Source organism: Acomys russatus, chromosome 2 (assembly GCF_903995435.1).
Source record: "Acomys russatus chromosome 2, mAcoRus1.1, whole genome shotgun sequence".
NCBI lineage: Eukaryota > Metazoa > Chordata > Mammalia > Rodentia > Muridae > Acomys > Acomys russatus.
In genome coordinates this window covers 54,882,337-54,954,155 of record NC_067138.1, presented here as the reverse complement: position 1 = coordinate 54,954,155, position 71,819 = coordinate 54,882,337, and the positions used below count along the sequence as shown (strand labels likewise).

The 71,819-nt window shown below is 45.8% G+C and overlaps 1 protein-coding gene across 1 annotated transcript; it reads right to left on the bottom strand.

Annotated features, from left to right (window-relative positions):
• Positions 1-28,398: 28,398 nt before the first annotated feature.
• On the bottom strand, positions 28,399-67,397 carry Gabrr2 (gamma-aminobutyric acid type A receptor subunit rho2). Its single transcript, XM_051161278.1, has 9 exons — positions 66,776-67,397; positions 56,680-56,786; positions 47,712-47,770; positions 43,915-44,138; positions 43,147-43,229; positions 42,814-42,954; positions 39,817-39,969; positions 38,512-38,708; positions 28,399-29,037 (listed from the first exon to the last, which is right to left on the bottom strand). The coding sequence occupies exons 1-9, from the start codon at positions 66,961-66,963 to the stop codon at positions 28,726-28,728; spliced, it is 1,464 nt and encodes a 487-aa protein (XP_051017235.1). The 5' UTR covers positions 66,964-67,397; the 3' UTR covers positions 28,399-28,725.
• Positions 67,398-71,819: the final 4,422 nt, after the last annotated feature.

The following is a 71,819-nucleotide window of genomic DNA, read 5'->3' as shown; positions in this document are numbered from 1 at the left end:
AACAGTAAATAATTTTTTTAAAAAAAATTTTAAAAAGAAAGAAAGAAAAGAAAACACCATAGTGAGCGAGGTAACCCAGACCCAGAAAGACAAATATCAACTGTCCTTTCTCATCTGAGACTTCTAGCTCAACTTATTCAGACGTGAGTACATATCTTGTAATAACTACAGAAACTAAAAACGTATTTAAAATTAAAAAAAAAAAAAAAGGATCATTGTTGGTGAGCAGGCCATGAAGAGGGGAATCCCAGGGCACAAGTGATCTGAATGGACAAAATGGGGGAGGGGGCGGGTCTAATTAGGGAGGGGAAGAGAGATAAATAGAGAACAGAGAGGGAAAATAACGATAAAGATGTCTGAGAAGTCATGAGGAATCATACTATTAACTATCTACCTAGAAAACCTACCAAGGTCTGTATATAAATACATAGTTTAAACAAGCACTTTCCCTCTGCAGCTGCGGCTGCTCCCTTCAAGAGCTGAAGATACCTAACCCTAAGCGCAGCACCAGGCATGAGAAATCCTCTTCTGAGTTGTTGCTCAGGGTTGTCTAAGAAGACTCTCCAAATAGTACAGACTATCGCTACTGCTCTTGGTTGCCCCCTACAGGTGGAAGGTAAGTCCCTACTGCTAAAGAGCTATGTAGCTCAGACACAGAAAAGCAGAGGAGGCCCCTGAGCTGGAACTGACTGTAAAACCATCTCCCTGAGGACCAGGAGGTGCCAGGAAGCTTCCAAAGGAGGGTAGCAACCAACAGTCCTACCCAGCTATGATGCCTATGAACCATAATACTAACCAGCACGGCATGGTAACACCAAGGTTACAGCAGGGGCAGCCCACAGGGAGGATGGGCTCACACCAGTCTCAGAAGCTTTGCAGTAAGACCTCTTGCTCCACCAGTCCGTCAGGAGGCTCTCCTCACAGGAAGGAGGAGAGAGGCTTGTTAGAGCCTTTCTGCTTTGGGCCCTGGCTGACTTCAGCAATTACAAGAGCTCAGAAAGCTATTCCTATTTTTGGTTTTTTGAGTACCCTCCATACTGAGTCATGTGGTCTACCAAGTCACTCTGATACACACTAGAAGTAATCAAAGTCACCTGGTGCTAGAGATGCCTGCACACCTGTATGTATTGTGGCACTCACTGTTCACAGTAGCCACAGATGCCAATTCAAACAGACCCAGCCGTGGGGAATTCCACCTGGAATCAGCTTAAGTCCTCATCAGTGCATCACAGCGGGATAACCTGGCACACAGCTACCGTAAAGAAGGGTGAAGCCACATTGTTTTCAAGAAAGTGGATGGAACTGGAGGTCATCATGTTGAGGAAAAAGAGACAGACTCAGAAATGCAATTGTCACATGATACAAAAATCCATGTTTTAAAAAGAAAACATGGCCAGGCATGGTGGCGCACGCCTTTAATCCCAACACTCGGAGGCAGAGGTAGGCAGATCGCTGTGAGTTCGAGGCCAGCCTGGTCTACAAAGCGAGTCCAGGACAGACAAGGCTACACAGAGAAACCCTGTCCAAAACAAAAAACAAACAAACAAACAAAAAAACATGAACGTGTGAGGGGGATTATTTGGGAAGATTTAAGAGGGTGAGGAGATGAGGAAAGGGGCATTTGGAAGGGTAACGGAGCAGGAATATGATCAAAGCGCGTCATGTATGTATACCAAATGTTACAATGAAACCCATTATTTTGTAACATTAATATGTGCTAATCAAAATACTGAAAATTAGCCTCATCTGTTTGCCACATTGCCAAACTGTTTCCTACGTGTTACAAGTCACTGCCCTGTAGGGTCCCGATGCATGCGGAGCACTGTCAGAGTCTGTGGAAGGAAGGCTGAACTGTACTTCAAGTGTTACATTTTCCATTTTAATTTTTATTCTAGTTATGACTTTATTAATACAGGTGAAATGTTTTATTAAGTTATTTTGCTTAAATGAATAAATAAATCAAACATTCTTGTGTGCATTTTGAGATGGGACAGAGGGAGGAAGAGAGGGAGAGGAAGAGCCAGAGATAGAAACACATGCTCATTTGATTGCTTACCTGATGGTGTTTTTGTTTTGTTCTGGTGTGTGTGTCTGTCCGTCTATCTGTCTGTCTGAATTAATGTCCACATGTGAGTGAGCAAATATGTGTGAATGTGTGTGCATGTGTGTCTCTATGAATGCATGTGGAGGCAAGAGGCTGATGTCAGGGGCCTTATTTGACCACTCCTCACCATCTGTCTATCTATCTATCTATCTATCTATCTAATCTATCTGTCTGTCTGTCTGTCTATATCATCTATCTATCTATCTATCTATCTATCTATCTATCTATCTATTTGTCTATCTACTTTTATTCACTTTACACCCTGATCGTAGCCCCCTTCTTACTCTCCTCCTGATCCCACCCTCCTTCTCTCTTCCTCCATGCCCTCTCCCTAACTCCTCAGAAAAGGGGAGCCCCCCATAACCCACTCTGCCACATCAAGTCAAGACAGGGTTTCTCTGTGTTGCCTTGGCTGCTCTGGACTCCTTTCATAGACGAGGCTGGCCTCGAACTCACAGTGATCCGCCTGCTGGGATTAAAGGCATATGCCACCATGCCCAGCCTCTGTCATGCTTTTAACAAACTTCATATACCACTCACACCACATGACTCTACTAAAGACAGAACAAAGTTGCCAGCAAAAGAGGGAGCTGTGAGAAGGAAGTGGGAAATGCAGGCTGGGGAAACAGGACCACCGCCAGGCAATCTTAACACATGACTCACAGAACATTTCCAGCCCAATTCACAAAGCCACTGTCTTAAATCCAAATTCTGCCCTTCCTAAGGATACCTACCAGCCTTCTCTCTCTTCTCTCTCTAGCCTATAATCACCATGGCTTCTCCAGATCAGTACAGAGGATCCAGGGAGGAAATGCCTGGTTGGAGGGAGAGCCAGGCAGTAGTTTAAGATAGCTGACTCTCACGTGGCTTCCAAGTGTCCCTGGTATTACCAGTGACAGATGGACCAGGTGTGTTCACCTGGCATCTTGTTAAGTGGTTGAAATAAAGGTATACGTAGGCAGCAAAAAGGTTGCACGAAAACCTCCCTCAAAAGTAACATGATGGTGTAAACTGGAAAGACATATCTTGTCAAGAGTGACAGCAGACCTCGTGAGTGAGAGCGCTCAGGGCCCCCACTGTGGTTTGGGGTTCCCTTTCATGGAGTTCATGAGGAAGGGGAGGCTAGTTGCTTGCTAAGGGCCAGAGCATGGATTTCTGTTTTGAACATCAAGCTTAAATTCTGTAGGTCTTTGCTCGCCGCGCATGTACCTTTTCATGGTTTTAACTATATGCACGCTCAAATATGCTTAGGCATAAATGATGAATAGAAAATTTAGAAGGCCAAAGATAGCTCCAGGTGAATTAGGCTCCCAGCCCGTAACATTTTAGCTCCACAATCACACCAGTTTCAACCAGTCAGCTGTACAGAATGCTGAGCTCCATCCCCAGATGCCCCTGTTAGCCAAGCATTGTGTTTTGCACACATAGAAACCAAATATGGTCTTATGAGCCATGAAGCTTGGGCTCATTTCTAGGATCTTAACCAAATATGCTGTGTAAGCACCTGAGCTTACTTCCCAGGCCAAGTTCACCTGATGTGGCCCCAAGGAATGAAATCAGGCTGGATTAGAGGGCCCACAGCAAGACTTAAAGCTGGGGCAATTTTATTGAGAGCAATCAGATGTTTTAGACCTTTATCAGAAACAAAATATAATGGTGGTTGCCAGGATCAATACAGTTGTAGCTGTCAGGATGCAATGACGTTTGCAAACTACAGTGTACAAAAAATTGATGTCTAGGACTAGTTGTCCTATCAAACTTCCATGCTTTCCTGACTCTGAGGGAACATACAGAGAAACAAACAGACCTGCATGCTTCGCTGCCCAAAGGATTGCATCATCCTATCAGGAACTAGAAGGCGCGCACTGTGTCCCATGGACTCTAACCTGATAAAGCAGTGACGCCTGCCTCTCAGGGCAGCTAGGCCAGGACAACTCCGTGGTTCCCTGTGTGGCTACATATTTCTGCCTGTATCTACAGAATCTTTTTAGACATTATGTCTTGGTTCAAGTAAGATTGGCATTTGGGCAGGCAAATAGACACAACAAAAATACGATTCATGTAAGGAATAAGATTTTGGGGTAGAGTCATATTAAAATAAGATTGGCATTATTTTTATCATTTGGGAATATATCAAAGAAAATTCCAAATATCTTGAGCAATTTTCAAATTATCTAACTACAAAAGGATTTAAGAAAGAAGGAAACAAACAGAATGAACCCAGCTGAGGTGGCATATACCTCTTTTATCCCAGCACTCAGGAAGCCAGCCTGATCTACAGAGTGAGTTCCAGGACAGCCAAGGCTACATACAGAGTCTCTGTATGAAAACAAGCAAACAAAATAAGCATAACCAAGTGAAAAAGGCAAAAATGGACCAGAACAGGTTGGAACAAGAACTGGATCTTATCCTGTCACAGCAGAAGAAAATGGAACATCTGTTGACTTCTTTAGAGGAGTTTTTAAAGAAACAGAATGGGGCTTTCAATCTGCTGTGTGTGGATAAAGAGCATGAGGTGATCTACAAGTTGGCCCAACTTAGAGATGCTGAGCTGACAAGAGTGTCTCAAGATGTCAGGGACATTATCATCTACCTGAATTCACTTACTCCTCCTGATGATCCCACTGAGCCGCCTCAGCAGATCTGCAGGATTCTGCGTGCTCATATGGAATCTCCCCAGTGCATCAGTCAGAATTCTGGCGTAACACAGATGAAGGAAAAGAGTTTGCTAAGACCTTTGAGGAGTCGCGTTGCATTTACTCTGAATTCTGATGCTATTAAGTAGAGTAGTGTTTACAGTTACTATTTAGTCTTTGATTGCAATAATTTCTGCGTGTGTTCTTTTTTTTTTTTTTTTTTTTCATTTAAATACTAGGAACAGAAGTATACAATTGTTTTTCTTTCAGAACGAAATAAAATCAGGACTGGAGGCATAGCTGAGTTATAGAGGGTTTACCCAGAATTAAGTAAAATTAGCCCCCTTGCCCAGGCACTTGCCTATTAGGTATTGATTTTGTGCTTATAATCTATATCTTAATCACCAGCTTCCTACTGGAGCTTCATTGTGGGACGATGTTTGTGAAAATGCACATGCCACGCAGTCTTTGCGGGGCGTTTGTGGCCCTTCACCTAAAGCGCCGGGGATGCCTCAAAGTATCAAGTGAAATTTGCAGTCTACTCTGATATATAACTTTTAAGAAACATTTTTTTGTCTGTTAATAACAATACAGGCAATGAAAGGAAGTGTCTCATGAGCTACAGCAAGTGTCTCTCAGGAATTCAGAGAAGATCATCAGCTTTTATGGATTAGGGATTTAATTAGGGCTTTTATTTTTCTTACAGTACTAGAGATCAAAGCCGTGCCACACCCCTGGATTATAGACCCAGCAGAGTATTATTTTGCATATAAGGGTAAGGGTTCAGTGATTTGCTCACTTTTGACAATTTATAGATACCTCAGTGGGTTTTTTTTTTCTTAAATGAAGATTTCACTGTGTAGCCTAGGCTGGCTTGGGATTCAAAATCTTTCTGCTCAGTTTTCCAGGTGCCACCACACATAGGTATCCTGGTGATTTTTATCATTTATTTTGTTTAGCGTAAGATGTAGACCTATTTTGTGTAACCTTTTTAATGCTGTTAAGGAGGGAAAAGCCTTCTTCATAATTTTAAACCATCTTCATCTTTGTGCTTCATTAAGTCACTAATAATGTGATATCGTAAAAATGAAAATAAACCGATTAAAGGATTTAAAAAAAAAAAAAAAAAACCTCAAGAACAGAACAAAAGAAATATTTCTAAATGAGAGTTATAAATGTTGTTAGAGCAGGCTGAATAATACCCTTTAATTATACTGAGCTGGGGCACACTCATGCCACCCTTCTTCACGTTTCAGCTCTTAGAACCTTTTCTAATAGTCTAAGGCATCTACTTTCGTGTGGGCGGTGTGTGACTGTATGTGCACATATGCCCAGGTGCAGGCACGGAGTCAGAAAGCAGCTTCTGGGTGTTGGTTCTCTCCTCCCATGGGAATTGTGGGTACCAAGCTGAGGTCATCAGGTTCTCACGGCAAGCACCGGATGTATCCCACAGGCCAAGTTTAACAATCATTTATCTTAGGACACACTCAGTATGAAATCCTTTCTCATTTTTCTTTTCATTAGTTTCTTTGGGTTGTTTTGTTTTGTTTTGTTTTACCAAAAGTGCTTGTTATATCTATAAACTTTATATGTATTTATGGGTATTACTTGATGGCTTATTTCTTTGGGTGGGGGTGGGGCCCTATGTAGACCAGGCTAGGACTGGAGATGGCTTGCCACTTAGGGGCCATTGATGCTACTACCCTTTCAGATAATCTGGGTTCAGTTCATAGCATTTACATGGTGGCTCACACAGCTGCAGGTAACTCCAGCTCCGAGGATCAGCCAGGCTGGCCTCAAACTCACGGAGACCCACCTGCCTCTGCCTCCCAAGTGCTCAAATTAACGATATGTATGATTTCTTTTAAGCTAAAAGCACAAATAGAGTTATTGTCCCAAATATATGGAAAAAATTAATTACATGAATTTAGGATAATATATAACTTAGAGGCACTTTTATGTTCCTTAAGTAGATTAAACTGGTTTTTACTCCATAGTTTCTGATTTTGAGAGTTGTATCATTATAGAGGTTGCATCAAAATAAGAGTCCTAGGGGGAGGTGGGAGTTTGTCAAAGGAGTCAATAGCAGTCAAAAATCATCACCAAGATATTTTACACACACACACACACACACACACACACACACACACACACACATTCACTTGCAATGCATTGGTGGACACATAGGTAGATGGGGCAGCAAAGCAGAGCATCCCTGTTGTGGGATTCAGACGCCATCTGATGATGTTCTCAGCTTCCAGGTTGAAGAAGCATCAGGTAGGTGGTACGGGGACTCTTAATTATCTTGGAGAGACATTTGGACTGGTCAGGAGAGGACCATCTTTGAAATCAGAATCAGGGTTGGAGTTCCTTTCCTTTTGGAATTTTCTGGTTCATTGGTAATCCGGTGTGTCTTGTAGAGGGCCAAAAAAGCCTGGATATAAAATATTTCAGGCCAGGATCCTGGTAAGAAATGGGTGCAGGGCACAGCTGTCTTAATAGTGTGGAGTCTGGGAGACAGGTAGCTAAGTCAGCTTCTGCCTATGAAAAAAGGGGGACACTCTGGGGCAACAACCAATAGCCTATTCCTATGAACCTGGTTTTTGTTTTGTTTTGTTTGTTTGCTTGTTTTTTGTTTTTTAGATGCAAGTTTTCTCTGTGTCTCCTTGGCTGTCTTACACTTGCTTTGTAGACCAGATTGGCTCGAACTCATCGATCTGCCTGCCTCTGGGATTAAAGGCATGTTCCATCACACCAAGCTCCGATGAACCTGTTTCAATGGGTTCCTCTCTTGGGCCCACCTCATGAGTTGTTTTTTGCTTTTTTTTTTTTTTTTTTTTTTAAGATAGAATCTTAAGTTGCCCAGGCTGGCCTTCAACTGACTCTATAGCACAGGCTAGCCTTAAACCTGCAATGCTCTTATGTTAGCCTCTGGGGTGGCTAGGATTACAGGCCTGTATTGACAGGTGAGCTTTAACACACTAATGTTTGGTTCTGGCTACCTAAAATGGCTGGCCACTGCTCCCCATGCACGGCCCTTTCTGTCAGGACTCTGTAGCTGTTGTTAGTGTGTCTCCTTCATCTTTGTCCCATTCTCCTCACCAGCAAAGAGGCTATGTACTGTGGATGAAATTTTGCCTTTCTTTTCTCATAATTATGGTCAAATAATAGATGCTTAATGTATCCTGAGGATAATTAGTGACTGAGCCGTCCTCCAGACACACTCTGGGCCTCTTGCTCTAGAAGATGAGAGCTCTTGCCCTCCTTCCTGCGAGGCATGACAGAAGTCTTACTTTTCCACTAAGAACCAACATGATTTGTAAAATGTGATCTCTGATGAGAACTAATCAAAATTATAAAAATAAACAAGTCATGGGGAGGCTGTAGAAGATGCCATACATTTACCTCAGCCCTGAGAAAGACAGAGAAGAAAGATAGCCTGATACCAAGATGAGACTTGATAGCCTGTGACCATATAGTCAGGGAGGAGGTCCCCCTCGATCATGGACCTAGGGGAGGGGAATAGGGTGGTGGTGGGAAGGAGGGAGGAACGGGAGGATACAAGTGATGGGAGAACAATTGAATTGTAATCTGAATAAATTAATTAATAAAAAAATTTTTAAAGAAGATAGCCCAAAAGGGTTCTACTTAGACCATTGCTGTTTTCAATGATGTGAATTCTGCCCCACCCCTTTAAATGTGGTTTTATAAAGTATGGGGCATTTCTAGCACTGCCACAGTCTTCTTGGGTGAGTTTAACCAGTTTTGAAGTGCTGTACTGTCATCTCTTCACTTGGAGATAAATCACTCTGTGCAGTTTAAATGAGAAAGGCTCCCATAGGGTCACATGATTGAATGCTTGTTTCTGAGCTTTGAGGTTTCAGAAGCCTGTACCATACCCAGTTTCTCTCTCTCTCTCTCTCTCTCTCTCTCTCTCTCTCTCTCTCTCTCTCTCTCTCTCTCTCTCCTCTCCTCTCTCCTCGCTCTCTCTCTCCCTCTCTCTCTCTCTCCGCTCTCCTCTCGCTCTCTCTCGCTCTCCTCTCTCTCTCTCTCTCTCTCTCTCTCTCTCTCTCTCTCTCTCTCTCTCTCTCTCTCTCTCTCTCCTCCCCTCCCCACCTGCCAATAGGATGTAATACCAAGATGGTCCTGGTATCTCCTCACAGCAACAGAACAGTGACTAGCACACCCTCCCAGTTACGGAACTACCCAGCTCTTGAAATCAGTAGTAAGTATTTCAAAGGTGCCGTCCCATGAAACAGACCAATATGACCAGGTCACAGAAATGATGTGAACTGATTACACCTTCAACAGGTGACCCATGAGAAGATATACAGCTTACAGTAAAAGGAAGCTAAGGATGTTGGACATTTCTTCAAGTGTTTCTCAGCCATTTAAGATTCCTCTGTTGAGAATTTCTCTGTTCAGATCCCATTTTTAGTTGGACTATTTGGTTTGCTGGTGTCTCGTTTCTGGAGTTCTTTATATATTGAAAATTAGTCATATGTGGCGTTGGTGAAGAGTGCTGGGAGAGACAACTGGAATTTGGGGGCATTTGTGGGGCAAAGAAGAAACCAAGAGCGATGGAAACTCCCAGGAATCTATGAGGGTGAGAATAGCTAAGATTCCTAGCAATGAGGGATAGAGAGCCTGGACTGGCCATCCAGGCTCCCAGTAGAGGGATGGGGACACCAAGCCAGCCACAAAACCTTCAACCTACAATCTGTCCTGCCTGCAAGATGGGCTGTGGCAAAGTGGCACAGAAACTACAGGAGTGGCCAACAACACTGGTCCATCTTGAGACTCATGCCTCGGGAGGGAGCCCATCCCTGATACTGCTTGGAGGGCCAGGAACCAGAAGCTGGACATCTCAGTGACCTAGGATACAATCAAACACAACTAGCAAAAAAGAAAAGAAAAGAATCCTAATGCTATCCTGCTATACTTGTAGCCAGGGGCTTAGCATGACCTTCATCAGAAAGCATCCATTCAGGCACTGATGGAAACAGATGCAGTGACCACAGACAAACACTAGGTGGAGCTCGGGGAATTCTGTGGAAGAGGGGAAGGACGATTTGTAGGAGTCAAGGAGGTCAAGACTGGGTAAGCAAGTCTTCAGTAGTTCCTGCCTCACAAATATGTCTATCAGATATACTGAGCCAGAAGCTGAAGATGATGCTCCAACTTATAGAGAGTTTTGGGTTCAGGCAGCAAACGTCTCTGTCATTTTTTTCACTTTGGAAGCAGCCAACCTGCACTTCCTGTTTATTCAGGTAGTTAATTTTATTCCTTTCTCAAGTTTTTGATGGGGTTGAAGACCAGTAGTTTAGTTTTACAATTAAGCGTGGTTGTTTAGAGGTGAAGGTGTTTTTAGGTCTAGATAGATGTTTTAAGTTGATAATGACAAGATAGGATAGATATTGATTTACATTCAGAATTTTAGATGCACCAAGATAGGAAAGGTGTTCTCTTCAAGGTTGCCAAATAGAAATAGCCAAAACACTGAAATGTAACATTAATATAATTCCTGATTTTTTTGTGGTTCTTCTTGTTGTGTGTAGTTTATTTTATACATGTGTGATAATATTAACGTATGTATAAAAATTTTTTAAATATTTTTTAAGCCAGGTGTGGAGGCACATGCCTTTAATCCCAGCACTTGGGAGGCAGAGGCAGGCGGATCACTGTGAGTTCAAGGCCAGCCTGGTCTACAAAGTGAGTCTAGGACAGCCAAGGCTACATAGAGAAAAACAAAAACAAAAAATTTATGAAAAGGACGCCACAAAAACAAAACAAAACAAAGCAACCCAGAATCAAGTAAACAGGGGCCATAGGGGCGCACCAAAACTGAGATGAAAATCAGGGAGCCTGCGTGGATCTGACCTAGGCCCACTGTGTATATGTTACAGTTGTGTAGCTTGGTCTTCTTGTGGGGTTCCTAACAGTGGGAGCAGAGGCTTTTGCCTGCTTTGGGGGCCTTTTTCCTCCTACTGGGTTGCCTCGACCAGCCTTCATATGAGGGGAGGTGCCTAGTCTCACTGCAACTTGACACGGCATGTTTGACTGATATCCCTGGGAAGCTTGCCCTTTCCTCAAGGGAAACTAATGGAACCAGGAGGAGTGGATGGATGAGAAGGAGTGGGGAAACTGGGAGGCGAGAGAGGAGTGGAAACTGTAGTTAGGGTGCAATCTATGAGAGAATAAATTTTAAAAATTAACATTTTTCTCATAAGACAAGAATTCTGGGCTATGGGATGGTTTGACTTGGGGACCAGTGGAGCAATGCACATCTGGGTTTCTTCCTCCCATCCTTCAGTCCCTTTCTTCCTTTGGCCATTTTACTCAGGGTTGCAATATAGATGCCTCATTCCTATCTCTGTCCATTGTATGGAAGGTGGTCCCTTCCTTACTCTAGCCAAATAGCTTTTCCAGGGGATAAGCGTGATCCGCTTGCCCTGGATCAGAATCTCTCCTGGACCTAGAATAGCACACGTGTAAAACCAGTTCTATCCTGCTCAGGATAGAGGCATTGAGAGTGAGACAGAGGCGGTCACTAATGGCCCCCCTATCTCAGGCACAAAGTCTTGTCTCTCGAATGAATATGTCACATGCCCTAGCTACTGTTTCCAAAAACCCTCTTGGGCCCGTGGCCTCCAAACCAGGTTTTGAAAGCAGAGCTGAATTTATAGTGGCCTTGAGCCAGGGGCTCTGTCCCAAGATACCAAAAATGATGGTGACCATCACGTGATTGAGAAGGAAGGGTTAAGGGAGGGAAAGAGGGAAGGCAGAATCTTCTGGAAGCAGGCTTCTAAGTTAAAGTAGGAAAGTTCAGCCTTGTGGCCCTCTGTGGGACTCACGGTAAAATGATATAAGATACCTCCAGTCACTCCCTGAACCGCCTTTAAAGCTCACCACAGGATCCTTGTGAGTCACTTGGTAAAAATGTTCTAATAGTTTGAGAGTCCTTTGTTCTTGGGATTGCTCTGGCATTTCTCTAAAACCACCCTCCACCTTAGCCTTCTCATGGCAGCTATCTCTCTATTTACATTGTTTTAATTAAATAAATAAATAAATAAAAATTGTTTTCACTTTCTGCTTTGCTTCCTTGTGTGCTGCGAATGCAGAGGCCAAAGGAAACCCTGACTTATCCTCTTAATGAAGGCCCTCCTTCCCTTTAAAGCTGCTCTCATGTTTGCCTCTCACATACATGTACCATTTCTGCCTATAATGTTCTCTTTCCCACCTTGAGGCCTGGTGGTGGTCTCAAGGCCACTCCTAATAAACCACATTTTCTTAAGGGAATGGATTAGGCCTCCGTTTTCCTTTCCAGGGGTGACCTATGTGGCTCTTTCCTCTTTTTTAAAGAGAGACCAGAAATTCTTCGGCCTTCCTCCAGGTGGTGAGGCTGCAGTGTGGGCACTGTCCCAGCCACCCAGGGTCTACCCGCACGACTGCATGAAGGATTACCAGACTTCAGACTCGAGGTGAAATTGTTACAGGTTAAACCACCGAGCCTGTGCATTTTGTCACAGCAACCAGAGATCCAGAGCCAGCTGCGCTTGCTGCAGTTGCTCAAGGGAAAACCATCTGTGGGATTTCACCACACACCACACACCATCTAGCACTTAGGATGCTCTCAAGCTAAGGTGGCTCTCTGTACATTGCTTCCTTTGGGGAGGGTAGACTCTGTGCTATAACATAAAGATGTAGCAATCCACGGGAGCAGTTGTGTCCTTGCCTGTTAACTAAACCTAAAAACATGCCTGTTTCATTATGTGATTGCAACTGATATTTGCCAACTCTTAAAAATTGTTGGGGGGCTGGGGAGTATTGTTTTCTGCTCTGTGATAACCAGTTCCTTTCTCAATCTCTGGTTTAAACCTGTATCTAGCCCAAGCAAGGTTCAAGTTGCACATGAGTTGTGGAGGGTAAGGAGGTCCTCATGTGTCACGTACCGGCTCAGTTGGGTATAGGTTTTGGAGATTGGGGATTCTCGAAGTGTTGGTGGGCAGAGATAAGGAGGTGACAAACAGAGACAAAACTCAAGATGGAGTCTGTGTCTGAGTGTTTTTTGTAGCTAAGCAGTCTAAGTTTTTAAACATTTATTTTAAAAGCAGGGGGGGCTTGTCGTTACATTTTTTTTCACAGAGTAGATTTAAGGAAGTCAGTGAGCAACCAAGCATACAAAGTACAGGTACAGAATGTAAAGTCATTGTGTTGTCATACGTTGAATTATAACTTTAAATGAAACAATACAAGGTACAGAACACACAGTGAAGACGTTATCACTTCTAAGTTACTGGTTTGATATCAAATGTATGCTCCCTTTGCCCAGGGTCAGTGTTCTCTCCCTATGAAACTTGTGCCCAACACCCATGTGCCAAGACAGTTTTTGTTTTTTGGTTTTTGGTTTTGTTTTGTTTTGTTTCCTTTTTTGATATCTGAGTGCCAGTACCTGGAAGTTTTTGAAATACTCTATTTCTCTGTAAGCCATAATATAACTTATTAGCCAATGATTGAGTCTCAATCATGTTTCTGTTAATAAGTGGAAGTGAAGCAGAGCTCCTCTAGCCCCTAACAACCCCTGGCTTCAGTCCCAAGTTAGGATCATCTCCTAGCGACCGTGGTTACGCTTGAGGAGTCCTGACATGGGCGTGAAGTACAGTTAAGAAGAAAGAATAGATTCCAGTTCAATGAGAGAAAGGAGCTGCGATTTAATTTCTCCTGGCAGAAACATCAGCCCCAGTCCAGGAGACTCTCCCCTTTTCCGGGGTTGTAGCCTCAGGCCTGTGTAGTGTTTGTCACAAAGACTCCACTGGAGGGGTCGTGACACTCAGGCACACAGATAAGTACTAGGGAAATGAGGAAGAGTTAAACACACAGGCTTGTCTTCTCAAGAAAGAGATGTCTACCTGTCTTCCACCTGGAATCATAGGAAAGGATATAATTTATAGCTTGGTGATCTTTATAACCTGTCTGTAGGGCCAGGATTTATTGGAATCCCTCAGAATATTATATTTGTTTATCTCAGGCTTTTCTACCCTAGATCTTGAGCATTGTTAAACCCATCCTTAGGGGCTGGAGAGATGGTTCAGTGGTTAAGAGTGCGGCCTGTTCTTCCAAAGGTCCTGAGTTCAATTCCCAGCAACCACATGGTGGCTCACAGCCATCTATAATGTGATCTGATGCCCTCTTCTGGCCTGCAGGTGTATATGCAGGTGGAAAGTTGTATATATAATAATAAATAAATCTTAAAAAAAAAAAAACATCCTTATGAGCGATGTCGCTTGTACTTTACAACAGCTTAAGTGACTTCTATGTTATCTTAGGGTCAAGCCAGTCCTAACTCCCACAGGCATTGTGTGTAGCTTAGTCATTCTCCCTAGACCCTTATCTTAAGCATTGTTTCTAAGTTAACAGAACCTATCTTTATGGAAGATGCCGTACATGCTTTGTAAAGAGCTTCAATGCAAACATGTCTTAAGCTTTGTTGTACACATGAGACTGAGTTCATTGTCATCAAAAAACTTGTTTCCAAAATTGTGCTGTGCTTAAATATGGCTAAAATAAACAAACCTTCTAGGGTTAGACTCCAGAAGTTTGAACCTGCCAAGTTAGCACTTGCTAAGTCAGGCTAAACCAAGTTTCATTCTTGTCATTCCTTGGATGGTTCACTGCAGGCTGTTATGCTTACAGGGATATGCACGCATACACGCATGCATGCACACGCACACACTGTGTTCCCTCTGAGTTTTCATCAAGAGTGTTGATGTTTGATGTGCCTGTTTCTGTGCCAAGACAAGTACAACACACACACACACACACACACACACACACACACACACACCTGCCATTTTCTTAGAATGGTTAAATGCATGCATGCTTGATTTAAGTGTGACTTCATAAACACCACCAAACAAAACAGATAAAATGGGCTTTACCAAAATGAAAACTATCGGGCTCCATCAGTCATCATAATAAAGTTTCGGAATCAGTTGTCTGGAGAAAGTATTTGCAAAGTATAACCCTGACATAGAATGTGCGTCTCGGCTGTATAAACGACCCCTGAAACTCAGTGGATAAAGAGGCAACCAAAGCCAGGGGTGGTGGCGCACGCCTTTAATCCCTGCACTCGGGAGGCAGAGGCAGGCAGATCGCTGTGAGTTCGAGGTCAGCCTGGTCTACAAAGTGAGTCCAGGATGGCCAAGGCTACACAGAGAAACCCTGTCTCGAAAAAAAAAAAAAAAAAAAAAAAAAAACAAAAACAAAACAAGAATGAGGAGCCAGGCAGTGGTGGCGCACGCCTTTAATCCCAGCGCTTGGGAGGCAGAGGCAGGCGGATCGCTGTGAGTTCGAGGTCAGCCTGGTCTACAAAGTGAGTCCAGGACAGTCAGGACTACACAGAGAGACCCTGTCTTGGGGGAAAAAAAAAAAGAGGCAACCAAGCTTTACAATAGCAAGCAACTTGAATAGGCATTTGCCACAGAAAATACATGAGGAGCCAAAAAGATATGAGAAAACTCAGCACTATCTGCCAAGAGTGCAAAACCAGACTACAAAGAGACCACTTCATACCTACTGTGGAGGTTGGCCTAAAAAAAAAGAAGACAATAAAAGGTTTTGTTAAGGGCTTGAAAATGTTAAAAGCCTCATGTACTGTGGCGAGGAATATAAAATGCCTGCTCTTTGGAAAACAGTTCCTCAAAGGGTTAAATACAGAGTGATACTATGACACAATTCTACTCTTAGGATATTGTACCCAGGAAAAATTTGCTTTTAACCTGCCACATTGGTGTTCACGGTGACATGATTGACATTAGCCAAAAATCGAAAGAAACCAAAGCCTATCTATGATGGATGAATAACTAGCAGAGAGCATATCCACACAACCACTATTACTCAGCAGCTAGGAAGGAACAAAACACAGATATGTGCTACAACATGGGTTCGTGTCAAAAACATTACCTTAATGGGGGCTGGAGAAAGAGTGGGATGTAACATTTTTCTGGCATATGCAAGGCCCTGGGTTCAATCTCCAGTACCGGAAGAAAGGAAGAGGCAGAGGGAAGGACGGAGGGAGGGAGGAAAAAGACGATACAAAATGAAAGAAAGCATTCACTCCAGACCGCCCATCTCCAAGCTCCAGAGCAGCAGAAAGTGAACTTTGGAGGGCAGGAACGGGAAAGCCAAAGATAAGGAGACAAGAAGTTTCTTTTGAGGGTAATGAAATGTTCGAAATTTGGTTATTGGGATGGTTGCATGAATCAGAGTCTAAAAGAAACTGAATTGCATATTTCAAGCAGACAAATTGCACACTAGTAGGTCATATGTTAATGCAACTACTTCAACACTGCACTCTGACCTAGCACCCAGTAATCTCTCTCCCCTGTAATCGCGGGAGAAATAATAACGCGTTCACAGAGAGTCTTGTTGGCAAATGTTTGTAGAAGATTGCCATATACATTTATGGTTAATTTATCCTGTTGCAATTTAGTAGAAACAGCTAGGTTTGCCCATCAACAGGAGAAACCACAGTTGTTCACACAGTGGGGGTGCTGTCCAGCAGAAAAATGCAACTGCAGTGTTTACATGCAAGAACAGGAATTAGCTTCAGGCCTGTGACACTGATGGGACAAACCTGAGCATGAGAGAGTACATGTCTCGTGATTTTACGCATGAATTTAGAAATGATAGAGGAATTTTAATCCAGCAACATGGCCACTCAGATACATCAGTCCGTGTGATCTGGCTTAAATACAGACATGCCTTTAGTTAACACCTTTAATCCTTAACAATGACATCTAATTGAGGGGCAAAGTGACAAACCAGAGAAAGATTTGACAGAATGAGTCAGACATAGGATACAGGAAAGAGAAGCTACTTAAGGGCAGCACAGAGAGAGAGAGGGAGCAGGGAGTTCATGGCAACAGTACAGTAGAGTTTGGAAATACAGTACAGTTCAGTGCAGTTCTCTTTGTGGAGTTCAGAGGCAAATTTTCCAAGCAGAGGAATTCAGTGAGACGCAGAGAAGCCAGTTTGACTCAGTCAGCTTGGAGAAGAGTTTCGAGCCAGAACAGCTAAGTTGAATCAGCCATCCGGAGTTCTGAAAGAACTAGAAAGGGTGAGGCTATTCAACAGTAAGTCTCAGAGAAGCTGAAGCCTTTAAGGCTTGGGCCTGTAGAAGATTGAATTGTATGGAGGCTAGAAGTTGCCAGGCCTAGCGATAGTTAGATAGAAACGCTCTGGGCTGAACCCATGTCATGTATTGCAAAGCTTGGGTATGAATCTCATCTTATCCCCTCATCTGAGGAAATAAAAAAAACTTTTTACATTTACAAGAAATGACAAAATGAACAACTGAGGATAGTAGTGAGGTAAGAAGGGTGGTGAGGAGACCATGACGGGGAAACAGATGTGAGTCACCAAACCATACCCCGCGTCTGTGCATTTCACTGCACGTTATGTGGTAAGTTACCTCAGTGAAACGTGTCAGCTGCAGATATTGAATAATAGATCACCAAAAGAAGCACTTCCAGGAATAGACATGATTGCACACCCCAACTATTTAGAGGTCTATGTTCATAAGAAGGTCTCTGAGGGGAGGAACATAGTGGGGGAGGGGGGTGTACAGCTAGCATCCTGCCCCTTGGGCCTGAACTTCTCAGCAAGTATCATTAAAGCATCTAGTTATGTTGGGAACATCTGAACGATTGGCACTTTCTCCTCTGGCTGCTTCCTCTTCCTTCCGAATTCCCTGTTTTTAATCTAAGTATGCGCAATCAAGAGCAAAACCTTTCCCAGGACTTGTTTTTCATCGGGGAAGGTTGTAAATAGGAAAAGGTTGGCAGCCTCCTGGGAGCTTCCCCCTTTACCTGCCTCCCTCCCTGCAGTCACTTAGTTTCTTCAATGCAAACATAGTGGCAAGAGCTCCTGTCACCCTCTTGTGCCATAAAAATCAAGGGACACCCCATGTTTATGGCAGTGAGAGAATAGCTCAGAACTTTCTGGAACAGAGGGCACATCCTCCATTGTCCACTCTTGAGTTTCCATCTTTTTAAACCTTGTGATGAGGACATGGGTGGTCTGTCAAGGGAATCCAGGACCATTTTAAACTGCAAGCTTTATACTCATTAACGTTCAACAAGTCACTGAAAGAAAATGTATAAACCTGGTGGTATTCAATGACATAGCACAACTTTTTTTTTTAACTATATGTATTTATTTTATTTTATTTTTATTTTTTTATTATTAATTTATTCTTGTTACATCTCAGTGGTTATCCCATCCCTTGTGTCCTCCCATTCTTCCCTCCCTCCCCTTTTCCCCTTATAACACAACTTTTTAAAGGAGCTTTCTTAAGTTTAGAAATATAATCTATGAACCTCAATAGAAAAGTGTTAATGGGGAGCCCACCAGAGATGACCACTCAGACACAGTTTATAGCCAATAGAAAGTCTTTATTCTAGCCATAAAGACTACACTCAGGTATTCAGGAACCAAGTGTAACCCCAGGTGTTTGGAGTAAAGGATTTTTTGGGTTTTTTTGTTTTTTGTTTTTTGTTTGTTTGTTTGTTTGTTTTGTTTTTTTAAGGTAAAAACCTATCCTGGTATCTCGCTCAGCAGCTGCAGGGGGAGGTTTTGCACAAGCAGGCGGTTAAACGGAAGCTAAGATAAGTTAGCTGGGGCATCTTGGCCTCAGGTTCCTAGAACAGAGATGTGTGATTTTCGACGGGATTCTCCATCAAGGAGCTCAAATTCTAGTCAAACCTAAACGGCCTCAGCAAGAATACAAAATGGAGGAGGCTCATTTCTGCCTTGCTGCTGTTCCAAAACACAATTTGTTACAAAACACTGAGAGGTGGCTGTCTTACTCTAACCTCAGCGAGTCCTCACAGATGATCCCAAAGGGCCAGAACTGTGGAATCCAGATTGTGAAATATACTGTCCCCAGTTTCAAGTGATTTGTCAGCTGAGAAATAGCCTGAGCTCCATAACTAACACGGAGGAAGCTCTTCTCTCTGAGCACTACGTAACATCAAGCAAGCTATTGTAATCTTCCTGCGTCAGTTTTCTCAAATGCAAATGGGATCCACTTCAAAAGTGCCATGGGTCTGTGACAGTCTCCTCTGTCCTTCTGAGAATGGTGCAGATGCAGTGCACACTAGGTCTTCTTAGGAAGAATTTCACACACTTCAAGATGAGACCTTTCATTCCCAGTGTTTTTAATTTTTTTGAAGCTTTAAAGATGATGGAAATAGGGCCGGTGAGACAGCGCCATGGGTGAAAGGCCCCTGCCACCAAGCCTGAGGACCTGAGTCCTGTCCCCAGGACCCACATGGTAGGAGAGAACTAACTCGTACAGGCCCGTGACTCGTACACGAAGGCCCGTGTGTACGTATGTGTATACGTATGCACACATAAATAAGTAAATAAACATGCTGACAGGAACGGATGCAGCTCATGGAGATGTGGTTTACATGGTTGATTTTGGCAACCCTTACCGCTGGCAGCCTCTTCCCCCGCCATCCTCTCCTGACTCAACGTCCCTGCCCTCCTTTTTTCTGTCATCTACTTATATTTTCTCTGGGGCAGGTGCTTAACTGGGTATTTGTACTTATTTGCTTTTAGTTTTTATTTCTCGGTGCTGAGGCTGAACTTAGGTCTTAGGAATTCCACACAAAGGCTTTTACACTTTTAAAAGTTGTTTTTGACATGAAATGAAAATCCATAGGAATTAAATGGCTCAAAAGTGACACAGCTAGCAAAGGCTCTCCCTCTCTTCTCTTATTTTCCTTAATTTTCTTTTACTGTTGGAGACAGGGTCTTCAAACTCACTATTGTAGCCTTGAGGCTCTGGTCTTCCCCGCCTGAGTCCTAGGAGTGCTAGTGTGTGCCACCATGTCCAGTTTATGCAGTTCTGGGGTGCAAACCCAGAGTTTCTAGCTTGCAGACTAGCACTCTATCACCAGAGACCACAAAGGACCTCTTTTTACTGTCAAGACTCCTGCCTCGGTGTTGAATAAGACTGAAATACCCCAATTGCCAACAGAAAATTATGCGCTGTAAGTGGCTGGCATGGTGTCTGGGGCATAGAGGACTCTGATAGAGATGAGTAGCTCATTCACTTCACTCATTAAACAGTGAGCATCTCCCACTGTCCCGGACCCTAAAACAAGCAACTGCTGGCCCTGGGGGAGCTTCTTTTCCCAGTGTTCTTCTGCCATAGCTCCACCCTCGCCCTGCCCACTCCACAACTCCGACCCCCAAGCCCCACCACCATCCAAGTTCCCTGCCTGTTCTCAGAGCTCCACTCTGCACCCTCTTAAATACCACAGAAGGGGACATGCACGCTACAGTGCCCGTGGCTGCTGCTTCCTTGTGGGGCACGAACCGAGGCAGTGGGGGTGGGGGTCAGAGAAAGCTGGGGAAGGCTGGGCCCTGTGGCTGGAAACTGCTTCTGCCTGTGAGTGGCAGGCCTTGCCTGTCCCTCCCATCCTACTCCCTTTGAACCCGTGCCACCGGAAAGCCAAAGCCTTCCAAATAAATAGAAGGAGAAAGCAAAAACTTCTCTTAACAAACGATTAACAAACAACAACAACAACAACAAAAGCTTCAGAGGGCTTCTGCAGCCATCTTGGCCCAGCTCCCACATCTCATTCATACAACCTTGCTTCGCCGGCTCTAGTAGGAGCAGGTTCCGGCAACAGACACTTCCTTGGTTGGTGGGGTGTTCGTTGTTGGCTGGTAGGTTTAGGAAGACCAGTGCAGATAAGTAAATGAGGAAATGGGGCATAGGAGAGGAGGAAGGAGAAGGTGGGAGAGGGAGGAGGAGGGGGAGAGGAGAGGCCTGCCTTCCTTCGCCCCCCCCCCCATGGCTTGGTCAGCAACCTCAGGGCCACACGTTCTATTCATCCCTGTCTTCCATCTCTTGCCTCCCCAGTGTGTCAGGGAACATGGCTTCAGACCGTGTCCAGAGGAAAGCTTCCATATCCAGACAATATTCTCTCAGAGAAGTTTATTTCTGACTTTAGACCAGCCTAGAGAGAGGAAGTGGAGACAATGCAATTGCCACGGTAGATTTAGAAACTAGGGAGTTGCAGCTCTTAGCTTTTTAAAGATTTGTTTATTATTTGTGTGTGTGTGTGTGCGCACGCGCGTGTGTGTGTGCGCACGCACGTGTGTGTGTATGTGTATGTATAGTCATATGTGTGTGTCTATGTGTCTATGAATGTGTGTGTTTGTGTGTGCCTGGGTGTGGGAGTGTGTGTGGGTGAATGTGTGTGTGTGTGCATGTGTATACACGTGTGTCCATGTGAATATGTGTGTATGTGTGAGTGGATGTATGTGTCTATGTGTAAGTGTGTATGTTAGTGTATGTGTATCTGTGTGAGTGTGCGTGTGAGTGTGTGAGTATATATATGTGTGTATGTGAAGGAGAAGTAAACCTGTTTTTTAGGATCCCAAGTGCGGGATCGGAACGGTCTCGTGAGAGAACAGGTGATGTTAATCCTCTAGAAGACCGACCACCTCATACAGGAGCTTGATTGTTGCCAGCTGAAAAGATCCCGTGAACAGACTCTGGGAGGAGATATATAAACGAGCCCAGAACTGGGGGCGGGGCTTTTTGGAGATTTTGGTTAGTTTTGGCTGTTCATCACTCCACTTTGAGCCTCTCCTAGAAAGAACCGCTCGAGGGAAGGCTTCGTGAGGTTCCAGGTTCTGGTTACTCCAGGTTCCAGCAGAAGAAATCCTGCTGACTACGCCAGGAGAATCGTTCCTCAGAACTGATATCCTTACGGTTTTGTTATTGTGTTCCTTAATCCTCTTTTCCTGTGGTTTTGGTTAGTCAGGTTATAAGTGGATTAATAAGTTGTAATAAAATATATTGGCTAAGAAAATTGAGTCTACATGTATGTGTGTGTGTGTGTGTGTATAGTCATGTATGTGTGCCTGTGCCTGTATGTGTCTGTGTATGGGAGTGAATGTGTGAGTGTGTCTGTGTCTGTGTGTGTATATATAGTCATATGTGTGTGCCTGTGCCTGTATGTGTCTGTGTCTGTGAATGTGTGTATATGGATGTCTATGTGTGAGTGTCTGTGTGAGTGTGTATTTGTGTGTCTATGTGGGGGGGGAGGGAGAGAGAGAGGGAGTTTATGTGCACTAAAGTTACAGACGGCTGTGAGCTAACCTGGGTCCTCTGAAAGAACAGCTTAAATATTACTAAGTATTCTTAACCAGTGAGCCATCTTTCCAGCCCAGTTTTTTAAAAAGACAAGTTTTGGTCTATAGTCTGGGCTGACCTCCAGCTCAGGTCTTCCTACCTGAGCCCTTCCACACTTGGGCTCATTAAAGTTCCCTGAGGTGATTCATTCATGTTCCGCCAGAGCTAAGCACAGCTCGGGGACATAAAGGAAGAGCACAACCCACAGTATGGAGGGCACGGAATGTGCCCAATACAAGGTACTTGAATGTCTACCACTGTATCTTCTATGATAGCTGAGGGCAGTGTCCACACAATGTGTGAGGGACGGAAGATGGTACAAATGCTCCCAAGTCTGGAGCACGGACCTAATGACCCAGTTATAAGCACTGTTCCTATATCACCGCCCCCTCCCCAGTGCCAGCATGCATTTATTTGTTTGTTTATTTATATTTTTACAGTTTAGGGAAACCACTATTGAGAAGACAAATTTCATTCAGAACAAGCATGCCAGGATGTCGGGTTTGGCTGTTTTTTGTTTTGTTTCAATCTTCCCAAGGGGTAAGAACCAACCACATAATCCACCTTCCCACAAGTAGCACTATGCCCCGAGATTCTTGCTGCGGGTTAAAGGTCTTCACCACGCATGGGTCTGTGAACCTGCACCTGGGCTCCTGCGCTCAGAACAGCTGCCTCTTCTCAGTGTTCATGTTGCTGGCTCGAGCCTCTCTCTGCTCTCTGCAGAATTCCCCTCCCAGCTGTGACAACAGTCTTCTGTTGACTCGCGCCACTGTACTGGGTCCTGCTCTTTCACACCTCTTCTGCTTTTTTCCTTCAGGTAGTCTTCCCCATTATAGCATCGCCTGGTCTAACCCTTTATCTGCCTTCCAGGCCAGCGCGTAGAGCTCTTTATCTGACACCTCCATGTTCTCGTCGCACTGCCCTGTCTTCCGTGCAGAACGGTTCCTCCTCTTTCCTGGTCCTTTCAGGCTGTTTCACACTCAACTGAACTTAACATGAACTTTCTCTGCTACTGTGATCTTTTGCTTTTCTTCTCAATGGTTCTCTCAAACAGCTTCTAAAGTCATAGTCTTCCTTCCGCGGATGTTTATAAAAAGACTAAGCCAAATCAAAATACCTTTGGAGGGTTTTTAACTTTCTACACATAAACTAGCACGGTCTCTGACTGTCTTCCACAGGCGTGGCCCAGACCAGATTAGCAGAATCCCTTCCTTGGGTTTAGTCCAAGTGGAGAAAGCCTTCCCACCAGAGTCGTGGAACTAACTAGAAGGCTGTGTTCACAGACTTTCATGGCCACCTCCCTCTCTCCTCCCGCCCACCCTGCCCATCAGGGAAACAAAGCCTGTTTGAAGTGGTGAGAATGGAGACAGGTACTGAGAAACTATTCTGGAGGGACACAGTGAGTCCCACCTCAACCCCGTAAGTCCCCGTGCTTGTCAGCTTGCATCCTACAAGCCATTTATGCCATTAGCACCTAACTTGGATTAAAACACAAGTTTGTGTTCTGTTGGCAAATAGATTACCCAAAATATCCCTCCCCTACTCAAAATCCTTCTCTGTCCAAACTTAATTTTCAACTCTAATATATTTTGTATATTATAAGGGGCATCTATTTTCTGTCCCCTGAATGCACCTGTACTTTCTCCCTGCTGTGTTATTCCTGCCTGTAATAAAACAGTTCCTATCCATTGCTCAGAAATTATCACCTAGTTTAATCCCAGGTCCCGGCACTGCCCCACTCCCCAAACCCTGCAAATAATAGCACTTTCTGAAGCCCTGTGTTGGCCTTCCCCTCCCTTCAACCACACTCTCTGTAACATGCATGCCTCAGTGGCTGAGGGGTTCCCTACTGCTTTACACCCTCCCCACCCCATTTCCAGCGCAAACCCTTGAAGATGGTGCGGAACCCCTTGGCATCTGTGAAGTGTACCAGCCACCCATTTTTGAATAACATCTATTTCTTTTTATTATTCTAATATGGATATTTTCCACAATTTAATGTTAATTACTGGCATGCCACATGCAATTAGCGACATTATTTTTTTCCTTAGTGGTGCATGAAATCAGAGTGCATGTCATATCTAATTATTCTTAGATTCTGTGAACTAAAGCACAGTTCAAATACTCCATAGCAAATGTTCTTTCCTCTGTGTTCTCAGCATTTCCTTAGCCCCATCTTCTTCTCTCACTGCTGTTTCCAGTTCGTCTCCTTTTGTTTTCTCAAGTAGAATCAGACTACCAGATCACAGGGAGCCTGTGAAGCAGAGTGGTGGTACAGCAGGGTCGTGCTCCCACACGGTGGAAGCACGCAGGGCTCTGTGTGTTTGTTGTAGGATTCATCCCAGTTACTAGTGGGATTTTTCTTTATTTGTCTTCTGAACAAGCAGCTCTGCTGTGTGCCAGCTTATGAGGGCAGCGTAATTAGAAGCAGAACTATGCTAGGGTTCAATAATACTTTCAACAAAAGCAATACGGCTAATGGTCTCACCTGGAGATTAAAGGTTTCTAAGCAGATCCAGAGGCCCTATACCGCGCCCTTATCCTTACTTATACACCTAGTTCTTTGCTGAACTACAAGACTGGAAAGTCCAGTGGTCCGTGGAAGGGAAGCATTAGCACTGGTGTGGTGCAGCCCTACCATGAGCCCTAGCACTTTGGAACAGCTGGGCTCTCATCTGTCCTTCCCACAGTCTGAGACGCAGCTAAAATGAATGACCTGCCCGTGGGGTCCGTTTCTCTGTGTGTCCAAGCTTTCTTCTTCCTCTCATCTGTTCTCACAGGCTGAGCTCTCTGTCTACGACAGCGGTTCTCAAACTGTAGGGGCATGACCCCTTTGGGCAAACCTCCAAAAGCATTTATGTTCTAATTCACAACATTTGCAAAACTACAGTTTTGAAGTAGCAAAACTAATTTGAAGTAGCAAAAATAATTTTATGGTGTGTGTGGGGGATAATTTTATAGCACTGAGGGCAGGGCAATCACCACAGCATGAACTGTACTGAAGGGTCACAGTACTAGGACGGTGGGGAACAACTGCTCAAGGCACTTTCAACCATCCAGTAAGGAAGCTGAGGGGGATTTGTCACTATTGAGCAGAGTTTGGTCAGAGCCACTGAGAACCGAGTCTCAATTTTATTTAACTTTAGTTCATAAAAATTTAAATATGTCAGTGGTGCATGGCTACCATATCAGAGAGCAGGTGAATGAACCACCAGAACCAAACATCAAGGCCCTAAACTGAACTCAAAGTTCCAGAAGGCAGTTATTTGGGGATTGCAAGAGAAAGGCAGATGACTGTGACCCCAGACACCCTCTGGTTACGAAAGGAGGCAGCAGAGCACACTCTCAAAAACAACCGTCTAAGGAGAGCTGCTAACTTCCCCATTCTGCCCCTAATAAAGCTCTCTTCTGTAAAAGGAACTTTTATTGTCCTGGTTCAACTGTCATCTCCGAGGCTTACTGCCTCCTTCTGCTAACCTAGGCCTAGTCCTGGAAGTTTCTAGCCTCTGTACAATCTAAGGCCTAGAATGTTTTCAGCCTCTGAGACTTACTGCTTAATAAGCTCACCCTTACTTGTTCTTTCTGAGCTCTGGCCTGGCTGGTTCAACTCGACTGTTCTGCCTCAAACTCTTCTCCCAGCTGACTTACTTAACTTGGCTTCTCTCTCAGCCCCGAATTGCTCTGCTTGGCCTCCGACTAACTCAGTGATCTGCTCAGTCTGGCTTCTTCTCATTTTCTGGCTCATTCCATCTTCACTCTTCCCCTTCCCTGTCCTTGGCTACAAAAAACCCTAGCCCGAGGCTTGCAATCTACACTCTCCTGAATTCTGGTCATTGAGTGACATGTGCTGCTCATGGTGTGGCCAGACTAGTGGCGCCACCTCGCTGGCATTAAATCAGGCCTGCTCTAGCTGTTCGAAGTCACCTAAAGTCTCATCTTTTATTTCTTCCTACAAGCTTAATTCTTACTACTTACCCTAGCAGAGACCTAGCGTGTAGTTGGCCCTGTGTTTTTCTACCCTAATGCCCAACGACTAAGAGCATCTGAGGGACAACTTTGTCCTTGAAACCCAGTCTTACCTTTCTTTCCTTCTTCAAAATCCACAGCATGTGCTGGAACTTTACCATGGCCCTAACATGTTATGATTTAAAGGTGACCGTCATCCAGAGTCACATGGTAATAGTATTTGAAAGCCAGGCTTTTAGGAGGTGCTGTGGTTCAAATAGGAATGTCTCCCCCAAGGCCCACGTGTCTGAATTCTCTATGGTAGCGCTGTCTTAGGAGGCTGTGGAATCGCTGGGGCGCGTGGCCTGGCCAGCACACGCGGTCACAGGGTGTGCCTTATGGTTCTTGTCTGAGCTCTCTGCTGTCTGATCCACCCGTGTGAGGAGCATCCGCCGCACTTTCTGGCTAGTGTGAACTCATCCCCACTATGACAGACTAACCATGAACCAGAATGAATCCCTTCTCCTTTAAGTTGCTTCTGCTAAGAATTTTTGCCACATCAACACAAAAGCAACTGATACAGGAGACAAGATTAGATAAGGTCTCTCTGCTCTTGTCCTTCCCAGCCTCTAGAACCACCATTAGGCACCTTGTGCCCAAGGTGCCTGCCCAGGTTCCAGAAAGGCTAGAGACTAAGACCAGTCATTTTCACCGCACTGTTCACACATCCTTGCTGGGGGAAACCAGTCCATATAGGTCCAATGGGAGAGCAGCACCTGTTTCTCCCAAACCCTCTCCTGTACACTTATCTTTGTTGATTCTAGTTTCACATTATAATAATAAGTTGCAGCCACAAGGAAAATGACTCTTCCAAGTTCTGTGCATCCATGTGGAACAGTAGTTCTCAACCTGTGGCTCATGACCCCTTCGAAGGTTGAATGAGCCTTTTCTCAGGGGTTGCATATCGGATATTTACATTACAATTGATAACAGTAGCAAAATTACAGTTATGACGTAGTAATAAGAACAACTTTATGGTTGCAGGGGTCACCACAACATGAAGAGCTGTATCAAGGGGTCGCAGCCCTAGTTAGGTTGAAAACCATTATTCTAGAGAATTCTTAAATCTCAGGATAGCCTCAGAAGCTTACTGATCTTGCAGCCACCCAAGGTCACCCGTGTCACAGTGGAACCGGACTAGGGACTAGCCTGGCTGAGACGGCCCTGTGAGTCCCGCTCTGTCCCACAGCCTCAGAGCATAAGGAAGTAGAGGAAATGGAGTGGGGGGGGGGGTGAAGAGATGTGAGCGCCAATGACGTGGAGGGAGTGAGAGGACCAGGTAGCTGCAGCAGGCCCCTCCCTGGCTTAGAGTTCATGGAGGCTCTGTCCTCAGCATCAGTTCCTGCCCTAGAGTCACGTGCTGGAGGGCATGTTCTACAGGCCAGCATTTACTTAATTTGAAGCAAGGTTTTGTCCTTTGCGGATCTAGATACCTAGGCCCTTACAGTGGGCTGGTGAGGACAGTGAGAAAGAGGGCAAAGTGGTGTCCCTCCTTAGCAAGGAGGCGTTCCTTACTGCTCCTCAAAATCAAATAAACGAAACCCTAAAACCTTCAGGCTCCAGAAGCTTTGGCTTAAGGGAAGAATCACGTCATTTATACCACCCAAAATTCTGATAGAGATTTCCTTAAATTTTCTAGTACTCTCCTAACATAACTTAGTGTCAGCTAAACACGTCAGACTACCTTAATGCCTATTTAGCTGCAGTAGAAGTAAGGGGAAAGTCACCCTAGGGTGTAGGGCCCTTCTGGGTGCAGGGCATAGGATCCCTGGGGTGGCCAATGGACCTGAACACAGACATGATGATAATGGTGGTGATCAAGGACACTGTTTTCCTGAGGAGGAAGGGGAGGGACCTGAAACAGGAAGTGGGGTGGGCATCTGACTAGATTTCCACTGCAGACTCAGGCCCCCTTCTCTCCAGGCCCACACTGTGCTTTTCCTCAATATTCTCAGGCCTCAGTTCCTTCCATAAGGGTGTCTCACAGGGGAGAAACACCGAGCCGGCTTCATGAGAGTCTCACAGGAGCGTGGAAATGCTCTTTTAGACAGACCCTGAACAAAACCACCAGGAAACAGAATGGGTCTGTGGGTGAGTGAGGCGGGGTGGGTGGGGATGGGAGAGCAGAAATACATTGTGTGTGTAGAACAAGTGTAGCTTAAAGAAGCTCCACGAAGGGAAAGACTACTTGTTCATGCCCACAGTTCCAGGCGCTTGGTGGGGGCTCGGTGATTAATGAATGATTGACTAAATAGGGAAATGAGTAATTTATAAAATCTTGTCAGTTACCAGTTTTGTGTAGACCAAATCACTTCTCCTCTCAGTTCTGAGAGTTGTTTGTTTGTTTGTTTGTTTCCTTGCCATATAGGCACTTAATTCAACTGAAAAAATTCACAGCGTTTTGCATCCAGTTTCTTACCCAGAATGTCCCTTAGTTTGTCCCTCATTTTCTTCCTTCCCATACTGAGCATCTCAGGGCATCTGGGAGGCATGTGAGTCTTTTATTAAGTGGGTATGAGGGGAATTCTTGTGAACAAGTTCACAAACGACAAAAGACAGCACTGTTCGGAGAAGTCAAAGGTGTGATGTAGGCAGAATGAGCTAGGAAAAGACCCATGAAGATGGGGTGAGGGCAGCTGCAGGTCCCTGGGCTCCCCCAAGCCAGGAAGAGCTGCTTGGCCTGGTGTAGGAAGGGTGGTCATTAGGCCCAGGTGTCCACCAAGGACTGTCCATGCCCTTTCCTGGACACAGCCTGGGAATCCCTAGGAAAACACTGACCAATAAATCAGGTTGAAAACTATATAGAAGGCTGGAAATATCAACCTGGAGTATTTGTCAATGGCATGGGTGTTCTGGAAGATGTAGAGCCCCATCTGGCCTTTGAGAAGGCCTTTCTTCCTGGAGGCTGTCAATTCACTATTGAGGGCCAAATGAACCACTATTTTGTCTTGCCTTTCTTCTTCTGGCAGAATATGGCTTCTTGGGTAGCCAGCCAGGCTGTTGGCCTCGGACTCACTGTAGCTTCCATCCAACATCATGGTCCTTGAGTGCAGCATTCCACACATGCATGGAAACTACAGGCAGCGAACAGAAACGGGCTCAGTTAGAACTTGAAGAAGGGAAAGGGAGCTGACCTAGTTACCCAGAGACATAGATCTAAGGACCTCAGAGAGCCCGAGTACAGTAATTCTTTACTCTCCCTGCATGTTAGGACCACTCTCACACCCACTCCAGGCTAGCTTTAAACTTGGAAATCATTCCGCTATTGTGTAGCAGTTTCCTCACAACTGAAACATGGCATCCGGCAGGGCCGCTTATAAAGACAAGAAGCAAACAATTCAAAACAGCTTCAGGAAGTTCCTGAAACGAACCAGATTCATCAATGAACCAGATTCATCAGCCACGCCCCCTTCCCGGAATTATAAGGGCAGTGAAGTCTCTGCCAAGACTGACAAAAATCCAGCTCCAAGAGAGAAACAGAGACCAGGGAAGTGCCTGGGGGAAAAAAAAAAAAAAAAAAAAAAAAAAAGGCCAGCCAGGTTGCCCATGAGAGGCTCAGACTAACAGAACCACCTGGAAAGGATACTCTCCAACCTGCTGGGCTGCCTGTGGGCAGTGTGGTGCAGTAGAGCTGTCACCCATGGGTGGGCTTTAGTGATACAGCTGTCTTTGAGTCATTTCTGCTCCTCACCCATTTCTATTCTCACCCATATTCCTGTAAGTGACCCCAGTAAAACATTGGTTCAGCAAGTTGGACTTTTGTGGTACCCATTCTTTGGTCTATTATGGGCTACCTATCTGGGGTGAGTAGATGGTGTGTGTGTGTGTGTGTGTGTGTGTGTGTGTGTGTGTGTGTGTGTTGTGTCTTCCCAGGAAAAGTCGGTTACAAAACAGCTGTACAGCCAGAATTGAGAGCCACTGATCCAGCCCAGTTTCAGAGGTAAAACCTGAGATTCAAATCCCTGAAGCCAGGGTTTATTTTATTTTATTTATTTTGTTTGACACAGGAGCTTGATCTCTGCAACCCAGGCTTGCCTAAAACTCCCACATTTCCTCTTCCTAACTCATGAGTGCCTAAGCCAGGAATTGAAGTCTATGCATTCTATTTCTAGTGCTGGAGATCTGCCTCAGTGTTCCTGAATCAAGGGAAAAGGACAAAAGATGAAGAAAGGCTGGGAATGTCCTTCAGCAGTAGAGACTTACCTGGCGTGTGCAAGGCTCTCTCGGTTGTTCTGTCCTCAACTTTGAAAAAAAAAAAAACCTTAAACAGTGAGTGTCTTTCCTTCCTTCCTTCCTTCCTTCCTATTTGTTTTTTGTTTTGTTTTGTTTTTAGACAGGGTTTTTCTGTGTAGCCTTGGCTGTCCTGGGCTGCTTTGTAGAACAGGCTGGCCTCAAATTCACAGAGATCTGCCTGCCTCTGCCTCCCTGAGTGCTGGGATTACAGGTGTGAGCTACCACACCAAGTAAGTGTCCTTATTTCAAAGTTGCATTTATGTAAGAGTTAGGGGTCATAAGTGGGCACAATAGCACATGCATGTCACTCTAGCATTCCGGAAACAGGCAGAAAGATCACAAGTCTGAGCCAACCTGGGCTACTTGTGAGAGACCCTGTCTCTTAACAAATATGTAAATAAATAAATAAATAATAAAAGAGTTGGGCCGGGAGTGGTGGTGCACATCTTTAATCCCAGCACTTGGAAGGCAGAGGCAGATGGATCACTGTGAGTTTGAGGCCAGCCTGGTCTACAAAGCGAGTCCAGAACAGCCAAGGCTACACAGAGAAACCCTGTCTCAGAAAAACAAAAACAAAAACAAAAGAAAACAAAAAGACTTGGGGTTTATGGTGTCTATAGTACATTTTAAGATAACTGCATCAGCAGAAGGCTGAAAAGCTCAGTTCATTGCTGGAGGGAGGATGGCAGGAAGACAGAGTAGCTCTCCTGCTGTAGCTATACAGAATTAGATGAAGGCTTTTGTTTTTCTTGTTTGTTTGTTTGGATTTTTGTTTGTTTTGTTTTGTTTTGTTTTTCGAGATAAGGATTCTCTGTGTAGCCCTGCCTATTATTTCTTAAGATAGAAAACTGAAGGATTATCAAACACAAGTAATTAACAGGGGGCAGAGAGTTGGCTCAGTGGTCAAGAGCCCTTGCTATGTTTGCAGAAGACCAAGGTTCAATTTCCAGCACCTATATGGTGGCTCACAGTAGATGATAGGTCCATAATTCCAATTCCAGGACATCTGGCACACTCTGATGGCCTCAGGTATCAGGCATGTACATGGTGTACAGTCATACATGGTAGTAAAACACTCAAACACATAAAACCAAATTTTTAAAAACTAAAAGAGAAAGACTATTCAAAACATATTTAAATAGGGGCTAGAATGATAGGTTAGTGGTTAAGAGCAACCTAGTGTATCTGGAGGAAGAGAAAGGCCACTTCTCAGGGTGCCAGGCAAGTGTGAAAGGCTGCTGCTAGAAATCACTACAGGTGGCAGGGTCACATTCTTACTGTGAACACTCCTTCTGTGTCCGTTTTCCTGTACATAAGAAAGGGTGAGGAATGGGGACTGAATCCCTAGTTGGCAGCTATCGGTCAACTTCCTGTGACCCCTCGTACTTAAGCAAAAACACCATCAGTCTAATGGCCAAATCAGTACCCTTGTGCCAGCACAAGCTATTTCATGGAATACTCTGTGGTTGGCTTAAGGACCCTCTCAGGCTTTACTGACAGTTCATCTCTGTCCTATGCGTCAACCACTATTTCCAGTGGCCACACTGGGTTGAAACTGTCACGCTTTCTCCAGACTTAACCCTCATCCCGTGGTAGCCTGCTCACAGGAGCCCATCATCTGGCCCCAGCTCCACTTGCTGAGACTCCACCTCTTGGTACAGACCCAGGTCTCCCCTCACCCCTGCATCCCTGACTCTTCTTCTTCATCCTTTTGCAGCCTGAGTTTCTCCTCCCAGCACACCCCCAACTGTCTCCTAGTGGGGACCAGACCCCCCTAAATTTTTCCTACTGCCCCTCTCAGCCTCTTCTCATAGCTCATCTCCATCCATTTCTGCTGCCCTTCAACCTGCAAAAACACTCTTATCAGTGACCGTACAGCCACCACATTTGCCTAGGATCCAGGAAGGGCAGCAGCAATCACAGAACAAAACATACACCCGACACAGACAAGGCCCAACACCAACACCTAGAATCACCTCAAACACCTTAGCTCCTCCGAACATGAAGCCATGAGCTCGAATAGCCAAGAGAGTATGCCTCCACCCAAATCCAGTAACTTTATCACAGTAGCCCTGAGAAATGCTATATAGGCACAGCACAAGACAAGGACTCCAAGCAGCAATTATGTACATGTTGAAGGGCCGTAGAGAAGACATAAATAGATCCCTTAATGAAGTCTGTGAAAACACAAATAGTCAAGTGAAATATTAACAACAATTCAAGACATGAAGGAAAACCCAAAATGAACTAAAACTGGAAATGAAAATGTAGGATTTCAAATAAAAAACCTCAGTGGTAAGCGTCACCAATAGATTACAAGACAAGGAAGACAGCATCTCAGTTGTTGAAGACAAGGCAGGAGAAATGGGTAGTTTAGTCAAAGAAAACGTTAAATATTTAAAAAATCGAAGCACAAAACACCTAGGAAATCTGAGACAACATGAAAAGACCAAACCTGTGAACAATAGGGATAGAAGACAGAGAAGAAACTTAAAGGCCCAGAAAACATTTTAAATAAAATTATAGAAGAAAAATTTCCTCAACCTGAAGAAAGAGATGCCTAACAAGGTACAAGAAGAGTACAGAACACTAAAGAGTCGAGGCCAGAAAAGAAACTGCCCTCAGCACATGATAAAAAATAAATAAATAAACACAGAGAAAAAAGTTACAAGTTGCAAGGCAAACCCATCAAAATGACAGCTGACTTCTCAGTGGAGACTCTGAAAACCAGAAGAGCTTGGATGTTCTACAAATTCTGAGAGACCACAAGTGCCAGCCCAGAAACTTTCAATCACAGTAAACAGAAAAAACAAAACAAAACAAAACAAACCATTCCATGATAAAACCAAATTTAAGCAATTTCTAAGTACCAATCTAGCTCTATAGAAGGCACTAGAAGAAAAAATTCAGTCTTATGAGGTTAAGTGCACCCAAGAAGACACAAAGAATAAATGATCCCAGAACAATAAATCAAAGGGGTGGACCCACATCCGAATCACAAAATAACAGGAATCAACAAACATTGCTCAGGGATAACTCTCCATACTAACAGACTGAATTCCCCAATAAAAAGACACAGAGTAGATTAGAGAACATGGTCCATTTTCTGTTGCCTCCAAGAAACACACCTCATCATGAAGGACAGGCATCATCTCAGATCAAAAGGGTAGAAAACGTAATTCTCAGCAAATGGACCCAAGAAGCCAGCAAGTGTAGCCATTTTAATATCTGATAAGATAGACTAAACTGAAACTAATCAGAAGAGACAGGGACAGGCACTTCATACTCATCAAAGAAAAACATCCATCAAGGGATATTGCAATTTTCAAGATTTATGCACTAAACACCAAGGCACCCACATTCATAAAATAAAAACACTACTAAAACTTAAATCATGTATTGACCCTCACATACTGATAGTGGGTGACTTCAGTACCCAACTCTTACCAATGAACAAGTCATTTAGATAAAACATAAACAGAGAAATGCTGACGTCAAATAATGTCATAAGTCAAATGGACCTGGCAGGCATCTTCAGAACATTTCACCCACACTCAAAAGAAAAATTCTCTTCTCAGAAGCTGAGGAAACTGCCTCCAAGTTGACAACATACTCGGACACAAAGCAAGTCTCAACAGATAGAAGAAAATTAAAATGGCACCCACCTCTCATCCCATCTGGCAGCCATGCTTAAAGCTGGACACCAACAAGAAACTACTGCTGAAGGGAAACCGGGTCAAGACATAAATCAAGATGAAAATTTAAAACATTTTAGGATTGAATGAAAATTAATACATCCAAACTTATAGAGCACAGCGAAGGCAGCTCTAAGGGCAAGTTCATAGCACTAAGTGCCTACATTTTTTTTTAAATGGAGAAATCTCATATTAGTAACCTAACAGCACACCTAAAGCTTTAGGAGGAGAAGAAATCACACTTAAAAGGAGGAGAAGGCAAGAAATAACCAAACCGAGCTGAAAACAATGAAATAGAAACAAACAAATAATAAAAAGAATCAAGGAAACAAAGAGTTGGAACTCGGAAAAAAAATCAAAATGTCTGATCTAGGAAACTAAGGAGGGCTGAGCCTGGTTAGTACTTGGATGGGAGAAAAACCAGTAAGACTGACAAACACTTAAGAAAATTAATTAAAAGACTCACAGAGCAGATCCAAATTAATAAAATTAGATATGAAAAGGGGACATTATAACAGATACAAATACAGAGAATCATGACATACTTTAAAAATCTGTACTCCATCTAATTGGAAAACCTAGAATAAATAAATGAATTTCTTTTTTGTTATTGTTGTTGTTGTTTTGTTGTTGTTTGTTTGTTTGTTTGTTTGTTTTTGAGACAGGGTCTCTCTGTGTAGCCTTGGCTGTCCTGGACTAACTTTGTAGACCAGGATGGCCTTGAACTCACAGCAATCCATCTGCCTCTGCCTCCTGAGTGCTGAGATTAAAGGCGTGCACCACCACCCCTGGCAAACATTTATTTGTTTATTAAGTATACAGTGTTTTGCCTGCATATACACCGGCACACCAGGAGAGGGCACCAGATCTCATTATAGATGGTTGTGATCCACCATGTGGTTTCTGGGAATTGAACTCAGGACCTTTGGAAGGACAGGCAGTGTTTTTAACCTCTGAACCATCTCTCCAGTGCCCTCCCCCAATTCTTTTTATAAGGTCACTACTACCCTGGTACCAAAACCACACAAAGACCCAATCCTCCTCCCCCCCCCCAAAAAAAAAGAAGAGAAAAAGAAAAAATAAAAGAAAGAATGGAAAAGAAAATTATAAGCCAATAATTTCTCTTATGAATATAGATGAAAATACTCAATAAAATACTTGCAAACTGAATCTAAGAACACATCAAAAACGATTATCCACCATGATCAAGTTGGCTTCATCCCAGAGATGCAGGGATGGTACAACATATGTAAATCAATAAATGCAATCCCCCACATAAGCCAACTAAAAGATAAGAACCATATGATTACAAAAAGCCTTTGACAAAAATACAGCATCCCTTCATGATAAAAGATTAGGGACAAGGGACAACCTCAACATAATAAAGGCAATTTACAGTAAACTCATAGCGAAAATCAAACTAAACAGAAACTCAACACATTTTCACTAAAATAAAAAACAAGACGAGGTTGTCCATTGTCTATACCTATTCAATAAAAGTGCACACTGGGGAAAAGACAGCATCTTCAGCAAATGGAACTGGTTAAACAGCATGGCCACCTGTAGAAGGATGCAAATAGAGCCATACCGATCACCTTGCACAAAACTCTAAAGGGATCAAGGCCTCAGGACAGACCTTGTACCCTGAATCTGATAGAAGAGCAAGTGAGAATGGCTCGAACTCGTTGGCACAGGAAAGGACTTTCTGACCAGGACACCAATAGGGCAGGCACTAAGAACAGTTACATGGAACCGCATGAAACAGAAAAGCTTCTGTACGGCAAAGGACACCACCATCCAGGCGAAGCACCAGGCAATAGAATGGGGAACGATCTTTACCAAATATGTATCTGATAGAAGGTTAATATCTAGAATATATTTTAAAATTAAAAGAAAACAAAACCCTGAACGTCAAATAAGCCAAAATTTAAAGTGAGGTACAGAATTAAGCAGAGGGTTAATCAAAAGAAGAAACACAAATGACTGAGAAACACTTAAAGAAATGTTCAACATCCTTAGCCATCAGGGAAATGCACGTTAAAAGTACTTTGAGATCTCATTTTACCTCAGAGGGGCTAAGTCAGGAAGGCTAAGATCAACTGAACAAATGACAGGAGCTGGAGGGAGAGCTCAGCAGTTGAACATCTGTGTTAGTGAGGAAGCTGGGAGTGACGAACAGGTTACCCACGGCTGGTGGGAGTGCACCTTGAACAGGCACTGTGGAAACCAGTGTGGTAGCTCCTCGGGAAGCTGGAAATAGATCTACGTAGAGACCCAGCTAAACCACTCTTGGCCATATACCCCAACGACTCTACACCCTACCGTAGAGACACTGGTCATCCGTGCTCACTGTGCTCCGCCCATAACAGCCAGACATCGGAAACAGCCTAGGTGTCCATCAACTGATAAATTTGATCATGGAAACGTGCCACATCTACTGCATGGACTATTACTCAGCAGTTAAGAAAAATGGAGTTATGAAAACTGCAGGTAAATTGATGGATCTAAAAAAATTTTCCTCCTGAGTGAGGTAAGACAAATACTGTGTGTTTTCTCTTATAATGTGGATGTAGCTTTTAAGCCTTCAATATGCAGGCCACAATCTGAATAACCATAGAGGTTAGGTACCTGGTAAGAGACTGGCAGGGATGAGAGAATTTCCCAAGGAAGGGAAAATGGAACACATTTTTATGGAGAGACAAGGAGGAAACTGGGGTAAGATGAAGTAGGGAGAGGGATAGGAGAAAAGAGAAAAGGAGGGAATGGAGGAAGGGACAACTAACACTAATTGCCACTTGAAAAATCAAATGAGGCCGGTTGTGGTGGCGTACGCCTTTAATCCCAGCACTCGGGAGGCAAAGGCAGGCAGTTCGCTGTGAGTTCGAGGCCAGCCTGGTCTACAAAGCAAGTCCAGGACAGCCAAGGCTACACAGAGAAACCCTGTCTTGAAAAACCAAAAAAAAAAAAAAAAAGAAAGAAAGAAAGAAAGAAAAATCAAATGGAAAACTGTATTACTATATATATACTATATATACATATGTCTGTCTGTCTGTATGTATGTATGTATATGTACGTATGTATGTATGAAGTCACCAAATAATAAGGGAAACTTATGCCACCAAATAAAAGCAGTACCAGGCACGGGTCACTGGACAAAGGGGCCCCTTGAAACCCCAAACTTCAAAGGCTATTGCCAAGGCTATTGGTTACTTCCCACAACTGGATGGTAAGGCCCCATTGCTGAAGATAACAGTGACATATCTCACTGAAAACGGAGAGTCTTGCTGATGCCTAACTAGAAGTTTCATTCCCACTGACAAGCATCCATGTTATCGGGAAGTGCTCTGCATGCTACCAGAGAAGAAAGGTAATCATCAACCCAGCTACAAACGCTGTGACCTGAAATAATGACTGCCTGCAAGATAGACTGGTGCAATAGTGGCACGGTAGTTCCGGAAATATCCATGCACTTTCCGACTGAATGGACTTAGGGCCCACTCTATGGCCATACCTGGTACTGTTCAAGTGTCTGGAAACCTGAGACTAGAAACGCCTGGTTAAAACCAAACACTATTATCCTACTAAAAGAATATGAGGGGGAGGGAAAAAAGAACATGAGATAATAATCAACACAAAGACTCACAGCTGGACAGTGGACAGAGCGAGAAACTTCAGAACGTTCAGTCTGAAACGGGATGCCTTCACCAAACCCCTCCCCTCAGGGCTCAGGGAGCTAGCTATGTGGGAGCTATGTGGAAGAGAGGAGGGGAAACTGTAAAGGCCAGAGGTGATGGATGACTCTCAGGAAGCAGTGTCTTCCACACAGAAAAGGACTGACGCACACATGAACTCACAGAGACTGCTGCAGTGTGTTCAAGACAGTTCAAGGCAGATGGGGTCCCCGCACTGAGAGAGGGAAGTGGACACAGGCTCCCAATCCTACCCAAGGAGCCCTCTGTAATTGATACCCACTTGCAAAGAAGTAATTGGTTTTGTCTCATTTTGCTTTGTTTGGGCTTTTGTTTTTTGTCTTTTGTTTGTTTCGTTTTGGTTTTGTTTTTATTTTTTTGTTTTTTTACTTTTTTGTTGTTGTTGTTTTGGTTTGGTTTTTTATTGTTTTTTTATGTGTTTTTTGTCTTTGTTTATTTATTTTTGGTCTTCTTGGGCTTTGTTTATTTATTATGGTTTCAGGTCAGGGCTGTTTCTTGGGTTTTGTTTTTGTTTTAAGAGGGAGAAAAGGAATGAAAAAGTTGAGTTAGTTAGGAGGTGGAGGGGATCTAGGAGGGATTGGGGAAGGCGAAACCATCATCAAACTATATTGTATGAGAAAGGAACAGTTGCGGATCTAAGGGTTGGAGCTCGGGGTGGTGGCACCCGCTGTGGCTCCTGCCTGCTTGTTGCTTGCTTGCTAGTCGTCAAACGCTGAGGGGAGCAAAAGCTACCATAGAGCAGCACTTAAAGATCTTTCCTACCCACAGCTTCTGTCTGAGTAGGGCAAGATGAAAACTGCTCACACTTTGGCAGGCTCTCCCACAGGTACTGGCCCCTCCTAACTGTCCCTACTCTCTCAGCCAGACGCTAGGCGCAGGTTACAAGAGGAAAGGAGTGGCGTCTCCTAACCTTCTCCCGTAGCTTCCGTCCCTTCCGCTCCTGCACTGTGGTCAGGTAGTTGACAGCCGCATACTCCAGCACCGAGAGGAACACAAACACGAAGCTGACCCAGAGGTAGATGTCCACGGCCCGGATGTAGGACACTCGGGGCATGGAGGCGTTCACGCCCGTGATGATGGTGGACATCGTCAGCACCGTCATGATGCCTGTAAAACCATCCTGATTCAGCTGCTGACCCACTAGTGTGCCCACACCTCACGGTGTCTCTTAAATAGGCTTCACTCCCTAAACAGTCAGGCCTTCCCTAACTCACCCCTTCCAGAATGTCACCCCAAGAGCCAGCTGCCTGTTTTCAGTCACCTTGGGAGTCTGAGTTCCTGTGATGTGACTGACAAGATCATGCCTCACAAGGGACCACTTATGGTGTGGGATTAAAAACAGTAGCTCAACCGGGCGTGGTGGCGCACGCCTTTAATCCCAGCACTCGGGAGGCAGAGGCAGGCGGATCGCTGTGAGTTCAAGACCAGCCTGGTCTACAAAGTGAGTCCAGGATGGCCAAGGCTACACAGAGAAACCCTGTCTCGAAAAACCAAAAAAAAAAAAAAAAAAAAAAAAAAACAGTAGCTCAAGGGCACCTCTAAAGGAGTAAGCACTGTCCCCTTGCCTCGGCCACATTTATGCGCTCTGTCCAGTTGTCCTCCTCTGTGGCTTGCCTGAGACGTCCTCCCATTTCTCAGGCTCCACCTGGCTTTGTCCAAATTGCAATGCTGGAATGTACATTCTCACCCTGGGATTCAGGGTCTGGCCAAAGGAACGCAGCCCTCACTCCAGGAACCACACGTTAGCACCTGCTTCTGGCCGCAGCTGTACTAGCCAGCAGGGTTTTAGAATTCACAGGATAACCTTTTGGCTTCTGCCACAATCATTATTGGCTGTACCTTTGTGAGTTGATGCAGTCTGAGGGGTACAGTGTTAGTTCCCCAGGCTTTCACAATGTGGTACCTCAGATCTCATGTGGACAGAGTAGGCAAGAGGCAGCAAAGCCCTCTTTTGATTCACAAGGCCCTCAGCTAAGACTTCTAAAGACTTACTTTATTATTTTCTTTAAAAACAAAACAAAACAAAACAAAAAGTATCTCTATGTAGCCCCAGTTAGGTTTAAACTTCCAGTCCTCCAGCCCTCCCTGAGTGCTGGGATTACACTTAGTGAGCCACCACGCCCAGCCCATGACTTTAATTCTCCATTACCTAGTGGTCATCTGAAAAATAAAATGAACCAAAAGCATCCTACCACACCTTATCAAATACTTTTACCCAGTGAAACTCTGGCCGGCACAGCTCTGTGGTCGATCCAGAAGGACACCCAGGACAGCATGACCATCAGGGTGGCAGGGAAGTAGGTCTGGAGCAAGAAGAAGAAGATGTGGCGATGCAACGTGAAGTTGATGTACAGACGGTTGTACCAGCCTGGGGGACACAGGAAGGAGGAATGAGTTCCCATCAGAGCATCCCTGATACTTCTCAACCACCACAGAAAGCAGAAACTTGGGCCAGGCGGTGGTGGCGCATGCCTTCAATCCCAGCACTTGGGAGGCAGAGGCAGGTGGATCCCCATGAGTTCAAAAGGCCAGCCTGGTCTAACAAAGTAAGTCCAGGGTCAGTAGGCTTGACACAAAGCCTTGCCTCCTCTCTGCTATGCCCACCTTGCCTATATCTAGTACACTCTCTAACGGAGTATGATCTAACTTTTCACAGCAATTTGGGGGCAAAGCAGAAGGAAATATACAGATTTAGTTGTTGGTTTTGGTATTTGCTTTTTGCAGACTACGGCTGTGTTGCCTGAGTGGCTGGCTACTCGGGAGCTTAAGGAGTTAGAGTGGCTCTCTCTTGTTGAGGTCAGTATTGCTGGGGCAGGAGCCAGAAGAGCTGGGCTCTCCTTCTGGTCCCCTTATTCACTGAGTTGGCCGCTCACTCAAGCACACCTCATCCCACGTTTGCTTAGTCTTATCAGCTCTATTTCCCGCCTGCCCCACCCCCCACCCTGCGCTCCAAATGGCACCCACAAAGGGAATCACACTGCTCATTAGGGTTGTAGAGGGTCTCCTCAAAAAGACTGGGAGCTGCCTCTGTTCTAGGAAGGACTGTTTCATCATCCTCACTTCTAGTCAAGAAAAGCAGGGCCAGGCAGGGTGGCGCTCACCTTTAATCCCAGAACTTGGGAGGCAGAGGCAGGTGGAACACTGTGAGTTCAAGGCCAGCTTGGTCTACAAAGTAAGTCTACACAGGGAAACCCTGTCTCAAACAAATAAACAAACAAACAAACAAAAAACAGGAAGCTGTGTTGCAAACACTGGGGCAGAGAAAAGAGCCATGAACATGTGCACAGTGTGTAACTCCTGTGTGAGACCACCACTCCCATGGTATGTGTTCAGGTCATAGTGAATGGTGGAACGGAAGATGCATTTGAATCTGAGCTCTAAGGAGGCTTGAGTGGGAAAGGGAATTGTCAAGTGCACGTTACAGCACAGAGGCCAGAACCAACATGGCCTTGACCGCTTCATCCTTAACTCTCAGTTTCCTGATCTGAAATCAAAGAATAGTAATATCTAAACCTTGGATTTGTAGGGTAGCAATTATTTAATGTATACATTAATGTATACAGTCATAGGGGAGGGGAGTAAGGGGAAAATGGGAGGGAGGGAGGAATGGGAGGATACAAGGGATGGGATAACAATTGAGATGTAATATGAATAAATTAATAAAATATATTTTTTTTAAAAAGAATGGATAAGAGGGCGGGAGAGATGACTTGGTGGTGAAGAACACTGGCTGCTTGTCCAGAGTCACCTATATGGTGACGTACAGCCATCCATAACTCCAGTTTCTGACATCTGATGATGGTACCAGGCTCACGTGTAGCACCTATACATACATGCAGGCAAAAACACTCATCTACATAAAAATAAAATAAATCTTAAAGCTAAGCAAGACAACAACTACAGAGAATAGATAAGAAAGTCGCGTGTGCACATGAGCTAAAGGGAAGAGAGGAAGATGGGCACACTGGGCGTGTGTTGAAGCAGGCCTGTGGCTGGCCTGAAGGCAGCAGAGCACCGCGTGGGCCTGTGCTCCTCCAGTGTTTGGTGCCATGAGAATAGTGTGAGGGGCCAGGTGAGCAGCTAGGACAGCATGCAGGATCAGGAAGGCACACAAAAGCTTTCCATGGAAGGGCTTGGGCATCTCGGCTCTCTCTCTCTCGGACAAGGGGCGATGAAGTAAAAGTCCCTTCCATTGGCCCCCGGAGCCTGCAGAAGGACTGTTGAATTATATTTCAAATGGAAGTCTTAGTTCCTGCTGCCAGCAAGTATGACCTTAGTTAGAGACAGGGTCTTTGCAGATGTAATCAAGACAAAGTAAGGACACACTGGATTATAATAGACCCCCAACACAGTGACTGGTGTCCCTACAGAAGAGGGAAAGTTAGACATGAGCAAACAGGGAAGACACCAAGTAAGGGCCCAGGAGAACAACATATAGTGACAGGAGGGTGGTATAGCACAGCTGCAGGACAGGGTGTCAAGCTTAGCAGGCAAACAGCAGAGGCCTGGAAGGGAGGTTCTGCCTTCCATTCCGCAGAGGGCCAGTCCATCACCCTCAGACCTCTGGCCTCACAAACTGACAGAAGAAATCTCAATTGTTTTAAATACCCAGTCTGAAGAGCTTCGTTAGGGTCACCTTAAAAATCTAACTGAGGGGCTTAAGGTAAGACTAGACAAAGATTGATAAATGGATCACTTCAAATGTTCAAACATGGCCCAGGATCCAAGAGGTTAAACTGAGTACTGAAAAATGAGAGTATGTCAGTGGTAGAACATGGACTGAGCATGTACAAGACCGTGGGCTCGCCTCCAGCATGCACATACACACGCACACATTCCCTCTCTCTCTCTCTCTCTCTCTCTCTCTCTCTCTCTCTCTCTCTCTCTCTCTCTCTCTCTCTCTCACACACACACACACACACACACACACACACACACACACACACTAGCTGTGAAGTAGAACACAAGACTGCCTGCAGACCATAATCCCACTCTTGTGAGTCAGACAGTTGTCTGGAGGCTGTCCCCCCTGGGTGTGGGATCTCAGAAGATAGCAGTTGACTCTATCATCTGCTTTTCAAAAGTGATATTTGGGACTACACCTTATTCGAATAGTCAAAAATATATTTGTTGGAAACGGAAGAGGCTGAGCCTGGAGAATTCAAATGTGTCTCTTCCACATTTGAGTCCGGCTGTGACGGTCATTAGCTACCAGTGCTGCTGTAGAAGGCCAGTCTGGAAGTCGTGTGAAACTTCTGAATCAGAAACTGGGACAAGGAGATCTTCTCGTCTGTTTTCAGGGATTCGTCCCCGTTCCTCCAGTACAGCATCAGATCTTCGTCCGTATACGCATCTTTGGGGAGAGGAAAAGAAGTGAACTTGACCTCTTTACTTCCCTGGCTGTGGGAAGCAATGAGTAAATCCCTGAGCCAGAGAGCACAGTTCTTAACACTGGCAGGCAGTTCTCATCCGCACAATTCCTGCATGGAGCGAGGAGGGGACGGGGAGTAAGGCAAAGACATGCAAGCCGTGCGTGCATACTTACAGCTCTCCAGCTCCAGAGAGCAGGTCTGGGAGTCCAGGGGGAAGTGGCTGAAGTCCATGTTGCACATGGCAGTGACGGTAATCCTGCATGTACAACACAAAGGCGCGAGCTGGCTTGAGAATGGACCATCAGCCGGGGCTCCCAGGACATCACCCATGGTGGCGGCAGCCTGGGTAGGTCACCTTCAGGAGGCGGGCATCGAAGGCATGGAAACTGAGTTTGAGCTTTGGCTTCTGGATCCATGGCAGATCTCCTTTATTGGAATTGCTGGCGCCCAGCTGCTGGCGTGGGGGGTGTTGACTGCTAACTGTCCACACTCGCATCCCTCTCCGCACCCTCCTCGGCTATCAGGGCTGCCTCCCTTAGAGACGCCTGGGAGGTGGGGCCCGTGGCATCCTCCGCCCAAGAAAAGAACGTATCTGGTACTAAAATTAAGTCCTGGTGAACCACTCAGAAACGTAAGGTATAAGGACCCTTGAATCAGCCAAATCCCTTCAGATGCCAACCTGCAATAGCACTTAGCAAACAGCAGCTACTGTTATTAATTTAAATTTTTCATTGCCAAATCAACTAGAATCATAATTAGTCTCTAAGGGATTAAAAAGTCATTGTCCCCCTCAAGTCAAGTGTAAATCTCCAGCAAAGAGGGAGCATCAGACTGACATCAAAAGGTCATGTCACCCCCCCCCATAGACCCTGCTACAGAGACAAGCTCATCAGGGCCAGAGATGACACTGGACAAAGGATTAAGGGCCCTCGGACTATTACCTCATGCTATACAGCACATGGCCATCTGGGAACACTCTCAGCATGATGTTGTCAGTGGTGGCGTCATGAGTGAACGACCTTTTAGAGTGAACAAAGAAGATGTCGGGAACCCAGATCTTCTTCACGAGCCGCCCGTCAAAGGTCATGCTCTTGTTGCTGGTGCTGGGAAAGGCCAGCCTCTCGTCCCTCCAGTAGTGCCGTAGGTACAGGGTCATGGTGAAGTCCTGGGAGCCAGGAAGAAGCCAGAGCAGGGCGGTTACACAGAAAGGCTCAGAGAGCATCCTGCCTGCAACTGACCCACCGTCCTCCACTGCAGAATAGCCTCGATTCTGCCTCCAGACTCAGAGGGACAGCTCTGCGGTCCTGGGCATGGTGGCCAGCGTGATGGCGCGTTGTGGCCGTAGGGAAAACATGGCTCACTTTTGCAACCGAAAACCCAGCCGTGGGGCCACAGTGTGGCCAGAGCCCAGCAGGGTATACTGCTTCCAAAACCCTGGCCTTTCTCACCAGGTCCCTGTGGACAAAGTTTCTTACTATAATAGAAGATAAACTCCAGGGGTCAGTTTGGAAAGGAAGGTGTCATGATCCCCTCTGGTGAATTTTGTAAGAAGAAAAGGGCCTCAAGGTCAGAGGAAGAGTGTTAGACTGGAACAGTATGAAAAATGGAGATCCAAACATGGGGGAGGGGCGCTTCTCCTTAAAGCATGGACAGGAGTTTGAAGAGAGAAGGAAGGGGGAGGGGTGAAGAGGGGGGTGCAGGGGGAGGGAGGCTAGAATGACAGGTGTGGGCGGAGAAGGAGGCTTTCAGATAGCAGTCTCCCCAGCTATCCCCCACTAAAGCCTCAAACCCGTGCTCCGCCCCACCCCCCACCCCACGAACAGAGGAAAGAGTTGACTTTTAATAACCCTTTAAAGGTGTGGGGAGTTTCATATCGCATGCTTTACACAGAATACGTGACGAGGAGCAGAAACTGAGAGCTCAGGCATCCTCAAGCACTGGGCGTCAGCGGAGGGGTCAGGCACAGGAGCCTGGACAGTCAGGTGACCCTCCCACAAAGATGTCTACCCCTGGACTTGTGAGGGCCTTGAGGGCAGAACCGTGTTCTTCACACAGTGAGTTACCGTTCACCACTGAGTTTAATGCCTTGCAAAAACACACGGCGAGAGCTCAATAACTGATTGCTGAGTGAGGGCTGGACGCGGAGCTCAGTGTAGAGCACTCACCTAAATCACGCACACTTGTTACGGTTTCAGCCTGGAGCCTTATCTTGTTTTGTTTTTTAAAAAAAGGTGTCTCCTGCCCTGGGCCCTTCGACCATAAGCCAGAGCTAAGACACAAGTTACAGTGGGAGGCGGGGTAACCTCCCAGAAGACCTTCTTCTGGGAGCAGATGAAGAGAAGAATGGTGGGTAGAGAAGACACTCCAGGAATGAGGGGGGGGGCGGGAGACCCCAAGATTAGGCCCACATGAGTCTATTCCTAGACTAATCTACTTGCCAGTGTGTCAGCACTTGCCACAACTCCTCTTCTATGCCCAAAAAAACAGTAGCTATACAAGAAGAACACTATGATAGGCAGATCTGGGCCCAGGGGTCCCGCTCAAACTATGGCTCCAGCCAAGGACAATACAGGCCGGAAACTTTCAAACTCCTACCCAGATCTAGCCAATGGACAGGGCATTCTCCACAGTTGAGTAGAGAGGGGGGTATGACTTTCTCACGTACTCTGGTGCCTCATATTTGACCACGTCCCCTGGATGGGGAGACCTGGTGGCACTCAGAGGAAGGATAGCAGGCTACCAAGAAGAGACTTGATACCCTATGAGCATATAAAGGTGGAGGAGGTCCCCCTCAGTCACAGTCATAGGGGAGGGGAGTAAGGGGAAAATGGGAGGGAGGGAGGAAAGGGATGGGATAACCATTGAGATGTAATAAAAATAAATTAATAAAATAAAATTTAAAAATTAAAAAAAAAACAATAGCTAATTAGGAATGGGATGGGACCAGCCTCTTTGGTCACACACTGAAGAGCATGCTCTGAGGGACCCCAGGGAGTGGGGTAAGTGCCACATTGCAAATTCTCAGGTCCCAACTGCGTGAGGCCAGCTTGGATGGTCTCTGCCTGCTACTTCATTTTGCTGCAATCCTACTTCCCTACCGGCTGCGGGCTCTCTAAGCAGGGCAAGCCACATGTCCTGGCTGGTTTTCTGTCAACTTGACACAAGCCAGAATCATCTTGGAAGAAGAACTTCAATGGAGAAAATGCCTCCAACAGATGAGGTCTATTGACAGGTCTGTAGTGCACGTTCTTAACTGATGATTGACAGTAGAAGGCCTGGCTCATTGTGGTGGTGCCCACCATGGGCAGGATGAAGCTGGGCATGGTGGCATGTGCCTTTGATGCCAGCAATCAGTAGGCAGAGGCAGGCAGATCTTTATAAAGCCAGCCTGAACCACATAGGGAGAGCCTGTCTTCAAAAAAAAGGAAAGGAAAAAAAAAAAAAAAAAAGGAAAAAAGCGAGTTGAGCAAGCCAGTACGCAGTGTTTCTCCATGGTTTCTGCTTCAGTGCCTGCCTCTGGGTGCCTGTCTTGAGTTCCTGTCCTGACTTCCCTCAGTGAAGGGCTATGTGAGCCGAATAAACCCTTTCTCCATACGGTGCTTTAGGTCATGGTGTTTTATCACAGCAAAAGAAACCCTCACTAAGATACCACTTCTCCCCCAGGATACTGATCAGAAGTCATGCTTGAAGGAGGGCAGATGGCTCATCATCCCCAGACGCAGCATCCAATTGTGGTCTAGGGAAGCCAGGCTGAGCCCAGAGCCAGCGGAACCCAGCTGTTGGCTACCCAAGGGATCCGGCAGATTGTGCTGTGGTATCTTGGAGACCTTCATCTTCCACCTTAGACCATGTTCTTGCCGGGAGCTGGACTTTCTCAGCTGTGCTATTGTGAGTCAACTTGGAGGCAGGGGAGGGCTGGGAGCTCAGTGGGGTGTCCGCTTAGAGGTGCAAGACCTTGGATTTGCTTGCCAAAACCACAGGACAAGGATGGGGCTAGAGAAAGAGGAGGAGGGAGGAAGAAAGGAAGGAAGGAAGGAGAGGGGCAGGGAGAGTGGGGGGGGGGGGCGGTGGGGAGGAGAAGAAAAGCTCCTAAATAAATCCATTGCACAGCTAGATTGTGTGAGTTACGGAGGAAAAACAGAAGCCCCGGGCTGGGTGCTTAGGTGAAACTCTGAGGAACTTTATCTTAACAGAGACATAAAGGGTAAGAAAAAAGGCTCTTGGGAGGACCCAGAGGAAGGCCATGTGCAGAAGTTTGTAAACTAAAAGAGCAGGGCACAGAACAAAGAGGACGTGGAGGGGCAAGCTCCCCCTTCAAGGTGAGTGAGCCTCCACAAGACAGTCAAAAGATGGGTATGGACTTGGAGGGTGAGGTGGGTGGGGGAAGGGGGAAGAGGGAAGCTGTGTTCACACAAGAATGGAAAATCAATGCACCGAAGGATTTCAATCAAAATGCCCACGTGTAGCACTCCCCCAGGCGTGACTCATTGGGCCTCTTGTATTTTATTGCCTGCAGCATGCCTTCCAAAGGCCTCAGTCCCCAGCTAATTTTACCAGTGGAAACAAAAACCCTGCTCTAGATTTTACTTGTCCTGGGCCAACTTCCAAGACCCAATCTGATTACCTTCAGCTTTCACAGCTACAACCTGCACCCCAGAGGCCCCACCACCACCACCAATGTGCTCAGCAGTGTTATCCCTCCCTGAAGCCAGCCTGGGGAAGCACCTACCATGTCCACCTCGGAGATGCTGTCCAGGCTCTCGACCTGCACGTCCACGCCCACAGGGATGGCAGGGCCTATGGAAGAGCAGAGGCAGCCGATTAAGGTGCAGTCTTTCTTACTTGGGGCTGAGAGACCGCCAGGCACCTTCCCTGTGGAGTCAGGGCTGCTTCAGGGGTGACGCGGGGGCTCAGAAGTCTATGTGGGGTGTTTCCTGCTAGTTGTTGATGTGTAAGGTCCCTACACAGTTATCATTGAGGTCAGAGACTGGGTCTGCACTCCATGCTGGTCCTAGACTGTGCTTGCTGGGCCAGTTATGAGCCAGACTAGGCCGAGTCTGCAAGGTAGATGGAAGTAATAGTGTAGCTCCAGTGCCTGAGCGAGATCTTGGTTAGATCACCTTCCTACAGAGGAGCTAACATACAGCTGGACTTCTGCCCCATGGTAGCTTCAGTCTAGTGTGAGACAGCACTGCAAAAGGTGAAGGCACATCGGGCGAGATTCTATGGCCAGATTACATTGGCAAGTGTATTTAGTGAGAGGTTAGTGAGCTCAGCACTTAATTTGTGCAGGGTTTTTGGTTTTTGGTTTTTGTTTGTTTGTTTTTTGGGTTTTTTTTTTTTTTTTCCTTTGTTTGTTTTTCGAGATAGTGTCTCTCTGTGTAGCCTTGGCTGTCCTGGACTCTTTGTAAACCAGGCTGGCCTCGAACTCACAAAGATCCACCTGCCTCTGCCTCCTGAGTGCTGGGATTAAAGATGTGCGCCACCACACCCAGCTGTGCAGTTTTTTAAAAATGCATGTATACTGTAGAAAAAATTTTAATGAGTTTGATATTCATGTAGTGGTGCATGCCTGTAATCCCAGCTAGTCAGGAAGTTAAGTCAGGAAGGTTGGGTTTGTTTTAATGCGTGTTTTTTTTTTATGTGTATGAGAATTGCCTGTATGCATATATATGTACACCACATACATGCTTGGTGCCATGGACCCCCTGGAACTGCAGTTACAGACAGTTGTGAGCTGCCACGGGGGTCCTGGGAATTGAACCCAGGTCCTTTGGAGCAGCCAGTGCTCCTAATGGCTGAGCCAATTCTTCCAGCCCCAGGAAGATTGAATTTTGAGGCCATCCTTGGTAACTTAGGTGGATCGGGTCTCAATTTTTCTTTTGAAATAAAAAACTAGGGAATATATTATAATATTCAAAACATAAAAGGAGGAAAAAAAAAAGAACTTGGGGTTTAGTAAGCATATTTAACATCTTTACATTCATAGTCAAACAGTCATTCTCAAGAGTCGGGTGAAGTTGAGTCTGTAATTAAAACTGTCCCACAAAGAAAATAACAGGTCCAGATGGCTATACCAGCAAAGCGCCAGTGGTTTAGAAGGCATTAGCCCTGTTCTATACCCACTCCCAGAAGTTATAGAAAGAATGCCTATGAAAACCAAAAGAGAGATCCAAAAACAACCATTTATTTTATGACATCAAAACAAAATGGAAAAGCAAAGCCATGAGGCAACCTCACTCAGAACGTAGACTCTAAACTCCTAATAACCAACAACAGCATCCGTCACTAAACTTTAGGGTTTATTTATTCACTTATTTGTTTGTTTATTTTTACATGGGTGTTTTGCTGGGTGTCAAGTTACCTGGGACTGGATTTACAGAGAGTTGTAAGTTACCATGTGGGTACAAGGACTCAAACCCATAGTCCTTTGCAAGAACATCCAATATTCTTAACCATTGCGTAATTGCTCCAGTCCCCTGGTGCTAAATTTTAAAATATGGTACATCATGTTTAAATCAGGTTTATCTTAGGAACTGAGCATTTGTTTGTAAGGTTGGAACTGTCTCTCTCTCTCTCTCTCTCTCTCTCTCTCTCTCTCTCTCTCTCTCTGTCTGTGTGTGTGTGTGTGTGTGTGTGTGTGGTGTGTTACAGAATTGAACTTATTGTCTTCTACATGCTGGACAAACCCATCTCTACCACTGGAAATAATCAAGGGATTCTACAGCTAACAACAGGAGGCTGAGTGGTGCTGGGAACAAACTTCATCTATGGTGGGTAAGAACTCCACCACCGACTTACGTCCCAGTCTTGCTCTCTTCTTTGTGAAAACATCAATTACCAGAGTTGTGCAGGCTTATGGGGGCAATGCTGGAAGGAAAAAGGCACCAAAGAGGGGACTTGGTATTAGGATCGACTTCTCCTGGGAGCATTTGTCAGTTCTGCAGGGAGTGGGGGTGGGAGGGTGGGCAGAGCCAGGGGTGTGTGTGGTGCTTTAAATGATTTCTGGGGCCTACGGAAAGAGACTAGAGTGCAGAGCCACCGGTAGGGCTGTTTTCTACTACCTCTCTAAAGACTACACCTCAGTAGTGAGGATAGAGAGACGTTCACTTTAATGTACAGCTTAATGTGCAAAATGCAATGCACAGCTCGCCTCCAAACCATGCCAGTGTCTGTCTTTCTAATGCCATGACAAAGCACCACGACGAAGGCAACTTATAAAAGGAAACATTTCATTTGGGGCTCATGTGTACAGAAGGTTAGAGTCCATTACCATCACTGAAGGAGCATGGCAACAGGCAAGCAGGCACAGCACTGAGGCGTTTAGCTGAGAGCTTATATCCTGACCCACAAGCACAAGACAGAATGATGCACCCTTGAAACCTCAAAGCTCATTCCCAGTGACATACCCCCTCCAATAAGGCCACGCCTCCTAATCCTTCCTGAACAGTTCCACCAACTGGGGGCCATGCGTTGAAATAGATGAGCCTGTGGGAACCATTCGTCTGCAAACTGTCACATTTCATTCCCTGGCTCTCGTAGGCTCCTGGCCATATTGTAATGGAAAATGCATTTAGTGCACCTTCAAAAGTCCCTGTAGTCTTTCAACACAGTTTACAAGCGAGAGACTCCTCTGAGACTCGACTCTGAGACCTCTTAATTGTAACCTCCTGTATAATCAAAAAGCAAATTACATACTTCCAACATACACTTACACTTCATATACATTACCATTCCAAAGGGGGGCGGGAGTGGGGCCATAGTGAGGAACTACTGGACCAAAGCAAGACCAAAACCCATCAGGACAAACTTCCAATCCTGAAACTACGTATCTGATGTCAAGGGCTTAGATGACTTTGCTCTGCCAGCTTCACTGACAACAGCACACTTCTCTCTCTTCAGCTGGATCTACTCCTGTCTTTAGCTCTCCCTGAAAGATATCCCACAGCTTTGTCACCTCCAACATCATGAAACCGCTATCAGAATCTAGATGTCACAGAGGCACCTCCGGGCCTCCATGCAAGGATTCCCCTTGACACACTTCTGGTCTCGGCTGCTCTCCTTAATATCGAGGAAGATTCCACCACCCTTTGCTCATTGCTGTGAAGTGACACCATGACCAAAGTAACTCTTACAAAGGAAAGCATTTCACTAGGACTAGCTTATAGTTTCCAAAGTTTAGTCCATTATCATCATGGCAAGAAGCATGGCAGCGTGCAGGCAAACACGGTGCCAGAGGAGCCGAGAGTTCTACATCTTGATCCGCAGGTAGCGGATGGAGACTGTGTTTCACACTGGGTGTAGCTTGAGCATATATGACCTCAAAGCCTCCAACAAGACCACACCTACTCCAACAAGGCCACACCCACTCCAACAAGGCCACACAACCTAATAGGGCTCCTCCCTGAGGCCAAGCATTCAAACACAGGAGTCTATGGGGCTATACCTATTCAAACCACCACACTCACGTAGCCTCCATGAAGCTAAAGCCAGAAATGGCTGAAACTGCTGTGTTTAGCTACCTGCTTGGGTTGGAGATGGCCCCTCCTTGAATTACAGTTGCATAAGCTTTGATTTGATGTTGCTTCTAGGGAACAGAAGATTCCTCAAGCCCTTTCCTTTCACAAATTGCATGGTTATCTGGTTAGGGTCTTGCCCTGAGGGTAGTACTCCCTACCATATCACCTGGGGTCCTTCCTAATCTCCTTCAGCATAAACTTTAGCCCCAACATTGCATTTCCTGGAGCTCTTTTTCTCCCCCATCTATACATTCTGTGTATCTTGTTTGTTCTTTTTCATTGTAGACCTGCATAAAACAGAGCCAGATTAGGCTGCCTTAAAATCTCCTCTGCCAAGAAAAATCAGTCCGTTATCTTGTCAATTTTCAGGCAAATTTCTAGGACAAGGGCAAAAAGCAGCCACATTCTTTGTCAAAATAAGCCCAGTTGCTAATACTCTTCCCATCTGAAACTTCTTGAGCTGGGCCTCCACAGTTCACATTTCTCTCAGCACTTCTGTCTTCTGAGCTCCTGCTTACAGCTTTCAACCCCTTGAGCCCTCCTCCAAAAATCCATGGTCAGGCCTGTCGCAGCAATCCTGTCACCACACTCTGTATTAGTCAGGGTTCTCTAGAGAAATGGAACCAACAGAATGAATCTATGCACTTTAAGAGGGAATTTATGAGAGTCGTTTACAAGTTGTGGTCCTGCTAGTCCAACAATGGCTGTCCCCTGAAGAAAAGGCCAAGAGTCTGGTAGTTGTTCAGTCCACGAGGCTGGATGTCTCAGCCGGTCTTCAGTCTGTATTGGAATTCCAAAGAAATAAGTTCTGATACCAGTAAAGGCATGCCTACAACGCAGCATGGATGAACTTGCCAGCAAGAGTAAGAGAAAGCAGGCAGAAAGCAAAAGCTCCCTCCTCCCATGTTTATGTGGGTGCTCCCATAAGGTGTGGCCCACCTCACACCTCAAACGATCCAGTGTGTGGGCATGAGTTGATTCCAGAGGTGGTCAAGTTGACAGCTAAGATGAGCCATCCCAGTGTCTGAGAGTGAGTTAAAGCTACCAGAAATGTTAGTGCCACCAGGTACCTGACTGCACTCAAGAAAACATCTGAATAACCAAAACCAGAGAGTGGAAGACAAGCCCATGGATGCTAATAGGTCCCTTCTGGACTTATATGATCTAACACGCTCCAGATAGAATGGAGAGCCATTTCTTTTACTCAGTTCCCTTTCTGGCCTTGCATCTCCTCTCGCCTCCTCTCACTTCCCCACTATCCTACATGTCACCTACAAGATGCTAACTGCTTAAGTCTGTCCTGGCCCTGCCCACCAACATCCCCGTGTTGTGATCATCTGGTAAGGGGGACAGGAGGGAAACATCCTGCCACCTCTGTGGAGAGGTGTAGGGTTCGTGTATTTGCACACACACACATGAGTGCATGTGTACTCGAGTGTTTGTATGATATAGATGGAGAAGCTGGATTATCCTTATTCTGGGAAACAGATTTAAAAAAAAAAAAAACTATGCAATATCAAATTTTAAAACAAACAGTTACATTGTCATGCTGTCTGGATGAGTTTTTGTCTTAATTGTCGGCTTTAGTGTGGCCGTGGGCACAGAGAGTTCTCTGAGGTTCAGCTTTCTCATCTGTCGACTAGGTAGGTACCTTACTTTTGATGCTCTGCAGAAAGACCTAGACTGTCTTCTTTTAGTCATGATTTAAAAGCACAGATTTTGGAGGCTACACAGTTGCCAGTCATCTCCAGTTGCCCACTAGCTGTGCTGACAAGGCCTTCAGCTTGCCCACTATGGTGGTAACGACTACTTACACTACTGTTCAGAGACAGGGCTATTTTGCAGAAAGCACCAATTCTCCCATTGGGCCTGTAAAAGTGCTTGATGTGTGATGAAAACAGAATGAAAAGGCTGGATCTCTGTCCTTATATTGTGCCTGCCCGCTTGCTGCTGTAAACCTTTGGGTCAGGTTGGCTTGACCTAATCTTGTGTAACCGCTTCCCTCCTTTTCATGCCCAGATAAATGTCACTAAGGCAACATCCCCTTCTAGGCCACTGTTGTATCACCTAGGAGTCTCCAAGTCCTGCCCATGACCACCTCCTCCTCTGTTCCTCCCTACAATGCCTCTACACATAGCTGACACCCCAGACAGTCATCTTTGGCAACGGCCTCCTGGCTTTTGTTAGTTTCTCAATGCATCCTTTTTGTGGCCCAATAGTTTGCCCTTAAATCACTGGCCTTTTCAAGCGGTGAATAAAGAGTAGCAGGCTGTTCTCATGAGCAGTAACGGTAGCATGCCACTGTCCCCCTGGCAGGGCTCGCTTGCCTAGAGGACAAGCCTGTACCTTACTCCTCCTGGTGTCACCTCCAGGTGACTAAACAGGGGGTGGACCTACTGAGGGCTTGATCCATGCTAGAGGAAAGACTGTCTCCCAACCTCCTGGCACTGGTGTTCAGGTTACTGAGGAGCCACACTGAAAATCTGGTTCCCAATGAAGTGGGCTCTCCATGCTAGTACCACCTACGGTGCCTGGATATACCCAACATGGCTCTGGGTTGTCACCTGGGCCTGCGCTCCAAGGCTGCTGTAGGAGTGTGTGCTTTCCCCAGCAGAGTGGGCAGACGCAGGATTGAGACCATACATAGAACACAGCAGGGAGGCCCAGTAGCAAAATGCTATGGGCTACTCCCAAGCATTGCTAGTATAGTAGTGTGTGTTTCTAGTTACCATGGAAATGGAAACGGAGTGTCTGTGATACCCTGGGTCACCTATAAAGAAGTTGCCACATCAAGTGAATACAGAAATCATGGAGGGATGTCCATGGGCAAAGAATTCTTCAGGCACCTTTTACAGAGCCTCTTTTTATGACGACATGTTCTCAAACTAATAAAATCAGTTAAAATGAAAAACAAAATTGTAATAACAATTTCTTATTGAGTGTCCTAACTTGATGGTTTGGGTGTCAGATTGTTAAAAATAAATAAATAAATCATGGCTCTAGAATATTATTTTATAGTAGACCATGCAGTTAGCACATGGGGAACCCTGGTTTCAGTCCCAGCTTGGAGGGAGGGAGGGGAGAAGGAGGAAGAGGAAGAAAAGAGGAGGAGGAGGATGGAGGAAGGGGAAGAAAACAGGAGAAAAGGATAAATGAATGTGCAGCTTAACGAGTAAGTCCTCACCTGTCTCTAGCGCCTCCCAGGTCCACACAGCTTCACCCACTGACCAATAAACTCAACATTCCATGCTAATGTTGTCTGCTACAACAAGCCCTGAGCAGGGCAGCCACAGTGTAGGGATGGCTGATGAAGTTCCTTTCTCCAGAGCTTAGAACAAATAAAAGATGTAACACAGTGATGGCAGGTGCACCCACAGATGCAACCAGAGGCTAGAAGAAGGCCTAGTTAATTCCAAATCTAGGCAATAGAGGAAAATTCCAGCGGCTGGAGAGATAGATGGCTCGGTGGTTGAGAGCATGTATGTCTCTCCCAGAGGACCCAAGTTCAATCCCCAGCACCCACTGGACTATGTAAGGAGACCTCAGACGTGAGTGGTCCATGCCGCAGTAGCCATTGCCTTTTGTTGCTATTAGCACTCAGCCTGTGTGCCCCTGCATCCCCTGAACCTGCCTTGATGCTGGGAGACACTGCCTAGGTTCTTTTTCCTTTCTTGTCAGCCTTTTCCTCTGTGGTCCCCATGACACAACTTCCTGTGAGTCTCCTTTCAAGATCATAAGACCCTGACTCAGCCGACATTTTCTATTCCCACAGCCAGCTGTCCTCCAAGGCAGCTGACTCAACCTCTCTCCTAGAATGAATCTCTGGTCCACCTAACACAGCTGAACTGTAAAGGCCTGTCCTGTAAAGGACTTTCTGCAAAGACGTGAATGAACATGTGTGTGTCAAGAGCTTTGTATATATTATCCTGTTATCTGGACAGAACTCTCATGTGTTGATTACTGTTCCCACTTCAAAGATTTATTTATTTATTATGCATACAGTGTTCTGCCTGCATGTATACCTTCAGGCCAGAAGAGGGCATCACATCACATTACATTACATAATAGATGGCTGTGAGCCACCATGTGGTCGCTGGAGATTGAACTCAGGACCTTTGGAAGAGCAGGCGGTGCTCTTACCTACTGAGCCATCTCTCCAGCCCACTGTTCCCACTTCATAAAGGAGCAAACAGCGGCTCAGAAGAGATTGGTGGCCTACCTGAGGATATCCTATGGCTCCCCGCCCCCCCCCCCCCCCCCGCCGCCAAAAAAAATGTGGATGGGGGTCAAGGTCATCCCTGGCCCAGGTCCTGAGGAGATGAGAAGGCAGAGGTAAGAAGGAAAGAAGTAGCCCGCCTGGGTTCGTCATGGCTGAGGCTGATCTCTGAAGTGCTGTGGGCCTCAGTTTCCTCACAGGCATATGGCTAGGGCTATCTGAGACAGCCTGTGTATCCAACTCGTCTCGTTCCTTATCAGACATGCTGTTGGGGACAATAGGCCATATGGCCAATGTTCAGCCATCTTGTCAGAGTCTACACCTTTAAGTCTCTGTTTTTCCCAGAGCTTGCCTTTCACCAGAAACTAGCTGTCCCTGTTGTAGGTCGGCAGTTAGACTAAAGACAGATAGAGATGGAGCAACCCTGTTATGGTTTAGCAGTTAGACTAGACAAAGATGGAGCCAGATGCCCTCTGTGGCAGGACATTATGACCCTGCCTGGAATTCCCTGTGCTTTGAGAAAAGCATGCAGCTGGGTTGCTATAGCGATATGCTTCCCTGCCTTCTGACTTATAAATACTGCTGCCTGACTAATAAAATTTGAGAGCTTGATCAGTCAGACTTGCTCTCCTTCTTTGTGTCTTGCATTCCAACAGGTGAACCTCCTCCTGAGTTTTAGTCGAACCCGGCAGGCCTCCTTCCCCAGCTGCCATGGCCTGGATGTGGACGCTCTACAAAACGTAAATGTTGGAGTCCAGCTGCGCCTCCCGCGTGATGTAACAGGAAATGGGTGTGGAGCCTTCTCCTGAGTAAGATTCATGCTCTTTGACAGCTTCTCTCCTTAGAGAGTTTATCTCACTCAGCAAGCTGTGGCTAAGAAAATGGTGCAGACTGTACCTTAGCGTGGCAGCTCTGGAGACAGGGAGACAAGGTGGCTGGGGCCCAACCGTTAGGGGAGGATGCCCTCTTACCTCCAAAGGCTGGCCTCATGGTGAAGTCATGGTCGTCCACTCTGAGCAGGGGCGGAGGTTTTCCTGTCCCGATTTTGGTTACATCCAGGTTCTTTTTATACAAGTGGCTACAAAGAAACAAAGATGTTTTTCCAAGGCTCAGCAAGGCACAGGCAGAGACCGATTGGACGGATGACTCCCTGCAGGTGACTTTTCTCCAGCACACACAAGGAGGGAGAAGGCTAAAGCAATGTCCACACCACCTACACTCTCACAAGGATGCCCACCCAAGGACAGGTCCTTCTGAAACATTTCTGGGAGCATCTATCTTCTGCAGCAGAATATTTTTCTACCCAGCAAGGTCTTAGTTAGTTACAAGAGGATGAAAATAGTTAAGTTGAGGGATGGTGAAAATTATGAAGTTTTTTTCTTTAAAAAAAAAATTTTTTTTTTCTCTCAAAGCTGAGCATGGTGGCTTGGTGACACACACCTTTAATCCCAGAACTCAGGAGGCAGAGGCAAGTGGATCTCTGTGAGGTTTGAGGCCAGCCTGGTCTGCAGAGTTTGTTCCAGGACAGTCAGGGCTGCACAGTGAGATTCGTGTGTTACAGTACGGTTTGTAATAAATAATGGTGTGAGACACAAGCATTGTCAAAGCTCTGAAACACTGCTTTCCCCAGCTAACCCTGGTGCGCTCCCATAAGTCCAGGGGACAGATCTGTACACACACACACACACACACACACACACACACCTAGCTAGTTCAATAGCTAGCTAGATTAATTTTGTCACCATAACCATACAGCCTAGAACATTCAGACCCAGAATATTGTGAAGCATTAGCCCATTGATTGTTATGAAGGATGCCCCGCCAGCTTCTAGAATGAATTTAAGTAGATTCTAGCACATTTGGCCTAAGTTGTTTTTAAACTAGATGATTCTTGGTCTTAACTGTACATTAGGATACCGCCCTCCGCCCCCAGGAGCTTTCAGAAATCCTGGTGTTTAGCCACAACCCAGATCACTTAAACCTGCATCCCTGGAAGGGCCCCACATTAACTGATTCCCACACAGCCACACTGAGGACCATCGCTTCAATGTAACATCTGAAAATCCTATGACACCTCAGTGATTACAAACTATCACTTCCTGTTGGTGGCTCTGGGACTTAACCACACCTGGAGAGCTGTCACACTGCTGCCTGGGGGACTGGGGAGATCTGAGGAGGCAAAAGTGCCAGGACTTTCTAAAGCCCTGGTGGGAGCTGGGTGAGTGGAACTTGAAAACCAGCAAGATTACTCTGGTGCTGCCATTGGCAATTTCCAGAGATGCCCGGATGCAGGTTGGAGCTGACTATGTGGCTTAAGAGGTGATGTGACTAACACGTGAAGAGAGCCAGGTCTTCTCAGGGCCTGTGGGGTTTCTGGGGTTGTAAAAACAATGAGACACTTCCGTTCTAAGTGCTCAACACCCCTTTTTCATACTTTCATTTTACCCTCATGTTCCTGCCTCACTTTTAGGAGAAGAAAAATCGTGTTTCCTGTTTAGACTACAAAGGAAAACTGGCATGTTCCCTCTCCTCTGACCTCGGAGATGCCTGTCTTAACTTTTGTCCTCTACCACCTCTGCACAGACAGTCTAACAAAGGGGGACATCAAAGCTTTGCACACCTGTGAAGTTGCCATTAGAAATAGGCAGCCACCTACAGCTTTGATAGAATTTAGTACAATTACTATCCAGTTTCTCTCTCATGCTAGCCATGTGTAAATGCTCAAGGTCAACGCATGGCTTGTGGCTACCAGCTTGGACAGAATAGACAATTTGTTCACGATCACAGGTTTTATTATTAACTCAGTTGCCACTTTAGGGGTGGCAGACCCTGACCCACACACAGTCCTTTATAAGCTGCAGCCTCTAGCTTAGGGCCTCTTTGGTGGCTGCTCCTGTCCGTCTCACAGCCCCAGACCTCCCGGTTTGTTCTCTCACTTCAGTGAGGGCTCTGATTCCACCTGTTTCTCCTTCAACCTCGGGGTGTCAGCATCCACACGGACAGCCATCTGGTAGTCCCCCAGTGCCTGGAATCAAGTTCACTTGCTTGACATATTTCTGGGAGCAGCCACTCTGCCTCATGGGCCTGTAACCTAGCTGAGGAGGCGACAATTAACACGCCGATGGATAAAGGATGTCATGTCAGGGAGTGCTGAGTGCCATAAAACTACAAAACGGGGTAAAGAAAGGAGAGAGATGGTTTGGCAGGAAAACAATTGGGATGAGCTATGGCAAAATCTTTAAAGAGGAAAGGGCAGGGTGAGTCAGGAGAGACAGGCATGGGCATGGGACACCTCTAACATGGCAGCCACCAATCTGGCTCAGTCCATCTGGTTCCCCCCTGACCCACCACCAAGTCTTTTCACTCTGTCTTCAGCAAGACCCTTTCCTGTTTACGCTTTCTTGGACTGTGAGGTTCTGGGACTCACGGAGGTGTCTGACCCCCCTCCTTGACCCAGAGCCCTAGAACGCTACCCTCAACCCCTGCTGCTAGGCCCCAGCTCCTCCCTCTGCCACCGCTCATTCCCATGAGCCATTTCTCCCACTCTGAACCAAAAGCCGAAGGCCAGCCCTCCCCACGTTGCATTTCATCAGCCTTTACCGGAAGTGGCCGCCACAGACGTGTGTAATAGTCCTTCTTTTCCTTGTATAAAACAATAAAGAGTTTACTTTTCTGAGCCAGCTTTGGGCTCCTCTCTGAATACAGTTTCCATTAGCCACATCCCACCCCACAGCAGGACCTCTGGACCACTGATGAGCCCACATCACTGCCGCTTCAGTCCACGCTAACCCCAGGGCTCACTCTGGTGTCCGCCATTCTAAAGGTTTGGATGAATACAGTGGCATGCGCCATAACAGTACCGTATAAAGTGCTTTTGCTTCCCCCAACCCAAGTACTTTTGGCCTCAATTTTTTTCTTCACCCCAGATAAATAAGCCAGTACTATTTCTCCTAAGAGCTGGACTCCGTATGCTGCTGTCTTCTCGGCTATCGGCAGCAGTGCCTAGCCTCAGGCCCTGGCCCTGCTGCGCTGTAGCACAGAGGCAGGGGAGGGCTCTGATAAAGCACTTGGGTTCTGCTACCCCTTAGTGTGCTCAGTCTCTACCTTAGCACTGCTGCCTCCCTCTACCTCCCGCCCACCCCTCCTTCCAGTGTCACCAAGGCCATGTCCCAGCACTCCTTCTCCCTCTTAGCAATCTCTTTGCCACGGTCCCCATGCCGGAGATTGCACTGTCACGGCATCCCCATCCTTCCATCCAATAGCCTAACTTCATATCCCCCCCGTTGGGTGCCAGAGAGGCACTTGGTACAGGACCCACACCCTCAGCTATAGACTGAGTGGGTGTTCGATGAAAAGGGAAAGGGCCAGCCATAGGGATGGCAGAAAATAGGGCTGCAGGCATATGCAAGCTCAAGTGCAGTCAGAGCCTTAAGAGTCACAGGGAAGTGCTGCCTAATCAAAGGCGATGGAAAAGCAATAGATGGTGTTAAGCAGACAGGGGAGGGTGAGGTGACTAGCTTTGCCTTTAGACAAAAGCTCCATCATAGAAGAGCGTAGCAAGAAGAAAAGCCCACTTAGCTTTCCTCTAGTAGAGCTAGACACAGAACCTGGGCCCTGTCCACTTCCCCTGGGCACGAGCAGTCATACGCAGGGGTCCTGGAGGGACTTCCACACTCCCAGGAGTCTGTGGGACCAGGCCTGGTCCAGCAGCCAGAGATAGGAAAGACTGGATATTTAGCATGTGAAAATAACAGGCTGGGACCCTCCCCCACACAGTCTAAAGCTGGCACAGACATAGCAGCACTCTGCAGTGTATGAAGGTGACCCATGGCTCACTGTGGTGGTAATACTAAAACACACACCTCTAGGTAAAGATTTGAGATACTACTGAAATCAGGAATGGTGCTGCACACTTTTAATCCCAGTACTTGGGAGGCAGAGGCAGGAGGATCTCTGTGAGTTCAAGACCAGCTTGGCTTGCATAGTGAATTCTAGGACAGCCAGATTTACTTGGTGAGCCCCTATCTCAAAAAAACAAAAACAACAAAAGATGACAATGAGACAGCAATGCATGAAATTGTATGTGGACCTATAGGTAACAGAGCATGCTCAAGAAAGTCTGAACTATACAAATGAACCACAAAGGCTTGTGCTATATAACATGGCTATACACACACACACACACACACACACACACACACACACATATTCACACACATATGTATATATGTTTTTTTATTCAGATTACATCCCAATTGTTATCCCCTCACTCTTATCTTCCCATTTCTACCCTTCCTCCCTCTTCCGCCCTATTCCCCTCCCCTAGACCTCTGACAGAAGGGGACCTCCTCTCTCACCATATGACCACATCCTATCAGGTCTCATCCAGATAGCCTGCTTTCCCTTCCTCTGTGTGCCTGCAGGGCCTCCCCACCAAGGGGAAGTGATGAAATCGGGAGTATCAGACTTCATGTCAGAGGCAGTCCCTGCTCTCCCCACAACCATGGAGAATGAGCTGCCCCTTGGCTAGGGCTGAGCAGGGGGTCTGGGTTCTCTGCAGGCAGGGTCCCTGGGTTGGTGCACACGGCCCTTTTTGCACTGTCACTCTTTGAACTACTGTCTTGGTTTGCTATTGATGTGATAAGCACCTTAAGCAGTAACAACTTGGGAAGAGAGGGGTTATTCCTTAGAGTTAGTAGTTCGTCACAAAGGGAAGTCAGGGCAGGAAGTCAAGCTGCAGCCTCGAGGCGGAAGCTGATGCAGAGGCCATGGAGCTGCGTTTCTTACTGACTGGCTCTTTATGGCTTGTTCAGCCTGCTTGCTTATAGCCAGGACCACCTGCCCAGGGGTGGCACTGCCCACAGTGGGCTGCACACTCTAACTTAATCCATCATTAATCAAAAAAATGCCCCCACAGACTTGCCAACAGGCAAATCTGATGGAGGCATTTTCTCAGTTGGGGTTCTCTCTTCCTAGATAACTCCAGCTTGTGTCAAGAGGACAAGACAAACAAAAACCAAAAAAACCAAAACCCCCAAAAAACAAAAACAAAAAAACCACACCACACAGCTATTGGACTTCTCTTTGCTCCCACTTTCTCTACTGGAAATATCTTCATCAATGTCTTTCCTTCTGCAGCCGCAGCTCTGCTCTGTCCTTTGTCCCAGGACCAGGGTCACCTTAGCAGAGCAGCTATCATAAGCAGATCGCCTGCAAAGACCGCAGCGGGATGGAGCTCAGAGGGCTTAGCTGATCACAAGACATTAACTGCGCCCTCTGTCCCACAGGCGCAAATCCTTTCCTGTCAGCACACTTTCCACATCTATCTGGGGGAGCATTAGCGAACCGGAAGTCACAGAATGCCGTCACTCCAACAGCACACAGCAGGTTTAAATCCGTTGCCATTGAGGTTCAGATTTTTTTTTAATTAATTCATTTTAAAAATTCAGTTTACATCCTGGTCGTAGCCCCACCCCTCCTCTCCTCCCAGCCCCATCCTCCTTCCCTTTACCCCCCTCTCCCCTCCCCCACTCCTCAGAAAATGGGAGCCCCGCCCCCACTTTTCCATCCACCCCAGCTCCTCAGGTCACATCAGGACTGAGCATGTCATCTTCCCCTGAGGCCTGGCACAGCAGTCCTGCCGGGGGAAGTGATCAGAAAGCTGGCATTAGAGCTCATGTCAGAGACAGCCACCGCTTTGGACTGGATTTTTTTTTCTTTCTTTCTTTTAAGGGACTAATTGTTAGATAACTGGAGTCATTAAAGTCCTCTGGGCCTGAGATAGTTATGAGGGCGACTTCTCCACTCATCTTTGATCAGGTGTAGACCTTAACCCCAGACATCTGAGCCCCACCCACCCTTATGGTAGGAGGTCAGAACTGTTGACCTCAAGCCCGGCCTTTTATGAAACGAAAAAAGGGGGAGTGCTCACCATGCCTGTCAGGGGGTAGCTCTGCCCATGGAAGGCGGTTAGTAGAGCTCTGGACCTCCAGTGATTCCCTAGCAACAGGAATGGTCACACCCGTTCTCACAGGCAGCACTGCTCCACGCAGGCACTGAACTGTGAACTGTGAACTGTGAACCTTAGCCACTCCTCGCCAGATCCTCAAACCCCTTCCTCGGTTGGAAAAACGGAGGCTCAGCAAGATGGGGGGGGGGGGTGGGGGGTGGAATGCACGGCCAGAGAGTGGCTTCTCTTGCCTCTCAACTTCCTTGTCATGGGGCAAGAGTGACTTGGGGAGCAGAAGGGGCTGACCGTGGATCAGCCAGCCAGAACCGTGCTGAAAAACCAACAGAGGGACAGCCACAGATGGGTCCCTGAGAGACCGCAGTCGGGAAAGGAAAGCGTCAACGAAGCTCAGGCTCAGAGACTGGAGAAAACAGACCCATGGCCGGAGCTAGACCTCTGCAGACAGGAAAGGGAAGCGACGAGGAAGGAGGGGGCCAGGGAGGGGTGGGCTGAGGTAAAATGCAGAAAGACAGGAAGAAAAAGGAAGTGCTGGGTGAGAGGTGCAGCAGACTCCCTTGGCATCAGTTCAACACAGGGGAACACCAAAGGCCAGAAAGCGAGTAGCAGGTCTTAAAACGCCCCTACTGGGCAGAATGGCTGTTTTGTATGAGAAGCTCGCCAGCAGATGCCGGAAGGCTGGCAGGTTAGACGGTGGCATGTGATTGTATGTATAGTAACATGTGTATGGTGTGTGACTATGTGAGGGAGACCATGCACCCTGTGTGTTTGTGACAAGAACCACTTGGGTGGTACGTGTGTATGAATGAGTGTATATGTTTGTGTGTGAGCAAGACTTCCAAGAAGGGTCCCAAGGCGAAGAACGAAGGGGTCAGGTCATATTTTGCTACTTGGCAGTATAATGTAACTCCTGCATAATGAAAACTTGAAATCTAAAGTGTTGGAAGCATGACTGACATGCCCCACCTCTGAGGAGACCTAGCTCCATGGTGGTCTGACACATGCATGTCTGGAGAGATCCAGAAAAGACCCTGTGCTGCGCTTCCTACCATCTCGCCAGCCATGTTTCAGTGAGCGCACACCCTTTGGTTGTGTGTCATCTTTTCTCTTATTAACTCCTCCATGGGACAAATGTTAAGAGATGGTCCTCACCTGAGTGTCAGTATCAAGCTTCCCCAGCGCCCACACAGTGTCAGGTGGAAGTTGTGATAGCCAGGCTGCTGTGGCTGGGGTCCTAGAGTATGGCCACCATTCTCCGGGGGCGGTGGAGGGGGGGACGGACAATTTCCTGCAGTTCTTTTCCTTTATTATGAGTGAACTCACACCCCTGAGGCATTCATACATTTGTAAAATGAGCCTGCTTCCCAGCATGCTCCCAGTGGGAGAGAGTCCCACAAGTTAGCAGTTGTTCTATCACTTTGAATAAACACTGTGCTCTTCAAAGTTCACAATGCCCATTTGAATCAAGAATACTCTAGAACTCTATTATGAAGACATCTATTGAAAATGGCTCATGCCAGCTGGGAGTGGTGATGCAAACATTTAATCCCTGTACTCGGGAGGCAGAGGCAGGCAGATCTTTGTGAGTTTGAGGCCAGCCTGGTCTATAAAGTGAGTCCAGGATAGACAAGGCTACATGGAGAAACCCTGTCTCGAAAAGCCAAAAAGAAAGGAAGAAAGGAAGGAAGGAAGGAAGAAAAAAAGGGAAGAAAAGACTCATGCCAGGTGTCACAGACATGAGGACAAGTTGTAGAGGCTTTGCTTGACAAAGGTCCAGAGACCTCCGACTGTCCACCATGATCTCTAGACACCCAGAACAGCTGTTGAGGCCTTACTTAACAAAGTTCCAAAGATCTCTGGCTGATCACCATTGCCCTTAAATATTAAATATGGATGGTCCTGGTGTAATTTTATCTAAAAATCTGCCTTTTCTCCTAAAACTGTCTTTTTCTCTTTATTTCTCAGCCCTAAGGAAATTCATACCAGGAAAACTTTTTCCCACAGACAATGTTGAAAGAGGCAATCTGGCCAAGGGCTTGAGACAATGATAAGAAATTTTGGCTCTTACATGCAGAAACTGCATGTAAGGAAGCTATGTGCCTGGCTAGATACTGTTACCTGTAGAAAAGCTTCTTTAAAATCTATTCTGAGAGCAATAGAAAGTGGGCTTGGAACATCATGCTTTACAGATATTTTACAATAAAGGACCTCTTAGCAGTTAGTCTAGGCTTGAATAGCACACTTTTTGGTTTGGGACTGGGTGTAAGTCAAGTTTTTTCTTTATTAGAGAACATTTAGCTCAAGCTATGTAGCTATGACAACTATGTAAACATAATGGCTTTAGTCCTGGGGAAATTTATGATTAAACTTTCCTGAATATTGTTTAAGAAATAATAATCAGGTTATGCTGACCATTGCTTGGAAAGTGATTTTTGCTGTGTGCTTTATTGTACATTATACAGAACTTTTTGTATTTCCTTGTCAGACTGTTTTCTTGCTTTGTTGATTTTTGAATGCCCTATTGATTATAAAAGATCAGAAAATTTATGATGTAATCTGTAATGAAAAAAAAATTAAGCTTCACTTAAATAAAATACTGGGGTTGGCCCAAGGAGAAACAGGCAGACAGCAAGCAAGTGACAGGCACAGAAAAGTGAGTAACAGCAAGAAAGAAGAGAGATAGAAAAGTGGGTAACAATAAGCAAGAAGAGAGACAGAAAAACAAGGGAACAGTAAGCTTGTAAGAGAGACAGAAAATAAGGTTCTGGGCTTGAAAACCTTCAGTTTGTACCGCATATGCCTGGGGCTCTGGGTATTTTTCCTCCATTCCTCAACGTCTCCTCAACAGCTAGTCATTCCCCAATGGCTGGTTTCCCTTAACCAGCTGTTCACCACCTGGTCAACTTTCCCTACCACAGTTCCACCAAGACTTTTCTTCTCTCCTCTTCACTGTTCCCGGAGCTGGTCTGCAGCAGCGGCAGCCAGGGTTTCCCAGCATCCTTTGACCCTGTATCTCCTTTTCACACAACACCTGACCACGTTTCCCAAAATCAGGGCTCAGAAGTGTGACTGGACCAGGTGGTTTCTTAGGTCTCTTCCTGACTCAGGCCTGTACTCCTGGAAACAAAACCAAGATCAATTTGGAGTGTGCTTTCTGGCAGAGTAGGACAAAGCCTCAGAGAGATCCGAGTTTCCCGAGTGGCAGTCTCCACTGAAGAGCTACAAGTTGATTATAATGCTTACTGTTAGCTTCTTTCTGAAAATAAGGAAGTAGCCAAAGCTTAAACTAGTGTGCCTATCTACAATATTGCACCCACGCATGTGTGTGTGTGTGTGTGTGTGTGTGTGTGTGTGTGTGTGTAAAGAGAGAGAGAAGGGAGAGAGAAAAAGAGAGGGAGGGAGGGAGAGAGAGAGAGAGAAGAGGTACAGTTTCCAGAAACCGTTACCTGTAATATTACATGGCCAAAACTATTTGAAGACTACTGACCTAGACAATTTGCCTCACACACTCAGCCCTGCAAATAAACGAACTAACCAACGAAAACCCTATTCGATTATATTCAAAAGTACTCATTGTCAGAGAGAACACCCGGAGGAACAAGGTGCAAAGCATGTCACACAGGATATTTATGCCTGACTGCTCTTCTCCATGCCCAGCAGCCCTTATGCTTTCAGCTTGGGGGATCAAGTTCTGTACATCTGTCCAAATCACATTTTAATACAATTTTCAGTGCAAATTCTGTCAGTACACATGTACTGCTGGCAACCTAACACTTTCTATAGAATTCAAAACAGTAACACAAAGCCCATTAATATGATCAAGTTCTTCCCTGTTAAATAATTTAAATAATTTAAAGAATAATTTAAATAATTTAAAGCTTGGTAAAGAGTCATCTACCAAAATGCTCTTGAGGACACGGTTGTCAGAATCAAGACTTCCTATAGCTCAGACCTGTGCTCAGCGCTGTGGTGGGATGTTAGCATTTTGGGAAGCTGACAGTCCTGCTAGCTGGGGCATTCTAATAGGACATTTAAGAAGGTAGCTTCTAGCCCTTCTGAGGAAACCTACTGGAAATACCCGCCTCACCCAGCAAGCCTACCTTGGCTTGGAAGGTTCCAGCTGCCCAGTCCATCTCTTCCTCCTGGGCTTTCTGCTCTCCACAAGAGCCACCAGGCAAAGCAGAAACAAAACAAGTCTCATAAAACAAGGCATTCTGCGGACGTCTATGATGCAATAGGAAGCTGTGCAGGGACCTTCAACGGGGAAGATGCTCTGTGAGTTAACCATGGATCTTGTCCCCAGGGCTCTGGCAGTGCTTCTTGGAGGGGCTGTGAGGGCATGGTTGGCAAGGCTGAGTTTCCCAGCCCAGTAATAGGTACCGGTGCTTCTCTATCCCCCCACCCCTACCCCTGAGCATGAGGAGGCTTTGTCCTCCCCTCTGCTTAGAGATTGGCCATTAGTTAAGGAGTCTGTCCTCTCTGGGAACTAGGGTTCCTCTGAACCCTAGAACAGCTTTGGCTAAGGCTGTTATATAAAAAAAAAAATATTTTAAATCTCTTGAACATGCCAGCTTTTTGCTGAGATCATTAATCCATCTCTCTGGCTGCATAAAACCAGTCTGTCACATCCAGCAGCAAGGCGGCTTTGATCTCGAGTGGATTTGCATGTGTTTGGGGAACGCTAAGAAAAAACACTGATGCTTCTCCAGGGTCATTTGACTTAAGAGACTATGCTACATGGCTGGGCATGGCTGCTTTTACCTCAGCTATCTACCCACCGCCCCACCCCAAAAAAATACCCAAAGGCATGTATTTTAAATTTGAAGAATAGCATGTAAAGAGAAAAGGCATGCTTATATAACCTTGTTTTCCTATGATGAGCCCTAAAATTTCTCTTTGACCCTGAACTGTGTGAAGTCAGACATCATCAATTGGCTGGACTTCTATCCTTGAAATGGAATTGTGCACACTTGAAGTATAGAGATATATGCGGTCATGTTTAACCTGCTGTATGCTTAGGTGTATTTTTTAATTCCTTAAAGCTTGGTAACTGTGTGCTAGCCACAAAGAGCTTAACGTGGAAGAAACAGATCTGAGGACGGAGGTTAGGTGGAAAGAAACAAAAATGAACTTTTATTATGTGAGGAGGAAAGAATTAGAAGCAGGAAAGAGGAATGAAATGACACATCTTATTTTGTAAGGCTTCCTAATCTGAATCAGGTGGGTCAGGAAATCAAATAGCCAAAGAGGATGGTGCAAGAATATGTTAATCCCAAAGACTCCAGAAGAAAGACCACTGACACAAATTATCATGGCCAAATCTTAATTAGAGCAGATTTTTAAAAATTCATTTATACTGGCTGCTTCCCCCTTAGGCAGGGTGTTAGTTCACAAGCAGATCCACTAGCCTGCCTCTAGGTTGCTTAGCAGACTCTGACATCATCGCCTTCTGCCAAGTGTGTGCTAGAGGCACTTCCGCTGCACACCAGCATCAGATATAAAGAGCCAACCTCTCACTGCACTCTCTCTCTCTGCCTGCCTCGGTTTCTCTCCCCTGCACACATCTCGCCCTCTCCTCTCTCCCCTCCTGCTTTCATAATAAACTTCTTTCCTAATATTAAATATGTTGCGGCAGATTTCTTAGTGTAACACAGGGTTCAAGAGACTAGCGCTAGACATGGCAAGATAAGGGTTTGGTTTTTTTTTTAAAACTCGGGGAGGGGGTTTTGAAATGGGAGATTTGGCAGGCAAATAGGCCGAGTTCCAGGAGCAGCATAACAAGTTGTCCATGACAAGGTAGTGATAACAACAGGTAGTTATAATAACCTTTGAGACAAAGGTGGGCTTGCAAGATGGTCAGTCATAACTTTTTGAAACATAGTTGGTCTTTCTAAACAGGCAATACAGAACTATTTGTAGTTAAGATTAAAGGTGGGGCATAGCCCAGTCCTTGAGAAGCAGAGGTTTAATCATAAGCAGGAATAAGGCTAGTTTGTCTTTACTATAAGATGGCTTTCAAGCCTAAAATGGAGGCAGGTGGCTTTATCATTACCCTTTTGTCTTATGTGTCCCTGTCTAACCCTTGACGGAGTTTTAGCATTCTTTATTTGGGAAGTGGGAGACAAAATTTGAATTGCATCAAAAGATTCATTGCTCATTCATAGACTATTCCTGTTTGGTTAGCATAGGAAGATCAAATGTTTAAGGCCATATAATCTTGGTATGCCAATAGGCACTATGGTAGCCATTTTGTCTCTTCTGAAAGGGAGTTTCCTTTGGGTCTAATATTCCAGCCCTTTGTTGAGGACAAGAGATAATGTATTCTCTCGTAAGTACTTCCTGTAGGGATTAGGATGTTGTTGTCAGGGCCCAGGAAGGCTGGAATTCAGTCAAAAGCAGGGAGGAGATTAGGGCAACGGGCATTCATCAAAAGCATCTGGTTAGCTGACCCAGCTAAAGAGGCAGGAAGAATTATACCACGTGGACTGGTTTACATCAGCTTTCAGCAAGCCCAGGGCTTTCCGTTTTGTGGAGCACCTTTGGAGCAATTACAGTCTGTAGCTGATTCCTGGATTGTGTCTGCTAGGCACATGGAGCTCTGCCAAGACTAGGGGCAGATGCTAAAGAACTTAAAGGAGATTTTTATATTTGGAGCTTCCCCCTCAGGAACTGCCAATATGCAGGGGAGCTTAGGCTGTTGTCTGACAGGAGTGCGTCTCTGGAGTCTGTTTGACCTGTGAGAGGTGGACCTAGGCCTTATGACTTTCTGGATTCCCCGAAGCTTACATTGTCATTGTTTGTACTCTGTACTAAAATTCACTTTGTAGGAAAACAAAAACAAAAAAAACAGCTAACAGGTGTCTTCTCAAAGAAGAGTTCAATGTCAAAGCTAACACAGAGAGACCCTGTCTTGAAAAACAAACAAACAAACAAATCAAAGTGGAGTTCTCCCTTTCTTATTTACCCCTCAGGTGAAAAGGACAGTATATCTCATTTACTGTGCAACTCCTCAGAAGAACACGTTCTGCTATCCCAGCTAACACACTCTCAGGTGCCAGTTTCTCATCATGGGGAGTAAGTTTACATCAAAGGTGGTATTGGTGGCCAGTCTGCCCCCCCCCCCCTGTTTCCTCACCTCCTCTGGGGATGAGGGATCCTGAGGGCAGGCTCTTGCTATGAATCCCCACCACCACCACACACATTTCCTCAGAAAGCAACAAGAAAGGACCCTAGATTCTGCCACATGGGCCCTGGTTCCTCTCTTTAGGGCCTCTGCCATTCTATCTGTCTGGTGCTGAGCCCTGGACTCTCCTCAGATAACTGTGCTGTTATCTGACTGTCCATGGCATTAATAAGTTTTCTCACAAATGCCATAAAACCCCAACAGTCTATCTCAGTGTCCTTGAACCCAAATGTGAGACCCTTCAGATGAGGTATCTCAAGAGAAAGAGAGAAGGAAGTCGGAAGTGGGACAGTGAAGATGGGCATCTGACGTATCTGTAGAGGGCAGCAAGGAAACGTGATGGGGCTGCGGGAGGGAAAGCTGCCAGAGTGAGGAAACTTTTGAAACACCGATAAAGCCCAAGGTGCAGTTAGGGACAACATTTGCTTCTCGAAGGCACACTGCAGATATAGGAACAACACACTGTATAACCTTGAGTTTCTAGAAGCAGACCTGCTTCTCATGTAAACAATAACCCCACAAACCCACCTACAACTTTGATCACAGAATGAAGGTCTCCACCTTTTAACCTTGTTGTATGCTTCACTCACTGAGCAATGTTATAAAAGTGGGGAAGGGGTTTCTTTGCAACCATTACTAATAAGACTTGAAGGCCACCAAAATCCTACACACACCCATTGTAAAGACATGTAAGTGTGACTCCATCTGAAGAAGACAGGACCCATGTTTAGGCATGTCTTGTCCTTTCCCTGATACCAGCCCCCTTTCTAACGATGTCTGTGCTTAAGATATATGTTAAATTTTATTCTCACTGGTTCATTCTAGAATCATCCTCTTCTACTTCATCTCTTCCCTTTCTTTCCTCCCTCCCTCCCTTCCTTCCTACCTTCCTTCCTTCCTTCCTGTCTTTCCTTGCCTGAATGGAAGTCTCTAAGACAAGATAGGACTCTCCAGGTTCTTGCAGAGCATGTAATGGAGCTGTGTCTCTGTCTTCTGGAGTAGGAAAATAAAGAAGCCAACAACTATGTCCTGAATTCCACTGTGGTGGTAAGTCTGGTGGTTTAGAGGGTACAACCACTGAACAATTCTTTACTACCACACTCTTGCCCTTTGTGCCAATTTTGAAATAGCCAGTCACATCAGACTGTCGGATTGAGCTGCAACAGCGGGATGAGGTATGGTTACCACCTGCATTAGGGAAATTAAGTGATCAGCCTGCCCTTGAGTGCTTGCTCATGAGAGAAACTGCCTTGCTGGGTTACTTTTGCTTTGTGTGACACAGACGGGATTCCTTTGCAACATAAGGTTCAGGAAATAGGTGTCCACTTAGAGTCCTTGAGGTCTAAGGCAGTGTTTTAACCTCATGAGACAGTGAGAGCTTCCAGGGGCACAAAAGAGATCCAGGATTCGGTAGCAATTATAGCTGGGCTGGTAGAAATGAAGTTATTCTAGAGACATTTGTGTCCTTCAATCTTATTATCAGATTGTTGGAACACCCCCAAATGGGAATTCCCCCAGGAATTTTATGCTGGCAGAAGAGAAGGTACCCACTGGAATGGGACACCTTTATCCTAAAAAGAGATTTACAACTTGTCAGACCACATTACAGGACGATACTAAAGGCAAGACAATGATGGTTTAACAGTGAGAAGGCCCACACATTGACCCAGACTGCTTAAATGTGCATATTGCAGCCCCTGTACTTAAATTTTAATCCCACTTCAAGACTCCTCCCCCCAAGTGGATCTCTCTGTCCCTCTTCTCAATGTGGTTACACTGAATAAATCTGGTTTTGTTTTTTTTACTATTAATCTGGCTGGTTTAATGGTTTCTCAAAAATGAGCCACTGAACTTGGTTTCTTGGGCTACAGGCCATGACCTCAAGTTTGGTAAAACTAACATGTGTACTAATAGGAGATGGATGGGGCAGCTCAGAGGAGGATCCCAGCAGCTCTCGCTGA

Bases quoted from the DNA above. Each gene is read 5' to 3' on its own strand.
- Gabrr2 (XM_051161278.1), bottom strand. From the start codon at position 66,963: ATGGTTAACTCACAGAGCATCTTCCCCGTTGAAGGTCCCTGCACAGCT. The intron at 39,970-42,813 runs GTAGCTAATGAC...TGTGTCCCCCAG, and splicing joins GGCCTTCTACAGCAGCACTG to GCTGGTACAACCGTCTGTAC. The intron at 38,709-39,816 runs GTAAAAGTATTT...ATGGTTTTACAG, and splicing joins GCCGGCCAGAGTTTCACTGG to GCATCATGACGGTGCTGACG.